At 38.1% G+C, this 65352-nt stretch overlaps 1 protein-coding gene across 1 annotated transcript; it reads right to left on the bottom strand.

The window, feature by feature from the left end:
* Positions 1–9526: 9526 nt before the first annotated feature.
* On the bottom strand, positions 9527–64392 carry LOC134343968 (vasculin-like). The gene is made up of 12 exons (XM_063042958.1): positions 63759–64392; positions 59834–60004; positions 59531–59649; positions 46475–46598; positions 40284–40504; positions 35181–35244; positions 32473–32657; positions 28068–28187; positions 26636–26803; positions 21018–21205; positions 13690–13792; positions 9527–10473 (listed from the first exon to the last, which is right to left on the bottom strand). The coding sequence occupies exons 3-12, from the start codon at positions 59591–59593 to the stop codon at positions 10333–10335; spliced, it is 1377 nt and encodes a 458-aa protein (XP_062899028.1). The 5' UTR covers positions 59594–59649; positions 59834–60004; positions 63759–64392; the 3' UTR covers positions 9527–10332.
* Positions 64393–65352: the final 960 nt, after the last annotated feature.

The following is a 65352-nucleotide window of genomic DNA, read 5'->3' as shown; positions in this document are numbered from 1 at the left end:
GGACCCTCTTGGCCCATCTGGTCTCTGCTGGCCATTATGCACATTCACAACAGCCCCATTTCCTTGCATTCATTCAACCCATATCCCTTCATCCAAATGCAACGTGTAACTGTGCCCCAGCCATCACCTCTGCCAACTCAATCCAGATGATCACCACCAAGCTGTGTGAAAAGGAAACTGTAAAAGGAATGTAGAATACAAGAGTAATTGTTCTGAAAATGTACCTCACTTTTATCCAGAACTGTCACATATATGCAATCTGGGCACATATTGTTTGAGATTCTACTGCATGGCAATTAAAAAACTAATTGTTAATGTGGACCTGAGCTCAAATACCAGAGGAGTTTGAGATGGTTGAAAGTTGAACAATTTTTCATCAGCAGCAATATTACCTGTTTACTGATTATTATTATACAGCTCTACTGGAAATTAAATAAATTGCTCCCATGAGCCAAACTGACCACATCTGTCACATGCTATTAATGATCATCCCAAAACAAATCAAGTATTTTGTCGTTCAGCAGAGTCACAAATTGCACAAATCACACAATTGAATACAAGCTTAACTGACCCAGCCATCTCAGCACTAACCATGCATCATGGTAGCAATTTTTCAAATAGGCAGCACATGTTATTTGATTGAAGAAGGGGCATTTGAAGATAAAGACAACAGACCTGACACAAAGCTCATGGTTGACCTAGTAGCATGGTCTACCTTCCCCTCCAATATGCTTCTGACACTTGGAGTACTCACAGCAGGATCTTGAAGCACTGAAAAATAACCCTAATGCATCAAAGAATTTTCTAAATTCATCAGGATGAGCAAATCAAAGTAAACATCCTCCCCCAGGCCAACATCCCCAGCAACTGGCGCCGCTTACCCTCCATGGAAGGATACATTGGACTGGCTATGTCATTTACAAAGCCTGACAGTTGAAGATTTAAAAGGTCCAGTTCTTCATTGTCCAATATGATCAGCAAAGACCACATTAGACCACAATGGGAGACAACTATCCAACACTCCACCTGAACAGTCCTCAATGATCTTTCATATACTGCAATGTCACCTGCACTGTTGGTAAATGTTCCATTGTCTGATAACACTGACATGTAGTATAGTTTCAGACAAATATAGTTTAAGATTTTATTGCCAAACAATCTAAGTTATCCTAAATTGCTCTAGGATCTTGATATCACCACTATATTACTGATAAAACAATGATAAAATAAATGAGAAAAGTCAACAATTCTTGCTCAACCTGCTGAGTTCCTTCAACAGTTTGTTTTTTGTTGCAATTGACAGTAATGCCTGTTGAAATAACTAGCTTTGCCCTGAAAATGTCATCATTTCCCATGTCTAAGAAATCATTCTCATGCAATATGTTGGTATCAAAGGTGTTTATTTTGTTGTATTGGGAATCAAATTCTCATTGTCCAGTGTTCTATTAAATCTGAATGAGAAGCCTTGTTTATGGCAATGGACATGGGGAGTCAACCAGCTATCAAACAGATTGAGCGAACAGAAGAGGTCACTATCAGCATATTCTACATAAATTTGTTGAACTTTATACAGGGTATTCTTATCATTAGGATGGATGAAAGTGAAATGGAGCATTGTTGATGATGCAGGAGGATTGATTGTGGAGTAGATTGTCACAACATCGTTGACTAAAGGACCCATACTGTTGTATTGTTCTCTGTAAACCTCAATTCACAACTAAATAATTAGTTAAATTAGTCCAACTCTGATATGAGGATTCTTTTCTTTGAAATGGGAAGATGTAGCTTTGTAATGAAGTGCTGGTGTTTGCTAATATCGGAACCTAGGTATTGCAATGATTCTGGCACGCAGGGCTTTGGTTTATACTTGTATAAATGATCAGAGTGAAGACAAGTGGGCAAGGCATTGGTATGGGGAGATGATGAGCCAGTTTTGTGAGCATAAGGAAGGAAGCTCCTTAGATTATGCTTGTATAAATTTGTAAAAGATTTGTTACGCATGAGAATCATAAGCACACATGATTACAGGTTCAAAATGTTGTCAAGCATTCTGAAGTCTAACATGTAGTACTAATTCCAATTATGATCTAAAATTAACTAAAATATGTAGTAATTTCACCTTATCAATGCAACGTGTATGATCTCAGGATGAAAGATTATTAATTTGTGATTATGCAATGAAATTTACCAGCAATCTGTAATGGAAACTAACCAAGGGCAATATAAGAGCATCTTCTAATAGCACTTTCCTGAATGAGCTATTAGAAAATCCCAAACTCAGTCATACGTGTATATTAATAACAGGCTGCAATATGATGCATGATGGAACATAACCTCATATCTTCAAACTAACATGAATAACTTTTAAAGAGCAATGGAAGATTTTTTTTTAAAAAGGAGAGAGACAGAGAAAGAAATCCTGAAATTCTCATAGTCCTAAAGTAATCTCACCAAATGGTCTGCAGTTGCTCAAATTAATCCTGGCTGTAATCCTTGATTCAGCTTTGAATTTTAAATCCCACATAAAGAAAAGTGACCAGAGCAGCAAAATATTGCAAAGCTGTATCTGTTTTCTTCACGTAATGTTGCTGAAAGCAAATTCACACCTTTATATCTAATATACTAGATTACTACAACACCCTTTTTAATTGGCCTTCCAAAGCAATCTAGTGACAAACTTCAACTTATTCAGAACATCATTGCTAGACTTTTAAAACCAGGATGAGGGAACATATTACTCCCATCTTAACTACTCTGCATTGGCTTCCTGGATCTTTAAGTATTGATACTCAACTTCTAAATTGTCTAGTATCAGAGTATATCACAGAATTGTTTTTATTGTATAATCCTGCACAAGCTTTCAGGTCTTCTTTCACTGATCTCTTAAATTTAAACAATCTCCCACAAAAGAAAGTTGGCAGGTCAGTTTTTTTTTAAAAAATGATACTCCTCAATACATAACTATTAGGGATGCAGACTCAGTTCACACTTTAGAATACCAGCTCAAAACCTAATTATTTAACCTTGCTTTTAACGAACTTCATTTTGTCCTTTTTTTTATGTTTGCACTTTACCCCATTGTAAAGTACTTTGAACTACATTTGTTTGTATGAAAAATGTTCTCTAATTAAGTTATTATTATTATTAATAATCACTCAGAAGTACCTCTGGGATCACTTCTACGTGCCCTGAACCTACATGTACACACACACAAAAATTAAAAAGTATATTAAATATATAGAAAAATACAGCATACAGTAAAATGAAAATATTGTCAGCATTGCGTGGCGACTTAATTCTAATGAAGAAATGCTGAACAAATGTAGCAACATACAGTGAAACCAATAGGTTACAGATACCAAGGGGCTGTAATCAATAGCCAAATTTCCAAAATAGTTACTTTGTTTGGAGATTCAAGAGTTCTATTGTCAGCATTCATAGAAGCAAAATAATCAATCTACCTCTGGAACAGAATTGTGCATCATTCAATCCAGGGAATAGATTAGATTCCTTGTTGCTAAGGATGCTAAGGAAGAGCTTCCATTCCACAATATATTTAATACTCAAGACTTATTGTCAAAATCCTCTAGCCTTCATATACAACATTTAATGCTACAAAAGTAGTTTAAAAGTCTTCAAAATTTCTTACTATATTTGAAGACTGATTGTACCTTATATTTTGCAAAGGGCTGGGTCGGTGTTTCCAAAAAAAAGTTTGATAATTTCACGCACAATTTGTTTCTCTCAATAGGATATATTATGGGGAATACATTTATTCCAGTTTTAATACACCTACAATATCACTCATAGCCCTGTAAGATTTCCTGCAATTCGATATTAAATAAGTTTACCTTTGTTTCATTCCAAATAGCATTACAAAGTATTGTAGTGTCTAACTGAACTAACAGTATAGGCCACACTTAAAATGAAATGTCTAATTACACCTCACTCACAGGCTTCCTAGACTTTGGTTCCAACCTGTATCATAATTGTGCGATAATCAATGTAAGAATATACTGACCCAAAGTGAGAATGAATTGTCTAGGAAGCTGACAATTGAGAGAATAAAGCACAAGAGGCAACTCTTATCATGCAAGTTAACAGAACAAACAATAGCTCAAGATATTTTGCACGGCTGGTTTGAGCTATTTGTTGTTTGCTGGTTTGATTGATAGATAGATAAATATAAAAAAGCAAATAATCAAACACATCTGGAATGATGCCTTCTATTGCAAGGGGGAGGGGGGTTCAGAAATAGGAAAGTCTTGCAATAACTGTTCAAACCACTGGTGAGGCAACAGCTGTCTGCAAAATCAAGTGTTTTATCTCCCGTATTCAGAGGAATATACCCAAGATTTTTTAAAAAATACAGATTCTAGAAAATGTAATGAATAGTGAGAAAATGCTGGAAGCACTCAACAAGTTAGAGAGACTTGTGAACAAGGGAACTGTCAGCATTTCAAGTCAAAGATCCATCATTAAAACTGGGAAAGAGGAAAAAGTTACAGGCAAACCCCCAAGTTACTGTGCACAAACAAAAGAAAATCTGCAGAAGCTGGAAATCAAAGCAACACACACAAGATGCTGGAGGAACTCAACAGGCCAGGCAGCATCTATGGAAAAAGTATAGTTGATATTTTGGCCTGAAACACCAACTGTACATTTTTTCCATAAATGCCACCTGGCCTGTTGAGTTCCTCCAGCATTTTGTGTGTGTTGCCCAAGTTACTGTGGGGCTCTTTCCAGAAAATAGTCTCTTGTTCTCTGGAACACAATGCCATATCATCTGTATGTGCATCAAAAAATGCGAGCTGAAAATAAAAAAATCATACATATATATATTACATGGATGCCCAGATAACCTCAATGCTTATAAAACCATCCAGCTTTATAGATTAGTTAGGTCTGTAAGATAGAGGAAACAACCAAAGCATATGGCGCCTTGAAAAAGTATTCAACCCTCATTTCACTCTCTCATTTTCTAAATTTAAAATATATTGAAGTAGGATTTTTGAGCTAATCACAAAACACACATCATGTCCAATCAAAAAAATTCCAAAACCTGTTAATAATTTACTAAAAATTTAAAAAAAACAAAATTGTAAGGCTGAAAAAGTACTCCCCCCCTTTGTAATTATGTGAACTTTCTTCAGATGCAATTTACTCATCCAATTTGTTGATGCACAAATTTGGAGGATCACCTGTTTTTAATGAATTGATAAGAAAAAAAATACTCCCTTTCTTTGTAAGAATGGTATGGTGGATTTTCAACAGACCAAACCAAAATGAAGACAAAAGAACATTCAAGACAAGTCGGGGAAATGATAATACAGACGCTCAAATCTGGGTAAGGTACAAGACCAATGCAAAGGCACTGAACATACCTTGGAACTCAGATCCGTCAATCATGAAAGTGAAAAAAGTACAAATCATAGCCATACTGCCAAGGTTAGGCAGTTCCTCTAGATTTAGTCATCAGAGATTAGCACTTGTAAGAAAGGCTATTGTGACAGACACCAAGTGAGCTGCAGAAGTCAGTGGCTGGCTGCAACTGAAGATTAAGTTCATGACTCCACAATCTCCAAGGCTTTGAACAAAAATGTTATTTATGGAAGAATGGCAAGGAAGAAGCCCTGGCTTTTAAAAAAAAATAACCCTTGCCCATAAAGACCTTGCAAAACATCACTTAGAAGGTGATTCCTTAAGGTTGTTATAGCTGGGGGTGGTAATGGAGACAAGCTTCCACTACCTATTAAATGCTCCAATGGTGTGTGCCTCAAATAGCCTTTAACAACCAAGTCCAGCTCCTGTCATACACATATTGCTTAGCTACTAAGCCCAACAGAGCCATTTCTAGTGACAGGAGAAGGGGCAAAGGCGGGTTACTGGTGCCTTAAAACTAGTCTCTTCTGGCAGATGGGTCTCATCTAGGAGTAGAAAAACTCTGATTTCAAACCTCCGCTGCCTTGCAGCTACTGTATACCCACTCGTGGGGAAGACTTCGGGAGTAATCCCACAGGGAAAAATCCGAAGCTGGAGTCTTTAAGGCAGTTCTACGTTGAGTTCAATGCTAAAAGGCAATCCCTGCAACTCTGCTGGTACCAAACTGTGTCAGTCTCTGCCCGTCCCTTTGGGTTCATCAGATGTGTGGAGAGGGGGAGCTTTCTACCTGGGCAACAGCTTGTGTATCTGGACTGCTAGGACGCAACATCCGTAGTCACCCCTGACCGATGGAGGCGTCACTCAGCCAGAAGGTACTGCAAAGATGTGGAAGGTCTTGTGGCCGGATGAGACTAAAGTGAAACTTGTTGTCTCCAACAATAAGCAGTATTTGTGGCGCAAATCTAATACTGCGCAACAGCCAGTAACCCCATCCTTAATGTAGAGTATGGTGGAGTAGCATCATGCAGTGTAAAGCAGTAGAGACTGGAAATCTGGACAGGAATGATGGGAAGATGAATGTTGCTAAATACAGAGAGACCTTGGATTTTAAAAAACCTGGTAGCTTCTGCCAAAAAAGCTTAAACTGGGGAGAAAGTTGATCTTTCAGCAGGACAACAACCCAAAGCACACTGCCAAAGCAACCACAGAGTGGTTTCTAATGAAGAAAATTGATGGTCTCCAATGGTCCTGTCAGAGTCCTGATCTTAATCAGTTTTAACATCTCTGGCAAGACCTCAATAATATTAAAGAGGATACCAAAAGTTTCTTTGGATAGATAAAGTGTAAAAGAGAGGTGAGAGTAGATATCGGGCTGCTGGAAAACGATGCTGCAGAGGTAGTAATGGGGGACAAGGAAATGGTGGATAAACTGAATAAGTTTTTTGCATCGGTCTTCATTGTGGAAGATTCTAGCAGTATGGTGGACGTTCCAGGGCTAGCTACTCTGACCTTAGTGGTTGAAATGATATTGGAGACGGTTGTTAAGGATGCCATTTCAGGGTACTTGGAGGCACATAATAAAATAGGCAGCAGTCAGCATAGTTTCCTCAAGGAGAAATCTTGCCTGACAAATCTGTTGGAATTCTTAAGAGAAATAACAAGCAATATAGACAAAGCAGAATCGGCTGATGTCTATCTGGATTTTCAGAAGGTCTTTGACAAGGTGCCACACGAGGCTGCTTCACAAGTTATGAGACCATAGTATTACAGGAAAGAAACTAGCACGGCTAAAGCCGTGACTGAATAGCAGGAGGCAAAAAGTGGGAATAAAGGGAGCCTTTTCTGGTTGGCTGCCAGTGTCTAGTGCTGTTCCACTGGGGTCTGTGTCAGGACAGATTATTTTTACATTATATGTTAATGATTTGGATGATGGAATTGATGGCTTTTTTGCAAAGTTTGCAGACGATATGAAGATAGGCAGAGGGGCAGGAAGTTTTGAGGAAGTAGAGAGGCTACAGAAGAACTTAGACGGATTAGGATAAAAGGCAAAGAAGTGGCAGATGGAATACAGTGTTGGGAAGTGCATGGTTATCCACTTTGGGAGAAGAAATAAAAGGATTGACTATTTTCTAAATGGAGAGAAAATACAGGAAACGGAGGAGCAAAGGAACATGGGAGTCCAGTGCAGGATTCCCTAAAGGTTAATTTGCAGGTTGAGTCTGCAATGACAAAGGCAAATGAGATGTATGTATTCATTTCAAAAGGACTAGAATATAAAAGCAAGGATGTAACACTGAGGCTTCGTAAGGCTCTAGTGAGACCTCACTTGCAGTATTGTGAGCAGTTTCGGGCCCCTCATCTATGAAAGGATGTGTTGAAGCTAGAGATGGTTCAAAGGAGGTTCACGAAAATTATTCCAATATTGAACGATTTTTCACATGCAGAGCGTTGGCTCTGATTCTGTATTCACTGGAATTCAGAAGAATGATGAGTGACCTCATTGAAACGTATCCAATGGTGAAAGGCCTTGATAGAGTGGATATGGAGAGGATGTTTTCTATAGGACACAGCCTCAAAATAAGCGGAGTCCTTTCAGAATGGAGATGAGGAGGAATTTGTTTAGCTAAAGAGTGGCAAATCTGTGGAATTCTTTGCCACAGGCAGCTGTGGAGGCCAAGTCTGTATGTATATTTAAGGCAGAGGTCGATAGATTCTTGATTGGTCAGGGCATGAAGAGATATAGGGAGAAGGCAGGAGTTTGGTGCTGAGAGAAAAAATGAATGAGCCATGTATGATGAAATGGTGGAGATGACTCAATGGGCCAAGTGGCCTAATTATGGTCCTTTGTCTTATTGCTGCCACCACTGTTCCCCAACTAACCTGGCACAGCTTGAGCAATTTTGCAAAAAAGAATAGATATATCTTGCTCCATTACATTGTGCAAAGCAAATGAGACGTATCCAAAAAGACGACTGACTAGAATATATGTGAGAGGTGGTTCAACTAAGAACTGAGCAGAGCTATGAATACGTTTGATCTGCTGACATTTCAGGTTTTAAATTTTAGTTTTTTATGCTTTACAACCTTCCTTGTTTTTTGGGGTTCTACTGTGAGAAAAGGAGCATGTGATTCACAAATAAAAATTCTCAGTTAAATTGATCAAAATCCCTGGCTGTGATACTCATTTATGTGAACAAAGAGTTGGGGGCCGAATACTTTTACAAGGCTCTATAATTTAAACAGTATTTCAAGCATTTCTATGATCCTACTGCCTAAATCATTGCAAATGAGCAAGAGAATTCCTGTGAAAATTCCAGACTCCAATTCCAGAATTATCAACATCACACATGGATTTCACAGAACTGGGCTTCTGCTTAAAAAAAAACGATTTGAACATGCAACAATAGAATTTGGTTTGTTAAATCTCAATAAAATCAATGATCATGATATTATTTTCAATGTATAAAGATTAAAACTCAAAAGAACAATGCTAAGATCTGTTATAATTTAGACTGTTGAGTTAAGGATCCTAATAAATGTACCTGTCCAGCAATTTGCATGGCTGTATATTAAAGTACACATTTTCACTGCCAAACAATAAACAGCTTGGTTCTTTGAAGCCATTAAAGAGATCAATGCTACTCAAATTGTAATAATTCAATAAAAATTTGACACATGCCTAACTTCCTCATAATTAAAACAACGCCATTTTGAACACAACAGAATTAGTAAAACAGTAACATCCGACTACAAAAAAAAGCACACAGCAAAAAGTGAATAATTATGTTTTTTGTTGTGAAGAGGTGAGAGTAATTTTAGCAAGACTACTGGAAGTATTCTCTGCCTTTTTAATACTGGCACTGAATCCCTAATGCATCTTTGTCACCAGAACAAACTAAATTCAAAGCATCATCTAAAAGACAACAATCCTGGCAACGTAATACTCTTTTTGTACTGCACTGCAGGATCAATCTAGAGTATGTACTCATATCTTGAACTGCAGATTAAACATCCTTCAAGTCCCATCTTGCCTTACTGGGAATTTGAAGCTGCCCCATGTGGCAGATTATCAATAAATTGCAGGAGTACCAACTCTTAAAGTAGTCCTGGCACAAAGTCAGACCAGCAAAAGACTTGCTGTAAATCCAGTTTTTATTCCATTTAGTGAATAGATCCAGCAACTGTGATCATAACCTTTTGGTAAGATTTGTAAATAACTAATTTATCAAAATAATCTAGTCAATTTTCAATAGTTTGCTTTGTACAGTCCACCCTGAATATCAAGGCTTTGTGTTGCACAGATAAAGCTCTTGATCTCAGAATTCTTCTTTCTACAAATTGAAGTACGATTAAAAACTACAAATGGTTAGAAAAGCAATTAACTTTGAGAAAGAATTGGAACAGTACAAGAGCACTCATTAGGTTTAGGCAACAACGAGTTTACTGCATCCACTTTTGACCAACATGCTAGATCACCCGTTTTTTTGTAGACAGTGGACTTTTACAGTCCAGTTTTGGTAATGAATATGAATCAGCAAGCAGGATACTGGTTTTTCCAATTTGCTGCTTCCCAACAAATGGAACAACTTTAAGCCAAAAGCTCCATGGAACAATACACAATTTTAACTTCAATTCGGTTTATTAGATCTGTGAATTATTCCATGATCAATAACTTTCTTTCACATTGTAGTAATGTATCCTGTGATCAGCAGTGATGAAGCAGATCAATGCTAAATCCAACTGAAATCCTCATTACTACAAAAGGCCATTACAAAGCATTAAGCAAAGTTCAAATTAGGCCAAGTCCAACAATGTCCATTCTTGAACAAAGAAGCCCCCTCAAATTTCTTCTGGTGGGGTATTGTACTGCTTTTAATGCAGTTATTTTTGGCAGTTTACCACAATGATAATAATTATACCCAAATCATTTTTACGTCTCTCTTTAACCTCTCACACATCATCATCAGATGTATCACTGCTGCTCGTCTCTGTGTCATCATTAACAGTAGGCTTGTAAGTGCTCTTCCACGTGAAGTTGCAAGTCAAACCATTTTTCAGAAGACCATTTTTGCGAAGGCCATTTTTCTGGAGCTGAAAGTGAATAAAATGACATTAAAAATTAAAATGCGAAGTGCAAGATTTACTAAAGCAAATCCTGTCTATACTGAATTCCCAATAGGTAATTATTTGGGTATTACTCCGAATATCTTTGAGACATGAAGCATTTAGTCTGGGGTTGACTTGAAAAAGGAATTCCAGAAAGTAGTCTAGAAATGTTGGAGGAGTCCAGAACCAGAGGCCACAGTTTAAGAATAAGAGGTAGACAATTTAGAACAGAGTTAAGGAAAAACTTTTTCCACACAGAGGGTTGTGGTTCTGTGGAATGCTCTGCCTCAGAAGGCAGTGGAGGCCAATTCTCTGGATTCTTTCAAAAAAGAGTTAGATAGAGCTCTTAAAGATAGCGAAGTGAAGGGATATGGGGAGAAGGCAGGAAAAGGATACTATGGCTCGAAGGGCTGAATGGCCTACTCCTGCACCTATTGTCTGTTGTCAGTCAATTATTGAATTCTGAAACATATACCAAAATAGTCCAGACCGCAAAAAATTCTAGAACATAGTTGTTACAGTTCTAACACTCCAGCAACACCGTAGCAAAACATTATTTTTGAGGAAGCAAAGCCAGAATTCATTTCCCATTATTTATTATGATGGTATTGGTGCATTACTAGAGGAGGCAACTCCCACAATGCAGCTGCATAGGCGATTCAAGGAGTAGAACCAGCAGCAACAATGCAAACATGAGGAATTCTGCAGATGCTGGAAATTCAAGCAACGCACATCAAAGTTGCTGGTGAACGCAGCAGGTCAGGCAGCATCTCTAGGAAGACTGTACCTCTTCCTAGAGATGCTGCCTGACGTGCTGCATTCTCTAGCAACTTTGATGTGTGTAGCAACAATGCAACACTAGTCTATTTCCAAGTCAGCTCAATGTGTGTAGCTGCTGGCTTTTCAGTTTGTTGGAAGAGAATGCACACTTGAAAGGTCAGAATTGTAAAAAAAAAACACAGGTAGCCACAGTGGATTTTATAGATGCAACATTGGTGCAGATGTGCCCGTGGTGGAGGAGGGAATTAATCTTTAGGGTGATTTGGCTGCACTCATCCAAGAAAGCAGAGAATATTTCATTATGGTCCTGCCTCAAGCTTTGTAGATGGTGGAAAGACTATCAGGCATCCTGAAAGTTGTGACTGCCACGAGCTGGCCCTAAGCCACTTTGCGACTGGTCCAATGGAATTTCTGATCAATGGTAGCACTCAGAATATGAGGAGGAGGAGACTTGGCAATTAAATTCTCTCTCTCTGTCTTCATTAAGATAGTCACTACTTGCTAAATGTAACTCAGGCCAAAAAGTTAAGGTTCTTGCTACATGTACGCACGAACTGCTTCATTTTCTGAACAGCTGCAAAGGCAATCCTTTTCTGTATATAATATGGCAAAATATCCCTATTTCTGATCTAATGAGGGAAAGAAGATCACTGATGAAGTAGTCAAAAGCAATTAAGCTGTAGAAGTTTGGGTGCAGTTGCTTAATATTCTGACAGAATTCAATCGGAACCAAGGCATTTGTTTAATAGATCCTACTCCATTTACCAAACAAAGCAGATTGATCCCAGACACTGCCTGGACAATCGCCTGTAGTGATGTGCTGTAGCTGGAATCACTGATCTCCAGCAAACACAATCATCTTCTATTGACCTAGACACCCACTGTTGCCCTTTGACGAGAGATTTAACAAGGCACATTGATGCAACACTTGGTCAAATGCTGACATAATGGCACAAGCAGTCACTCTCAGTTATGAAATACAATCTTTCAACGCATGCTTCAACCAGGACAGTGGAGAAATCTGGCAAGGTCCAAACTGGGCACTGGTAAGCTAGTTAGAGTTAGGTCAGTGCCACTTGACAGTGTTATCATCAAGACCTTCCTCAATCTTATGATAATTGAATGTAAACCAATAGACTCGTATTTAAATTGGACTTGTCCTGACTTCCAGGGCTAAGAAATAACCAGTCAATTTTCTACACTGGTGTTGTGCTGAACATGCCGGTATAACTGTATTGGAATAGGTTTAATCAAAGGTTCATTCTACACTACATATCTTTCATACTACAGCTAGGGTATCTGGTCCCATAGACCTTGCTGCATCCAATGCTCTCAGCTGTTCCTTGAAATCATGTGGAACGAATCAAACTGGCTAAAAACCAGCTTCTGTGATGGTGGAGAAAACTAAAATATATTATCTGTTCAGCACCTCTGGCTGAAAATGGTTATAAAACCTTCAGCCTCAACCTTACACTCTGCTAATATTTGCAATGGGGACTTTCTTGGAGTCACCTCCTCCACTTAGCTGTTCAATTGTCCACCATTATTCACAACTAGAAATTTAAACTTGCATGTCAAATACAGATTTGTTCGGTATTACTTATTTAAATTAACCATGCAGAGATTTTCATCCTTGAAAAGTTATTGGAGATTGAGCAGTTTCTGGACAAGAAAATAGTCTTTCCATACTTTCCATCCCATAGGCAACAATGAAAAATAAGAGAAGAATTTGCAGGGTTGAAATACGACTGCCTCTTTTGCAAACACAAGGACCATTACATCAGCTAATAATCAGCATCACACCAGGGAAGGGTTTGGTAGCAGTGATGGCTACTACAGGTGGTAATGTGATGGGAAGACAGAGTTACAAGGACAAGACTGACATTTGTCAAAATTAAGGCATCCAATTGTGACAAAGTTTACAACTGAAGCCTGTGTATCCTTACAAAATAATGCACCTCTTGGCAAGACATGATGTGAAAAAAAATTAAAACAAGCAAAATCTGATTAATAACTGGCAAGGTACATTAAAAGCAGAATGGCCAATTAAAACACTGAGGGGAAATGGGAAAATTTGCAAGACTGAACAAGGCTGCAGAGTTTCAGACTCAGCCAGCTGAATCACAGGCACAACTCTCACCACCATCAGGGACAACTTCCTTAAAAGCTATACCCTATTCTCGTTATTACCATCACGGAGGGGCTTGAAGACCCATACCCAATGTTTCTGGAACAGCTTCTTCACCTCTGCCAGTTTTCCGGACGGTAAGACCTCTTTTGCACCATTTATCTTTTGTAACTTACACCAACTTTTTGTCTCGCAGTGTACTGCCGCAACAAAACAACTAATTTCATGATAAATGGCAGTGATAATAATAACTCCAGATCAGATTCTGTCTGGAGTTGAACAGAAGTCATTACCTGTTCACTAATGGCCTGAAATTCCCTCATCTCATCCTCTGTTATCGGAGCACATGTTTCATCATTTTCACTTTCTTCCTGCCAGCCCATCTCTTTCAGCAGCCTAAGGAAAATAAAGTCAGTCAAATGTTACATTTCTGAAAAGCTGAAGGAATCTAAGCTCAAATACTAAACAGTTAATACAGAAAATATTATACTGTTTGTTAAAAAAAACCTTCCACAGACCCTTAAATAAACGCAAATAATTACTGATTCAACAAAGAAAATATCTAAAATTAATCATGTAAAACAAAGAAGCATTGGGTAGGTATTTATTTGTAAATCAGTCCTCACTATAAAGAATACAAGTAGGATCCCAGAAAAGACAGAAAATTGGGAATTGCAAGGGAAGTTAGAACTGAGGAAATTACAAACAACATAGAAGTTGTCATGAGTACTTGATGGAGCTGCAGACAGACAAGTCTTTGAGTCATAAATAGACTTGGTCAGAGGGTCTTAAAAGTGAGAGGATTGATATATTGGTTTCAATTTCCCAAAAATACTTATATTTGGGGAAGACGTCATTCGTTTGGTAAGTAGTAAACTGAATCAAAGAAAGAGGGAGATCAAGAATGGTAAATATAGACTAATTAGCTTAACGTCTATGATTGGAAAAACATTAGAAGATATTGTTACAGCAAGGTATTTTTTTAATTCAACAAAATCAAGACAAGTCAACATTGTTTTGTGAAAGGGAAATTATTTTTGATCAATTTGTTGGAGTTAGTTGAAGAAGGAATATGCTTCAAATAAAAGAAAAATCAGGATGCAGCATTCTGAGATTTACTGAAGCCGTTTAATAAGTTAATTTAAAGGTTCTTGTGCAATATAAATGCACATGGTCTAGGAAGCAACTTAACTTCATGGAAAGATTGAGTAGCTAGCAGGAAACAAAACAGGCATTCTGATCAACAAAATGTAATGAGAACCATGTCAAGGGTTCAGTGCCAGAGGCTCAAAATTCTAAACTTTATATAAATGACTTGGATGAAGGTAATAAAGGGAATGTTGTTTGCTAATGGTGCAAACAGACAGAAATGCATACTGCCAAATAGATGCAAGGAAGCAACAGAGTATCCAAGATATGTGGTGCCCAATCAGCGGATGGGAGCATGAGAAGAAGTGGCAATTTCACTTAAGATTAAAAAAAGCAGTGCTTCGCAGCAAGTTTCAGAGTTGGACAGTACCCAGTGAAATACAGGATAAGAAGTGGCAATTTTACTTGGGTCGGCAGTTGAAGATTTAAAAAGGCAGCGCTTCGTGACAGTTTGCAGAGTTGGACTGCACCCAATCAGTGAACGGGAGCATGAGGAAAAGCGGCGATTTCACTTGGGTCTGCACTTGAAGATTTTTTTTTTAAATGGCAGCGCTTCGCGGCACTTTTCAGAGCGAGTGGCAATTTCACTTAGGTCCTCGGCTGAAGATTAAAAACCAGTGCTTCGTGGCAATTTGCAGAGTTGAACTGCACCCTGGGGTTCATTAGAAAGAGCAAATAAAAATAGGCAGGGGCAGGCGGAACAGCCATTGTTGGGAGTGGCCATTGTGTGAGTGGGCCAGTATTGGAGTGGCTTTGGCTCACCAGGCTTGGGTGAAGCAAATTTTTCTTCATTCCCTGTCTGTCAGGGCACTGTTAATGCAGTGAGAATTACTCCAGGGGCTGTGTTTTGTTCTTTGTGTGAGATGTAGGAATTCTGGGAGACCGCCAGCCTCCCAGATAACTACATCTGCAACAGGTGCACCGAGCTGCAGCTCCAGAGAGAACATGTGACGGAAATGGAGCAGCAGCTTCATGACCTTTGGATCATACAGGAAACTGAGGAAGTGACAGATAGGTGCTACAGAAGATAGTCACCCCTAGGTTGTAGGAGGCAGGTAACTGGGTGACTGTCAGGAGAAGGAAGAAAGACGGCCAACCAGTGCAGAGTATCCTCCTGGCCGCTCTTCCCTATAATAAGTATTCCACCTTGAATACTGTTGAGGGGGACAACCTACCAGAGGGAGCAGCAGCAACTGAGTCTGGCACTGTGGTTCAGAAGAGAGGTGAAGAGGACTGCGGTACTCATAGGAGAAATATTTGAGGCATAGAGCCGAGATTCTGTGGATGCAATAGAGACTCCCAGAGCCAGGGATGTCTCAGATGGGGTCCATGGCATTCTAAAAGGGGAGGGTGAGCAGCCAGAAGTCATGGTACGTATTGGCACCAAAGACTCCTCACCTTTCCTACCTCTGTCAGGTTTGCAGATGATATCAAGATAGGTGGATGGAAGGACATGTTGATCAAGCAGAAGCTACAGAAGGACTTAGATTAGGAGAATGCGCAAAGTCGTGGCAGACGGAATACAGTGTCAGGAAGTGTACGGTTATGCACTTCGGTAGAAGGAATGAAAGTGTACATTATTTTCTAAATGGAGAAAAATTTCAAATATCTGAGGTACAAAAGAACTTAGGAGTTCTTGTGCAAGATACCCTAAAAGTAATTTGCAAGCTGAGTCGGTGGTGAGGAAGGCAAATGCAATGTTACCATTCATTTCAAGAGGTCTAGGAATAAAAAGGATGTAATGTTGAAGCTTTATATAACACTAGTGAGGCCTCACTTGGAGTATCATGAGCAGTTTTCAGCTCTTTATCCAAGAAAGAATGTGCTGGAGAAATTTCAAAGGAGGCTCATAAAAATGATTCCAGGATTGAAAGACTTATCATATGAAGAGCATTTGATGGCTCTGATCCTCTACTCACTGGAATTCAGAAGAATGAGAGGAAATCTCGTTGAATCCTATCAAATGTTGAAAGGCCTCAATAGAGTGGATATGGAGGGAATGCTTCCTATGGTGGGGGAGTCCAAGACCAGAGGACACAACCTCAGAATAGAGAGACATTCATTTAGAATGGAGGTTGGGAATATTTTTAAGCCAGAGAGTGGTGAATCTGTGGAGTTTGTTGCCACAGGTGGGTGTGGTAGCCAAGTCATTGGGTATATTTAAGGTAGAGGTTGGTTGACTGTTTATTAGTCAGGGCATGAGGGGATACAGAGAGAAGGCAAGAAATTGGGACGGAGGGGAATCAGCCACGACGAAATGGCAGAGCAGACTTGATAGGCCAAATGGCCTAATTCTGCTCCTATACCTTATGCTCTTGATATGGCAATTAGAATACAATACAGAAAAATTGGAAATGATCTCTTTTAGCAGGAAAACTAAAAAGCACATTATCTGAATGGTGGGAGATTGCTGAGCATGACAATACAAAGGGACTGGGTGTCCCTCTGCATTGTGAAGTATGCAAGAATCCTAAGTAATATAGAAAGTTCTTACAATTTATCGCTGAGAAAAGTAATATAAAAGTAGGGAACTTATGCTTCTGTTATACAAGGCAAAGGTACAACCACATCTGGAGTAAAGTGTAAAGTACAAGTCTATTTCATTTTAGGAAGGACAAGAGAGCATTGAAAGCAGTTTGGAGAAGGTTTACAACACTAATAACTGGAATGTCTTAGGAGGAAAGTTTGGGCAGACTAGACTTCTAACTGTGGGAATTTAACAAATTAAGTGCAGAGAATATTTCTTCTTGGATAATCTAAAATTAGGTATCACTGATTAAAATAATAAGTTAACCCAATTAAGTTACTTGGCCAATGAACACCTCCAATACGACGTTATTATTTCTCATCAGTCTCCTTACGTACAGCTTAACGTCACTTTATGGACATATATTCAACCCAAGTCCTAAGCTATCTTATGTAATTATATATATTTATTGTGTGTTTTTATTATTATTATGTTCTTTATCTTCTGTGCTTTTTTTTTGCTACATCAGATCTGGAGTAACCATTATTTCATTTTCCTTAGTTGTTTACCGGAAATGACATCAAATAATTTTAAATCTTAAGAAAACTTTGTCCCTCTTCAAAAGATGGTGATGTTTGAAGTTATCTTACTAAAATAGTGAAAGCAGTCTGAATAATTTTCAATTCGAAACTTTGAAGCAAGAGTGTCAAAGCAGAATGTGGAGTAGACAAAATGTGGAGTCAAGGTTACAATTAGTTCAGTTATGATCTTACTAAATGGGACAGCAGGCTTAAGGCGTCAACTGTCATACTGCTTCAAATATGTTGCTGTTGGGGAGGGTTTAAACTAATCTGGAAGGAGATGGGAACCAGTGTGATAGGACCGAGGATGGGGCAGTTGGTATAAGACCAAAAGGTATAGGAGCAGAATTAGGTCATTTGGCCCATTGAGTATGCCTGCCATTTAATCGCGGCACCAATCTCCTGCCTACCCCCCACTCTCACCACCACCACCCTCCCCCGCCCCCCCCGTGTCCCTTCATGTCCTGACCAATCAAGTATCTATGAATCTCTGCCTTAAATATCCATAAAGAACTGGCCTCCATAGCTGCCTGTGGCAAAGAATTCCACTGATTCACCACCCTCTGCCGAAAGAAATTCTTCATTTTCATTCTAAAAGGACACCCCTCTATTCGAAGGCTGTCCCCTCTGTTCTTAGACACCCCCACCACAAGAAACATCCTCTCCACATCCACTCTTTCAAGGCCTTTCATCATTCGATAGGTTTCAATTAGGTCACCCCTCATTCTTCTGAATTCCAACGAATACAGGCCCAGAGCCATCAAACACTCGTCACATGAGAAGCTGTTTAATCTTGGAATCATTTTTTGTGAATATCCTTTGAACTTTCTTCAGTTTCAGAACATACTTTCTAAGATAAGGGACCCAAAACTGCTCACAATACTCCAGGCAAGGCCTCACCAGTGTTTTATAGAGTCTCGACATTACATCCTTAAATAAAAGTAGATGCAGTGTATAGTGAGACTGGGAAGGAAGGACAGGCAGATGACAGGGCAAAATTGCAGTCAGTGCAATGAGTTGAGGTGTAACATGGGAGCAAAATCAAAAAGGGTGATGTACGCAGGACTGAAGGTGTTGTATTTGAATGCACGCAGTATACAGACTAAGGTAGATTATCTTGTAGTGCAGTTAGAGATTGGCAGTTTGACATTGTGTGCATCACTGAGTTGTGGCTAAAAGATCATAACTGGGAGCTTAACATCCAAGGATATGCCTTGCATCAAAAGGACAGGCAAGTAGCAGACAGGGTGGCATCCTTAGATAAAGATGTAAAAAATGTAGAAACCTTGTACGTGGAATTAAGAAACTGCAAGGATAAAAAGCCCCTGATGGGTACTACATATATACAGGCCCACAAACAGTAGCCAGGATATGCTATACAAGTTGCAATGGAAAATAGAAAAGGCATGTAATAAGGGCAATGTTACGTTAGCCATCAGGGATATCGATATACAGGGATATTGGGAAAATCCAGTTGGTGTTGGATCCCAAGAGAGGAATTTGTGGATTGCCTATGAGATGGCTTTTTAGAGCAGCTTATGGTTGAGCCCACTAGGGGAAAGGTAATTCTAAACTGGGTGTTATGCAATGAACGAGATTTGATTATGGAGCTTAAGGTAAAGAAACTTTCAAGAGGCAGTTATCATAATATAATGCCGCACATGAGCCTGCATTACAAGGTAAGAGCCCATGGTCCTAAACAAAAGATACCAGAATGGCTAGAAGATTGGCTTATTGGCAGGAGGCAAAGTGTGGGAATAAAAGGGGCCTTTTCTCATTGGCTGCCACTGACTAGTGGTGTGCCGCAAGGGTTGATATTGGGACTGCTTCTTTTCACGTTATATGGCTTTGTGACCTAATTTCCAGACGATATAAAGACGGGTGGTGGGATAGGTAGTGTTAAGGAAGCAGGGAGTCTGCGGAAGGACTTGGATTAGGAGAATGGGTAAAGAAGCAGCAGATGGAATATAGTACAGGGAAGTGCACGGTCATGCACTTTAGTAGAGGGAATAAAGACTCAGACCATTTTATAAATGGGGAGAAATTCAAAAATCAGAGATACAGGGTACTTCAAAGTCCTTGTGCAAGACTCCCCAAAAGTTAACTTGCTGGTTGATTCGGTGGCAAGGAAGGCAAATGCAATGTTAGCATTCATTTTGACAGGACTAGAATACAAAAGTAAGGATGTATTGCTGAGGCTTCATGAGGCATTGGTCAGACTGCACTTGGAGTATTGGGAAGTTTTGGACAGCTTCCCTATGAAAAAAATATGCTGGCATTGGAGAGGGTCCAGAGGAGTTTTACAAGAATGATTCCGGAATGAAAAGGTTAGCGTATAACGATTGTTTGATGGCTCTGGGCCTGTATGCACTGGAGTTCAGAAGAATGATTGGGGATCTCACTGAATCCTACTGAATATTGAAAGGACCGGATAAAGTGGACGTGGAGAGGATGTTTCTTAAAGTGGCGGAGTCCAGGACCAGAGGGCATAGCCTCAGAATAGAGGGACATCCACTTGGAACAGGGATGAGGAGGAGCTGCTTTAGCCAGAGAATAGTGAATCTGTGGACTTCACTGGAACAGATGGCTATCAAAGCCAAGTAATTAAGTATATTTAAAGCACAGGTTAATGGGATTTTGATTAGTCAGGGTATCAAAGGTTACAGGAAAAAAGCAGAAGAATGGGGTTGAGAGGGATAACAAATAAGCCATGATGAAATGAATGGTGGAGCAGACTCAATGGGCTGAATGGTCTATTTCTGCTCCTGTCTTATGGTCTTCTGTATGTCCATTTTTTACTTACAATCTAACGACTCTTGCAGTATTTAGTTCAGCATTCATCCACTCGTTAACATTAGTAGTTCTCAGGTATGGTATGATCAGATCATTTAGAAGTGTGAACTTAAGCTCAATTAGCAAATACCATGTTGAACAGGGAATTGGTCAATTTTAACATAGACAATTATTAAACATCATAAACCAGTTTCTATATAGAAAAACTGGAAAAAGTAAGAGTATTGGAAAATAATCCCACTAAGGTAATGACTTTAAAAAATAAGTCATTATGAAATAAGGTCCTGAGATAGAATGTTAAAATAATTGCTACAGTCTGTAAGAGACAGACAGAGTGGTGAATGTGTACATAGTCATGCAAGTGGAGTTGGAGGGTGGGGGTGGGGAAGGACATGCATTAATAACCTCAGGTCATGGTTAGGCAGTGTACACAGTACAACTCAAAAGCAAATCAACTGGATGAAAGTTACACTAAGGCAGTGCCAAAAGTCATATTCACAGCAGGTGGCACTATACTGCTCAGGTGCTGCATTGTACAGCAACATACAAATCTTTTGACTTATCTGCACTTTTAATGCATTTAAATCAATAGATAAATTGATGCTTAATGTCTGTGATTTTGTACACATACCTATGCTCAGCTTCCAGCGAACTTGATAAAATATTAGATTGGGGAAATGCTGAAGAGCGAATAGTTGCCTGGGATAGAAGTCGAGCATTTCCATTTTCCCTGGAATCACCATTTTTATCAAAATTTCTGTTTTTGTCTCTCTCCTGATGAGTATTCTTGTTGTGTTGCATGTTAAACATTTCATAATCCTGAGGACCAAGGCAAACAAAATATCTTGTAGACCTCTATTTGCTACCTCTTATTTCTTTAAAAACAGTGCATTTCTGGAGCAGTGAAAGAAAGTCTAATTTTTAAAATTCCACTTTAAAAATATAAATATATTGCACAATAGCATTTTACTTTAAAATAGTACTGGAGACAAAAGATGCCAAGCTGATTGATAGGTTATTAGCAATATCAGATCCTTTTGTGCGCACAAAATAATCAATATTAAAATGCTGCAGGGTGATAGAAATAAGTCTCAATCAAAACATACAAACGTTTGTAGTTGGAGAAAAAAAACAAAATTTAAATGTATATTCCAATTTCCAATTATAGTGAATCTACATATATACAGAAACCAAGAATTATGAAGTCAAGAATTTCTTGGCTCTCCAGAGGAAACAGGTGGTTTAGTCTTTGCTTGCAAGTTCACAAAAATCAATTGAATCCTGAAGAAAACATTACAATTTCTTATTTCAAACTAAATTAATGAAATCATATTATCCAACGAAAATATCAGTGAAAAGTTAATAGACAATAGGTGGAGGAGTAGGCCATTCGGCCCTTCGAGCCAGTACCGCCATTCACTGTGATCATGGCTGATCATCCACTATCAGTATCCAGTTCCTGCCTTATCCCCATAACCCTTGATTCCGCTATCTTTAAGAGCTCTATCCATCTCTTTTTTGAAAGCATCCAGAAACTTGGCCTCCACAGCCTTCTGGGGCAGAGCATTCCATATATCCACCACTCTCTGGGTGAAAAAGTTTTTCCTCAACTCCGTTCTAAATGGCCTACCCCTAATTCTTAAACTGTGGCCTCTGGTTCTGGACTCGCCCATCAGCGGGAACATACTTCCTGCCTGCAGCGTGTCCAATCCCTTAATAATCTTATATGTTTCAATAAGATCCTCTCTCAGCCTTCTAAATTCCAGAGTAACTAGGTTTGATGTTTGGTCTCAGTGAAGATCTAGAAAAATCCATATTATGTTCCATATTTTTCCCAAAATATCTAATAATTAACAATACAAATTCAAACTCCAGGGAATAATTAATTCTTAATATAGAGATATCAGTAAGAAGACTGGCCCATTTCTGGTTGGAAAGGGCCAACTCACCAAGTCATAAAATGTACTGAGACTTGAATAGGTTCTGTAGCTAATAAGTTTAAAATTTGGGGGCATAATAACAAGATAAGTAGTTAGCCGCCATTTGACACTTGGAGAAGATTTCTTAAAGCACCAAGTCATACGTACTTGGAATTTTTGACCATGAACAGGTGCAGTAACAACTTACTATCTTTTTACATCTGGAAATACAAATTTTGCTTTTCATTTCCATGTTTTTTTTAAGTCGGGAATCCCTACAATGAGATCTAAATTCTCATTCTCTGCATCATTAACAATCAATAAAATAATAAAGTCAATTATAACCATTGGCTAGAGAAGAACACAAGAAATAGCAGGAGTTTCTACAACTCTACAAGCCTGCTGATGATTTTACATTCACTGAAAGGTCGTACGTACAGATGCCCACTGATGATTGCCCAATGTTAAGCACTGTGCACAACTCATCAGATAATGAAGCACTCCACAGCCAAGTATACCAAGACCTGAACAACATACAGGCCTGGGCTTATGGGTAGCAGGTGATATTTATGTCACACAAGTGTCAGGCAAAGACAATATCCAACAAGAGAAAATACAGCTTGCACCTCTGATATTTAATGTTATTACCATCAGCGAATGCCTCATTATCAATATGGATGATAAGAAACTGAACTGAAATAGCCAATATGCCTACAAGCAGGTCAGAGGCTAGGAACCCTATGACAAGTAACTCAGTTCCTTACTCCTCAAGGCTCACCTACCATCTTCAAGGCTCAAGATGAAATACTCCCCACTTGCCTGGATGAATACAGCATCAACCTTTAAGAAGCCCCCCCATCCACGATCACTCGGTCACTCCACCGTCAATGCACACTAACACCTAGTAGTAGCACCTGCAGAATGCTCTGCAGCAAATCACTGAGCCTCCTTGAACACCACTTTCCAAATCCATGACCCAAACCAGTCAGGAGACCAGGACAGCAAGAGCACGAGAAGACTAACACCTGGAAGTTACCCTCCAAATCTCCTCATCTGAACTGGGAATAGACCGCTGTTCCTTCAACACTGTGGGTCACAGTAATGGGACTCTCTCCCTAAGAACATTGTGGACATACCCACACCTCAAGGATCACAGCATTTCAAGCAGGCAACTCACCATCCCCTTCAATCGACAATTAGAGACATGCAACTAAATGCTGGCTCAGCCTGATAAGCCACATCTCTTAAATGAATAATAACAATAAAAAAAAACAGGTGAGCTGTACACTTGCCGAATGCAGGAAATGAATTAAGGGCTGTTTGACCTACTTCTATTTTTATTTCAAAAGTTTTGTTCCTTGAAACAACTTAAATGTGGTGCCCTGGAATATCTACAACACTACAGCTTAGTTTTAAAATGATCATGCTGGTGTCTTTATCTGTAGCTGTATTTATTAGCCAATGTAAGCCATACATCTTTTCAACTGAAGCGCCATTTTTATGGATTTCTCTGCATGGACATCAAGTTTATTTACGCTTTTCAAAGTAATGCTATTGATGCCAGGGTGCACCTTGCATACAGTATTCAAAGTGCATCACTGCAGATCTTTAGATTTAAAACACCATTTCAATGCAGTCCCATTTTTAGGGATTTCTCTACATGGACAAGTGCATCACTACACCTCTCCATATTTAACTCAATCTGCCCCATTTCTGTATACTTCACCATGGTTTCCCTCTGATCAATTCCTCAAGTATTTTAATCATCATACATTGCTTTTCCAAGTTTTGGATCATTGACAAACATAACACAGGCAGAGCCAACTCCATTTTTCAAAAACCCAGTAATGAACTCAGAACCAAATCTTTTGAGAAATTTTCTGCAAACACAAAGACATAGTCACTTCTGCTTCCTCTTACTGAGCCAATTTGGCATTCATGCCACACTTAAGAGTTTCACATAGTAATCTTAGTACTAAACCTTCTGCTCTTATCTGATCATATCATTTTCAAAAGCCCATATATGCAATACAGAATCTAGCAAATACTAGCTACTATAACAATCTAGCATACTTAGGACTTTAGTGCAGCCAGACTGGCACATTTTCCAGACCAGTGCATGTTATCTCTTACAATAATACATGAACCTATTTAATTCAATCAACAACATCTCTTTAAGACATCAACATGCTTTAATGTGAGAACATTGCCTTAGCAGCCCTGACACTGAGCATTTAGGTTTCTAAAGAATGGAATAAGTGATCATTGGAGCATTACAGTATCTACTGCATTTCCATTACCTCAAACTCAGTCATTAGTTAGCATCTTTATTCAAGTCACATTCCCTCATCTTGACGAAACAGTAATCAAAGCTTTTGCCATTTCTGTCTTTACTCCTTGGAGAATTTAAGTTTACTACAAGTGATCTATCAGATTAATATAATTCAATATTTGTTTGGATTTTCTGCTGTACAACCCTGAATATGGCATGTATAATAAAGATCGAATAATCCAGAGCCTTTGGGACTATGGTAGTGCAGACTAGTAGATTTTAGCATGATACACTTATGAATACTCAAATACACCTTTTCTTTTACACTTTGTTTTGTAGTACAACTTTCCAGTGAAACCAGTGCATTTAAAAAGAGGGGGAAGCATAAAGACCCCAGCTCCACCTGCAAATCTATGCACACTCCTGATCTGTTGTTCTGAAACTCAAATACAGCATCAGTAACATATCAGACCCAAAATCTAGACCAAACTCTGACCAAACACCCCATTTTCTCTCTGGACTTCCAGTACATGTTCTGGACTAATGTGTGAACTATTATCAGCATTTCCAAACTACTGGATGCTGGATTATTGGAGTTTTACTAAGCTTCTCAATACTTCAGCAAATTTTCAGCAATTTATTGTGACAGTTTAAATTTGGTTATACATGACTAAAGTGTGTCAAGATACATGCCAAAGGATTGTGTAATCGCAGAATAAATTGCCAGAGAGATCAACAGAAAGATCAGCTCAGCACAACCTCAGTGATAACAGAACTCATAAATCACTACCTTAAAATTTGAGATATGGAATAAAATTCATTCTTAGAGGTTTAACCTCAAAGGAGGACCACAACCTTATCATGGTTTGGAGGCTTGCGTGCCTCAATGACACGGACAGCTATGTTGACTGAAGTCAGGACTTTATGCTTCATGCCAAACAGGTCAAAGAGTAAAGGACAGGCTAAGAGTGGCCCATCGGTCCTCCAGATTTGGGAGACCAGCTCAGGGCTAACAATTCTGACTGGTAAAACAAAATTGAAAAAGAAACACCAATGAAGAATCCTTCTACATCACAGTTTGATGGCATTCCTGAGTCTCCAAACGGGACTTGCATGACTGAGTAGTGAGGAACCTACTGACAGGATGAAGGAAAGCCTGAACACCACCAGAGATGGAAGACCTTCAATGCTGCTCTAAACGCCAGCAGCATAATAGGCAGAAAGTTCGAGGCTTAAAAAAATGTAGTACTTCTTTTCAACTCTCATTTTTTGATGCATGTGGAGAAGAGGCAGCTTCATGTTACAAGCAAAAACCGGTTTCTCAGAGCACAATCATCACTGCTCCCACCACCCTTGACTAGTAACCTGCGGAGAACCTGTAGCCTTGTTTTCCTTTCTATATAAAATTTTATCCTTGTGTGTGCTAGTATGGTCTGAAAGCTCGGAGTTAGGAATAGGATCTTGGAAGGTAGAATTCTTCACACAACACACAAGAAGCCATTTTCAAATAGTAACCACAAGAGATTCTGCAGATGCTAAAATTCTTAATGAACACACACAGAATGTCAGAGGAACACAGCAAGTCAGGCAGCATCCATGGCCCCTCCAAGAGATTCTGCCTGACTTGCAGAGTTTTTGAATTACAAGTCGACCTTCACTAATCTGGCACCATTGGGACCTGAGGAGTGCCGGATTAGTGAAAATGCTGAATTACAGAAGGAACACATTAAGCATCATCAGTGCCGGATTATCGAAGGAACCGGATTACAGGTAGTTGGATCAGTGAAGGTCGACCTGTAATAGCTGTTGATGGCTCAATCCACATTTGCTCTATCTTTTGAATCTCTAATTGTCAAACAGCTCCGAAAAAGATTCATACTAGAAATGTATGAACAATTCTAACATCATATTTTGATTTAGTATGTTGAGAATATCAGTCCAATTAAATTTGCATTTAGTAATAATACAGCCAATATAAGTGATAAAAGACAAGTCCACAAAGTTAACATGAAATATAAGTATACAAAAATTACATTAAGTAGTTACATGCAGCATTACCTTTTCTTTATCTATATCATCTCCATCATCAGGATACCCTTCCCCAGGCTTGTCCTGTTTCAAAGTCTTCAGGAATTCACTTTTTTTGTCAGATCTCATGCGTGTCAGTTTCAACATACGAGGCTGACTTGCTATATCAATTGGTGAAGAAGAATTTGAGCGACTATTCTGTTTAAAGAAATTGAATCAAGTTAATTCAAAAATGAATTACAACATAACTAAAATATATTGACAGACATATACTTGATTGCATTACTTGAAATGCGATTTAGTCACTTTTGAGCCAGTCAACAGATATATTCAAAAATGCTATCAGACTGCAATCACAATTGAACATGTCATGTTTAATCAAAATGAACGTGTTGTACTGAAGCAACTGGATACACAAATGGCAACTTCATCCACACTTCTAATAAAATTCTTCCATAAGCTTGGAGAAAATTAAACTAACAACTGGAACCTGGATAGGACTTTGAACCCAAGAATCACTCCAGTGATAATACACTCACAAGAAATATTTGCACACATTATACAAGATCAGAGAAGGGCAGGCAACTACAGCAAGAGACCAAGTTATACAAAGAAAACTGGGCTGAATCACATAGTATGTTGGTTAACCAAATTTTTTGTAACGTCATTTGATTTTTTTTTATCAAAATTGAAAAATATACCTTTTGTCATTAACAGAACTATGGAATTCTGAGGTTGCAATGGTTCCAGATTCTGTACCAAGAATCAAGTTGGCAATAGTGCAACATTATTTTTCAGATTGGAGCACTGTAACAAGTAGTGTGTCATCAAGATTACTGCTGGGTCCACTGTTTGCCATCTATGTTAACAATTTGGATGCTAATATTGTCATGATGATTAATTAATTTGCAGATGATATTAAAATTAGCAGTGTAATAACTTAGATTTAATGGGCTATTTTGTATCATCACTGTGCATGCATCCTATATAGTGAGCATCAAACCAAAATCAATTATGTCAATCATCAAAACTGTCTTCCAGAATATTTTTTTTTAAAACTCCAGGAGAGACGAGACAGAATAAATTAGGCTCAATAGCAAAACAACTGGGAGAGCAGCAACTTGGAAAATTACAAAAATTGGAACTACTTAGAACATTAGGTAGTTGTAAACATCAATACAATTAACATTCCATATTGATATCCTGATTAGTAAATATTGCTTCTTTCTTCTCAGATGCTACACAACTTGCTGTGCATTTCCAGGATATTCTGTTATTATAAATTTAAGGCTGTCAACTGCAAGATTTGCAAATTGTGATCCAGTACATTTGAGCCAATATAAAAAGTTTATTAAGATGCTCTTTCACATGGAACACAAATGGAAATCAACTGAAACAATTGCATACTTTCAAATTGTTTTATATACAGATTCAAAAGTTAATGTGGAAGGAAGATAGATACCTCCTTTAAAGAGTTTGGTGATGAACTGAAGGTCTGAGGTACAGGTTTCAAGAGCGCGTTGAAGCTGACAAATGGGGTTCCGTGTTTATTCTCCTTTGCTGAGCCTTTCCATTGCGCTGGCTAAATTTAAAAAATAGTTAACAGGTGGCAAACAATTTACATACAGAACCATTAACTGAAGCTAGTGAATGGGTAGATGGGAAAAGTAGATCTAAAAAAGAAAAACAAACGATGCAGGAATGTGTGCAAGCACAGCTGTTGGAGAAGGATTGAAAGTGCAAGAGTGAAAGGAGTAATATGAAAAATACTAGATTATAAGCAACTGATAACAAAATACAAAAGATTCAAAATCAAACAGCACAAGCTGTTTCTTGTATCTAGATAATTAGTTTGTTTCAGTTTTCCCCTCAAATCCAAATATGCTCTTTAAATCTGACTTTCTCTGTGTTTACAGATTAAAGGAATCTGAGAAAACCATGAATACGCTTATGCTCATTCTTCTTTTGGAAAGCTGGAAAGGTTAAAAAGCATTTGGGATGAAAGGATGCAAAATTGGAGGCACAGATCACAAACAGACTCCATATTTTCCCAAATATGTAAAAAGTACTAGATGCACTGGAAAATTTCATCTAATTATGGGCATCACTTCGAAAAGGACATAAAAGCCCTTGGAGAAAACAAAGATTTACTAGAATGATTTCAAGAACAAAAGTGCTGGATAAATTGGAAACTTGACAGTTCCCTTTAGGGCAAAGAAACAGAGGAATAAGAAAATCAATTCAGATATTGGGAGGGTTTAGCTAGATAAATGATTGCAGACGGTTGAAGAGTTTAACATTTACTTTCTTTTTCTGATTTTGTTTTTAAGTGAGAACACAAAGTTACTTTTTCATTTTATTGAGAGATTTTACGAAATCATACTCTGAAAATTTTCCCCCATTAGTTTTGCCTTCTTTTGTGACTTATACAACCCTTTTACTACCACACTTCGGAAGTTCAGTTGAAATAGGTTTCTTCATATCTATTTGTATAAACTTCAGCCTCTGTTGTCCTTAAAATCTGATTCAGTTCATACCCAAATTATTGATATGACCGCAATAATATTTTCTTGAGCACCAGTTATTTCTTAGATCTTAATAACTAAAGAGATCAAATAATTATACAAGAAAAACTTGTACTTTACAGTAGAATGCAACATTTATCTGAATCAGACTGCATTTACACGAGTGATAGTAGCTCAGAACAGAAGAGGAGTACAGTGGTGATAGGAGATTCCATAGTTAAAGGAGTAGACAGCTGATTCTTTGGACGTGAAAGAAACATCCAAATGGCATGTTGCCTCCCAGGTGCCAGGGTCAGGGATGTCTTTGATCAGGTCCACAACTTCTGAGAGGGCATCTGAGTAGCAAGAATTTATGGTACATATTGGTACCAACACCATAAGTAGAAAAAGGGTGGGAGGCCCTCAAGAGAGAATACAGGGAGTTAGTTATAAAGCTGAAAAGCAGGACCTCCAGGGTAGTAATCTTCAGATTGTTGCCTGTACTACACATCAGTGAGGATGATTTAGCAGATAAATGTGTGGCTGAGGAATTGGTGAGTGGGCAGGGATTTTGATTTCTGGATCATTTGGATCTCTTCTGGGGAAAGTATGACCTGTATAAAAAGGACTGGTTACACCTGAACCCGAGGGGACTAATAACTTTGCAGGGAAGTTTGCTAGAGCTGTTGGAGAGGCTTTAAACTACTTTGTCAGGTGGGGTAGGAACCAGAGTGATAGGGCTAAGGATAGGACAGTTCATGTACAACCTAGATGCAGTGCGTAGTGAGACCGTGAGGAAGGAGATGATAGGGCAAAATTGCAACCAGTGGGATGAGTTGAAATGTAACGTTGGAGCAAAAAGGGTGAAGAATACAGGACTGAAGGCATATATTTGAATGCACGCAGTATACAGAATAAGGTAGATGATCTTGTAGTGCAGTTAGAGACATCACTGAGTCACGGCTGAAAGAAAATCATAGTCAGGAGCTTAACATCCAAGAATACGTATTGCATCAAAAGGACAGGCAAGTACGCACACAGACATGGTACAGCGGCTCTGTTCGGTAAAAAAATGAAGTTAAATCCTTAGAAAGCAGTGAATTAGGATCCGAAAATGGAGAAAATCATAAACATGATAAAGTCTGCAAATGCTGGAAATCCAAAGCAACACACACAAAATGCTGGAGGAACTCAGCAAGTCAGGCAGTATCTATAGAAATGACCAAGGCCCTTCTTCAAGACTGGAAAGGAAGGGGGAAGATGGCAGAATAAAGATGTAGAATCCTTGTGGGTAAAGTTAAGAGACTGTAAGGGTAAAAAGACCCTGATGGGGGTTATATACAGTCCTCCATACAGTAGCAAGGATGTACAGTACATATTACACTGGGAGATAGAAAAGGCATGTCAAAAGGGCAATGTTAGAATAGTCATGGAGGATTTCAATATGCAGGTAGATTGGGAAAATCAGATTGGTGCTGAATCGCAAGAGATGGAATTTGTAGATGCCTACAAAATGGCTTTTTAGAGCAGCTCATGGTTAAGCACATTAAGGGAAAAAACAATTCTAGGTTAGGTATTATGTAATGAACTAGATTTAATTAGGGAGCTTAAAGCAAAGAAACCTTTAGGAGGCAGTGATCATAATATGATAGAATTCACCCTGCAATTGAGTGGGAGAAGCTAAAGTCAGATATATCTGTATTACAGTGGAGTAAAGGGAATTACAGAGGCATGAGAGAGGAGATGACGAAAGTTGATGGACAGGGGATGCTATCAGGGATGACGGCAGAACTGCTATGGCTAGAGCAATTTGGAAGTTGTAAGATAGATTCATTCCTAAGATGAAGTATTTTAAAGGGTGTATGAGGCAACCTTGGCTGACAAGGGAAGCAAAGACAGTATTAAAGCAAAAGAGAGGGCATATAATAATGCAAAAATTAGTGAGAAGTTAAGAGGACTGGGAAGCTTTTAAAAGCCAACAGAAGGCAACTAAAAAACCCATAAGGAGAGAAAAGACAAAGTATGAAGGCAACCTACAAAATAACATAGAAGATGTAAGAAGTTTTTTTTCAGATAATAGATTAGATTCAACTTTATTGTCATTGTGCCGAGTACAGCTATAAAGCCAATGAAATGCAGTTAGCATCTAACCAGAAATGCAAAGAATAGTGTTATTTACAAAATAACTGCAAATATATAAATAAAGTGTAAAAGAGAGGCAAGAGTGGATATTGGACCACTGGAAAATGACAATGGACAGGAAGTAATGGGGGACAAAGAAATGGCAGATGAATTTAATAAGTATTTTGCATCAGTCTTCACTTGTGGACACTGTCAAAGGGCAGAAGGGAGTGTAGTTGCTATTACTAAGGAGGAGGAGCTTAAGAAACTGAAAAGCCTGACGATAGATACTACACCCCAGAGTTCTGAAAGAGGTAGCTGAAGAGATTGTGGAGGCATTAGAAATGAACTTGCAACAATCACTAGATTCTGGAATGGTTCTGGAGGACTGGACAATTGGCAAATATCACTCAATTCTTAAATAAGGGAGGGTAGCAGAAGAAAGGAAATCAGAGGCCAGTTACTCCGACTTCAACAGTTGGGAAGATGTTGGAGTGCATTATTAAGGTTAACTTGAAGGTTGAAATGGTGGCAATGCAGGCAAATGAAATGTTAGCATTCATTTCAAGAGGATTTGAATATAAAAGCAAGGATGTAATGTTAAGGCTTTATAAGGCATTGGTTAGACTGTACTTGGGAGTATTGAGAGTAGTTTTGGGTCCCTTATCTAAGAAAAGATGTGTTGATACTGGAAATGTTGCAGAGCAGGGTAATGAGAATGATTCCAGGAATTAAAGAGTTAACATATGAGGAGCATTTGATGGCTCTGGGCCAGTACTTGCTGGAGTTTAGAAGAATTAAGGGGGTGACCTCACTGAAATCTATCGAATAGTGAAAGGCCGAGATAAAGTAGATGTGGAGGGGATGTTTCCTATAGTGGGGGAATCTAAGGTTGGAGGGCACACCCTTAGAATAGAGGGACATCCATTTGAAACAGAGATAAGGAGGAATTTCTTTAGCCAGAGGGTAGTGAACCTGGACTTCATTGCCACAGACGGCTGTGGAGGCCATTTCATTGGGTATATGAAAGCAGAGATTAATAGGTTCTTAATAAGTCAGAGCATCAAAGGCAAGAGAATGTGGTTGAGAGGGATAATAAATCAGTCTTGATGAAATCGTTAATCGATTAACCGATGGCCCAATTAACTGGAGTCCACAGAATATTCAAATAAAGGGAGAAAACACCAAGAAGCTGTTCATAGGATAAATTAAACTAGTTATTGTTGTTTTGTCTCAATTTACCTTTGATGGAGGGCCAGCAGCTTTGGGAACCAATCCCTTATATACACTGGGTCCTGTCCCATTCTTTACAGGCTGGGGATGAGAAACCCCTGTCAGTGGGTATCCTGGTAGTATTGGTTCTTCTTTAAGGACCTTTTTAATGACCAGCATTTTAGACGTTCTAGATTTTGGATTTGGAGGGTTTTCTGCAAGAAAAACATATTTCAACTTTAAAATGAGATTGTTATCAGCAATTATGTAATTCCTGCAACTTAAACACAGGATTTTATCAATATGTAGTTGAAAAGATCTTTTTAACCTGGTACAGACATTAAGAAGCAAAGTAACTTTAACCCAGTGTACACCATCTGATCCAACCCCAACAAAAGCAAAGAGAAGGAAAAAAGATTAGTTCTGGATCAAGAATAAGACAATCATACGAGACCTATTTTCTTAGGCCATACTGGTGACTTTACTCTTGCTCAAATTCAGCTCCATTCAACAGTTTCAGCAATTCCTCTTCCCATCTATAAAGCTATACCTTTAAATATATTGTTATTGTGAATGCTGTTACGTTTCTTCTTGCATTTCTTTGGAGTAGCAAAAAAAAACAAAGCCAGGGATCTTTTGACCCAGCATTCCCCAATACCATTTTTAATTCTCAACCAATTACTCACAGCCTCCATTTTCTACAATGCTGTTTACTATTGTAAACATTCTAAAAGGTACCTTATTGGAGTGTAAGAAAATACACCTCTGCAGTTGAATGCCAAATTGTTATAACATAGTGTTGGACACAGATGAGTACAAAGAGACAAAGGTTTAGGTGTAGTCTAAGTGTTCAGGACATCAAAAGATTACATTTTAAGATTTGTTCCTTGCATCAAAGGCTTCACAATCAGAAGCTTGGTAAACCCATAGCTCTACCACTGGTGGTACCAAATAAACAAAGTGATCTAAAATAATGGTTATTCAACAAATGATTTTTTTTTTTAAACTGCAGAAGCTGGGAGTCACAAATAAAAACAGATAATGCTTGAAAATACTCAGCAGTTCTGGCCACTGATGAGGCGCCTTTGAAATGAAATGTTATCCCCGCTTCTCTTCTCAAGGACACAGCCTAACCTTTCTTTTTATCCTATAGTTATTCAATGCTGAAAGATCAGAGAGCAATAGCAGGCACAACTCGTTGGTACTTTAGTTTATTATTTTTACACTTTCCTTTTGAAGATTAAATATGTCATTGAGGAAGATAGAGTTGTATTACATTAATAAAGTTCTGAAATCACAGACTGCTGCAAAACTTATACTGAAGTACGATACCAATACAGTCAAACTCTATTAACTCGGAAGTTACTTTAGTCAGTACTGAGTGGTGCCAGACTAGCAGATTTTCTGGACTATTAGTTGATTAATACCCAAAAAACCTTAAAATTTTTTAAAAAGACATTATATTACAGTAATATAAAACTTTTTCTAGAGAATCTGTCAAACCTCAGAAAACATGGGAACCAGCAAGGCTTTGTGGACCCTGCTGAGATACTGGGGAATGTTGGAAACATTATTTAGTGCCAAATGGAGAATTACTGAGATTTCTGAATGGACACAGAGCGGATTATCGGACTTTTACCATACACATTTCCTCAGAATTTTAAAAAATAACTTATTTACAATAACTCTGCAGAATTACATCACATCTGTATACTGTGACTAAAAGGAATAAATAGATAGTGGTCATCGTTAAATAAATGGACAAAAATATGGAATTTGAGTTTTGTTTGGAAACTCATGTAAATTTAGTCAACTAAATGCCTGGATTTGGACTTCAGCATCTCTATATTTCAAGAAAAAACAAAAAAAACAATTTAAGATAGAGAACTGGGTATTCACTGTTATTTTATGAGTTTCATTTCCTAAAACATTGCATTTTGAATTCTGCAAAAGACAGAAACTTCACTGAAGTATTGCAGAGATGTTAAGTAACAAATTTCACTAACAACCATTCGCATATTTGATGAGACGAATATTACACAGATTTAAAACAATAAGAAATAACGTGGCTAATTTGAAAGTTTCAATATTGTGTTTTATATATCAGTATTTCTTTGTTTACTCATACAACTAGAAAATATGGATTAAAACACATCAGAAAATAGGATAATAGCAAATATAATGTGAAAATAGAAAACAGATTGAGAAAACTTTATATTATTTCCTGGGAGCATCTAAATAGAGAAAACAGCCCTTACATTTAGGCATGTTCATCATTCAACAAATAAGGTGACATTCCTAATCATCAGCTATTGTAATTTTATTTAAGTGACTAAAAAAAAAATTAAAATTATTTTCCATAAAAAAATGCAGGATTAAGTAAGGTCTTGGTTTAACATCTCTCTACCCAAGTTACCCAAACTATAGAGATGGAGTCTGTGTACCCTAGCTACTTTAATGGTCATTGACGCTGACAGAGCTACATACATCTTTCACAGTAGACTACTTGATTCTGGTACATCTTATTGTACTACTGTCTCTTTAACTAATAAAACAGAATGTTAAATATTTCAAGCCTCTGAGAAAAAAAATGTGTATGTCTCAGTATACATGTTTGCAGCCCAAAAGAAAAAGCAGCTTTGATATCCTTGCTCTGTATCAATGTTAGCTCATTTGAATCCACAATCTTTCTACATTGCTCATGTAATACGTTATTGCCAGCAAAATCAGTTACTCACCCCACACTCCTGCAATAGATTTGTTTTTGCCAAGTTCTTTTTTAGACTCAGGATTGAGAGATGGCTGGATGGAGGAAAAGAAAGATAACTTTAATGAGGAAGTAGCTTCACCTTTTTCTCCATTACAACCCACATCATTAAAGAAAAATAAATTTTGAATATATGGAGTATTCACATAAAAAATAACACTAATCCTCAGTACAAGAACATAATGCTCAACTGTTATGACGCAATTTGGTAACAATACAGTCCATAAAATATCACAATGGAAGGAAGCCTTGAGTTGCTCCCCATTCAACAGAATCATGGCTGGTCCTCTACTTCAAGCCTGTTTTGTTTTGTCTATATATAGACATCAATTCCTCTAGTCACAACAATAAAATACATGAACCTCAGCTTTGACTCTACTTAATGTTTAATATCATCAAATCTACAGAATAAAGAACGACCAAAGATTCCCAATCCTCTGACAAAAAAAGTGTTATTTGTTAGGTATCCCATAAAAGTGGGCAAAGCTAATTACACAATGAAATGTGATTATAAGAACATGAAAACAGGAACAAGAATAATTAAAAATAGGAATATCATGATTGATCTTTCAATTCAGTATTGCTTTGTTGTATTAATTATATATTTTTTCACAATTGTATTTCTTTAACATTACAGAGCTATCTAGCCCTTCTTGAATAAACTCAGCAACTGAACCACAGGTTCCCTCATATATGCACAAAACAATTCAATGACATGTTATCTTCTGGATGACAAAATTTCACTGCATGCTTGGTCTAAATTCTCCTAAAATTCCCTGGTTCAGGAGACCACAGTCTAGACACATCATCCCTACATCTTACCAGTCAAGCTCTGGAAGAACATTTTTGTTTCAATGTCATCACTTCTCATTCTTCTGAACAGTCAACTTAAACCGCTCTGTATAGGACAAACCAATCAGGAATCAATCTCATGGATCTTGGTTGCACTACACCCAAGACAAATATTTCTTCTTGGTAGGGAGACAGAATCTACACTACATTCCAGATACAGTCTCAGAAGCTATGAACAACAGAGCAAAACATATTTGCTCTTGTACTCAAACTCTCTTACAATAAACAGCAACATGCATAAACAGCATTCCATGAAGTCCAGCTTTAAAAGTGAAATCCTCTTCTTTGTAAATGCAAATATGGGAAGAAGCTAGGAATTGAAGATTAGTTAGGAACCAAACAATTCAGCCACCCTTCTTAGTTTATGTATTTCCTGTAGTGACATCATTCACCACTGCAGAAGCAGAAGAGAAATGGAAACTAGCTCCCAAGCAACCAACAAACATCACTCAGGTGTTTCACCTTTTAACTTTTCTCCAGAATAAATTACCAGTGGCAGATCACATTGCATTTTCCTGGCAGTCTCAGGAAAATAATTACCAAACCAAAAATTGCTGCATTGCTATTAACTGCCAAAAGAAGCAGTTTCAATTTTAGATTTCAGGATTATGCTGGGTTTTCCCCCCTGCTTCTCATTTCCAATAGTTTGTTGGCTTTGTTGATATCAAACACAGAAGAAATGACTGAAAGAATCTTCCAATCTCAAAAGCGCTTTATCAATACCCCACGCTTCAAAAATTTATCTATCCAAGCATTATGATTTACCTGTCTCCTTGTTTAAACTTATTCTCCTTCAAAAAGCAGATTTAAATATAGCATTCATAGCTTAAAGCAAATATGAAAACAATGCAATAACATCAATTCTAAATTTGGATTCTTAGTACAATTAATTAATGTGAAGGGTTATGTATAAACTCAAGCTTGATTTTCTTTTACTGGAACTGTGGTAATTTATGATCTGATATCATTTCCAATGACATTTTCAAGCTTTCAGCAGAGAAAAAAATATCTTATGTGACAAACACATATAGATGAATTTCCAATATTACTGTATCATTAAACAATATATTAGCAGATCTCTGGTGGCATCTCTCAATGAGTTACAGCACATAAAAAAATCATAGCAGCAGAAAATAGGACTCCGGCCAGACATCTGAGATAGTTTCATTGATAAATCATTGCTGTGCTTATAACAACCCAAAAAATGCTGATTTATATCAATGTGCTATATTCTGCATGAATGTACAAGGAAATTCACAGTAAATCAGACTATTTGCATCCTGTGACTATTTTTTTTTAATATTTGAATTGCACAATTGTCCATGATTTTGTAAAAATGATAAATAAAATTTGATATCCTCAATATTAAAGAATATATTTGTTGAAATAAACAAAATGAATCAGCTGGATTTGTGCCCATTCTCCAACAGTTGATACAGAAAGAACGGAATGGGGGGAGGGGGGTGTTCAATCCGCTTCTCACTTGAATGGGTTTACATGCACACACACACAAACCAGAATTTCTCAGCTAGCAAATTAGACTTGCAATTTATCCTTTTTATTTCCTTCATTTAAATTTTGAAAAGCCAATAAACAATAAAGCCAGAGAAACTAAGAGTGCAGAAAAACAAATTCACAGGTATGGCTGAATAAATATGGCAGATACATCACTGAAGACCAAGTAGCCCCAAGGCCATCATTCTGTATTTTTAAACCTATGTCTCAAATGTAGAAACATTTAGAATAAAATTAGTGTTCTAACTCCAAAAGAATACAACTTTTCATTACCCAAGACATTCTGAGCAATCTACTCCAAGGGCAGCAAAGTGAAATATTTTCCTTCTAATAGCATCTAAATTAGCATAATTGTGCTTGTGAAGTGCGCATCCATGATGTCATACTTCACAGCTTGCAACACAAACTGGTCATCAAACAAAGGGTACAAAATGTCAGCTGTTCCCTTGGTGTTGCACTGATTTTGTAAAATGCACTGAAAGCTTAAATGTTTAAGTACATGACACATTGCATTTGTACAACACTTCCAATAGATAAAACATCTCAAAGCCCTACAAGCAAAAAACATTCAAATTGCAAGAGCCAAAACAAAAAAAGTGTTGGTATTCAAGACCAGATCTTAAGTGTTTAAAATTTAAAGATATTTTTAAAAATGAACAGATTTAAGACAGACAATTGAAGCTCCTGATGCACGGAAAGTAAACACTAACAGTACTGTGTGAAGTATGGAATGCAAAGAAGCTGGAAATTTCAAATAAGAGAATGGTCATTTTACAAATCAGACATTGATCAGACCTGTTTAGGTCAGTGTACGTAACTGCTCCATGTCCTGTGCAAAGCAGAACTGTTGTGTGCACTTATTAAGGAAGATGTTTAAAACAAAGCAAACCAGGAGAGCATTTAAATCATCAAACCTGAAGACAACAAAAGCATCAATAAAGATTTTAAAGTGAAGAATGAAAGTTGGTAGTTTGGATTGCAATGTCACCTCAGAGTCAAATAAGATAAGAGACTGCAGGAGATAATGGACAGAAACATTACTTGAGATTCCTTGGCAGGAGTTCACAGTCATAGGCCCAAAGAGTAATAGATGCAGACAATAAACAATCTACAAAACAAGAAACCATTCCCAAAAGATTCTGCCTTACCACTGAAACCAATATGCAGCAGACTGAAGGAACGTTTCTTTTGCTAATATGAAACAGAAAATGTGCCATTGGGACAGAGATATTTGCTTATATTGCAATATACAACCACAAAACCTTTGATTAGAAAATGTTGGTCAATGTTATAAACTCAAGGTCATATCGCAAACATAAAACATTAACAATATTCTTATTGCCTGGGATCAAAACAATTTCTAAGTTCAGGTTGTTTGCATATTCTCATTTGTGATCACCTTAGCACAATACTGCAAATTGTACCTGCATTCTTTATCTCATCATACTGTGCTCCTTTCAGTGTTGACGTGATGAAGACTAGCAAATATGTAGAATATCTTTGGAAACATAAGAGACTGCAGATGCTGGAACATGGAGCAAAAATAACAAACTGTTGAAGGAACTCAGCAGGTCAGGCAGCATCTGTGAGGTAGAGGGATAATGATGCAAGGTCTCATCCAAACACATCAACTATCCCTCCACCTCTAGTAGCTTGTTTTCTTTTCTACTCAAAAATATCTTTGCTGCCTCTTTATCCAGTCGGATTAATTTAGTGTTTTATCCTGTACTTATCTATCCCCAGCTCACTCCAAATTGTCTTTCATCAAATAGCTCAAAAATTAATTCTATACTTGCAAACTCTTCAACATTGTGCTCCTCTCCATACTTAGATTAAAAATAATAATTAGAAAGGAAAAAACCCAAGAACTAAGGTTAATTTAAACAATTTAAAAGGTCTCGATGGAGCGGCCAGAGAGAGGATTTCTCCTGTAGTGGGGGCATATAGGACCATGGGGTACAGACTCAGAATAGAAGGATATCCCTTTAAAACAGAGTTGAGGAGAAATTTCTTTAACCAAAGGATGGTGAATCTGTGAAACTCAGTGCCACAGACGGTTATGGGTATACTTAAAGTGGAGGTTGATACATTCTTGATTAGTAAGGGCATCAAAAGTACAGGGAGAAGGCAGGAGGAGAAGGCTGAAACTTATCAGACATGATGGAATAGTAAAGGAAACTCAATGGGCCAAATGACATGATTCTGTTCCTATGTCTTAAGGTTGCTCATGTTTCCAGTAGCTTAGAAAAAAAAAGAACAATATTCTAACGTTATACATGGCAGAGGAGTCTACTTTTGAAAGTACAGAGTTAAGCTTCCAAATCATTTAGATTGCTGGCCAGGAAACAGTAGGTCATAAGCATGCTAGTTTCAAATATGGCCATGAACACAAAATGATCACACCTAAAAGCACAAAAGAAATGGCCCCTCATACCACTTGTCTGTAAATTGACAGGGGATGAACAACAGTGGAAGATTTTTTTTTAAATGTAAACAAAATATAACTTAAATTTAAATCACAGCCTTTATTGCAACTTGTGTTCAGGTTCCTGGAATAACTTCCAAATGCATGCACAACATTTTAAGCAAGATCGTTAAGGCCTTTTGAACCACTAATGACATGTGTATGATTTGATGAATTTACAAAATAAATGAGAATGAAAGATATTAACATGAAGTCTAAGATATTTCTTAAAAATTAACCTACAAAATCCTCGGCCTCAAATTGTTTGGGCTTCTCCTTTCCTTCCCTCTTTCCATTTTCATCTTCCGTTAAGTTATTCTCATGCAGTGGTGGGGCCTTTCCTCCATGAAAAGTACCACTTCGAGCTCGGGAATTTCCTCCGTGGTAGCCACTTCGTTGATTTACTGTTTCTGTGCCTCGTGCTTGTGACCGCCAACCATTCTTCTCTTTTCTTCCAAAGTTTCCTACAAATCAAACATAATTTATTCCCAATCTGCAAATAATAAAATAATTCACTTTGACGTGGTGGATGATTCTGTAAAGAAAAGTCCTGCAATATATTGTTCTTCAAGATATTTGCAAAAGATTGCCATTCAGAAGGGGAGAGATCAATTACATCTATCTATTTTACATGGTTTGCAGTGCATAGCCAGGACAATTGAATCCAGTGGGATGATGATAAGTCTCAAGTCAAACAAGAGGACTGGATTGGCATTTGTAATGCTTCAAGTGTCATTGTGCATTATTCTATCAACTTAATTTATTAATAGAAATTAATGTGCAAAATAAAGAGTTTATTAAGTGACTAGTAGGATAAATGTAGTACATCTGGATTTTCAAGAAGGCATTTTGTTAAGTTGCCACAGAAAAGCTTGTTATGCAGGATTAGAATTCATGACATCAGGGGTATTGTGTTAACATGGATGGATTGATTTTTTTGTCTATTAACAACAGGAATAAACAGGTAGCTTTAGTGTTGACAGGTTAAAATTATGGAGAAGTTGCATGGATCAGCTTCCAGCACTCACTTACTCGCTCTGCAAATGAATTTGATGAAAAGACCATTCCCAACATGATGACATATAGCTATTTGGGAAAGCAAGCTGCCACGCAAATAGGCTGCTAAGGAATAAAAGTTAACTAAGTAGGCAACTGGAGATTAAATAATCATTTGAAAATGTGAAATAATCCACTTGAGTTACAGAAAAGCAAATTTAAATAAAGTAGTTCAATTGCTTAAAATAAGTCTTTCTGGAGAATTTGCATGCAAAACTCAGAAAATTAAAAGTAGTACAGTGAGCAATAGGAAAGCAGATGTTTACAATCTCTACAATAATAGTAACAGCATATTTAAAGAGTAAAGAAGTTACAATCAGACAAAACAGGTAGTAATGTGCATTATCTTGTATCAAGTGATTGCACCTGATGAAACAGATTATCAGGAGCAGATTTGCTAAATATTGAAAAGCCATAATTAATGAAAGAGATAATAAAAAAGCCCAATTAAGTGGGGCAATTGTCGGTGAAGAAATATCTGGTAAATAATGATTACAATAGGATACTTATGATGGAAAAAGCTACAGACCACACCAATGTGAAAAAAAAGTCAGTTATGGAAGGACTAGTTTCCCCAATGGGACAATTCAACTCTCTCTCTGATAAGCAACACACATCAAAGTTGCTGGTGAACGCAGGTCAGGCAGCATCTCTAGGAAGAAGTACAGTCGACGTTTCAGGCAGAGACCCTTCGTCAGGACTAACTGAAGGAAGAGCTAGTAAGAGAGTTAAAAGTGGGAGGGGGAGGGGGAGATCCAAAATGATAGAAGACAGGAGGGGGAGGGATGGAGCCAAGAGCTGGACAGGTGATTGGCAAAAAGGATATGAGAGGATCATGGGACAGGAGGCCCAGGGAGAAAGAAAAGGGGGAGGGGGGGAAAAACCCAGAGGATGGGCAAGGGGTATAGTCAGAGGGACAGAGGGAGAAAATGGAGAGACAGAAAAAGAATGTGTGTATATAAATAACGGATGGGGTACGAGGGGGAGGTGGGGCATTAGCGGAAGTTAGAGAAGTCAATGTTCACGCCATCAGGTTGGAGGCTACCTAGACGGAATATAAGGTGTCGTTCCTCCAACCTGACTGTGGCTTCATCTTCACAGTAGAGGAGGCCGTGGATAGACATGTCAGAATGGGAATGGGATGTGGAATTAAAATGTGTGGCCACTGGGAGATCCTGCTTTCTCTGGAGGACAGAGTGTAGGTGTTCAGCAAAACGATCTCCCAGTCTGCGTCGGGTCTCGCCAATATATAGAAGGCCACATCCATTGCAGCCTGGTTTTCTGACTAATCTCATCTTCCCACACCTGGACTATAGCCCTCTATGGCTCTCTCATCCACGTACCTATTCAGACTTTTTAAAATGTTACAATTGAACCCGCATCTACCACATCCACTGGCAGCTCATTCCACACTCTTTCCATCCTGAGTGAAGTAGTCCTTCAGATTCCCCCTAAATATTTCACCTTTCACCCCAAACCAAAGACCTCTCACTCTAGTTTCACCCAACCTTACAAGAAAAACTCTAGCCACACACTCATCATTGTATATATCTCAAGGATCTCCCTTCATTCTCCTACGCTCCAGGCAATAAAGTCCCAAATTATTCAACCTTTCCCTGTAACTCAGGGCTTCAGGTCCCTTTAACCTTCAAAGATGTTTCTGCTTTTGGGATGTTAACAATGGAAAATTCTCGTTCAGGTAAAAATTCGTGAAGAATATCAAGAAAGGTTAGTCCCAATTGAAGTGGATAAATCATTCAGTCCAGATAGAATGCATCTGTCAATACCGAGAAAAACACAGAGGAAATTACAGAAGCTATGGCCACAAGTTTCTGATCATTTAGGGGAATGTTGGAGGATAAGAAAACAGCACTTGCTTATCACAAGGATATATGATTAAATGAAGTAAACTACGTATCATTTAACATCAGTGATGGGAAAAGTTCTAGAAACAAATCAAGGAGAGAGTAAGTAGTCACTTGGACAAGTGCAAATGATTAAAGAAAGCCATCATGGATCTCTTAACTATAAATCATATTTAACTCCAGATTGTTAATGAAGAGAAACAGTCAAAGGAAACATTTGAAATGGTGTATGCAGATTTCCAAAAGGCATTAGCTCAGATGCAACAAAAAGGCTTGTCATCAAAATTGAAGATCACAGAATAGTAAAAGCTGAGGCAGCTTTCACAGAAAATTGCCTATGTGGCAAGAATGTAAGGAAAGTAAAGATACATTTTTTTTGTCGAGGAAAATATGGAGGTCAGTACTAAGGCTAGCATTTTTCTTTATATGTATTTGGATGCTCAGACACGCAGGGCACTATTTTGAGATCTGCAGATGATACTGATGAGGGTTATAGTTAACTTCCATGCTGAGAAAAAGGAGGTCTCAGATTATACTGGCAAATAAACTCAAGGGTACATTTTCAATAGGGGACAAGAGGAGAGAGATCTATAGGTGTAATGGAGCATGGGTGCTCGACAAAGTGGTCCCCCGAACTACATCAAGTCTTACCAATGTAGAAGAGGCCATATCTGGAGCACCAGATAAAATAGACAACTCCAACAGATTTGCAGGTGAATTGTTGCCTCACCTGGAGTTCCTCCAGCATTTACTGTGCATTGCTCTGGATTTCCAGCATCTGCAGAATTTGTGTTTAGTAATACAACTCTACTTTAGTTACATTTGCAGTACAGTTGTTGGCGCCATTCTTGAGGAAAAATTAGGGTTCAGAGACAATTACCAAATGATTGCAAGGATTATGGACTGGTTAGAGTTGGGGGTGACCTTCAGATAGAAATGAGATAGATATAGAGTCACCTTTAGAAAGAAATCTGATAGGGGATACTTAAAACCACAAAGAACAAACAACATAAATAAATTCCATCAGTAGATTGGTCAACTAGGCTGCACAAACAATACAATACAGGAACAGGCCCTTGTAGCTATCTAACAGCCTCTTGAACACCACTAACATATCTGCTTCCACCACTCCACATTGCACTCCATTACAAGCACAAGTCTCTAAGACAAAAACTTGCTAACACACATCTCCTTTAAACTTCCTGCTTCTCACCTTACATGCACATCCTCCAGTACTTGGCATTTCTACCCTTACAGAAAAAAGATCCTGATTGTCTACCCCATTTATGCCTCTTATTATCTTAGAAATTTCTATCAGCTGCCAACACTCCAGAGAAAACAATCCAAGTCTGCCCTACCCCTCCTTAAAGGCCATAACCTCTAATCAAGGAAGCACCCTAGTAAACCTCTTCTGTACTCTTTCCACAACCTTCCAGTAATTAATACTTTCCCAATACTTCAAGTGCAGCCAAACCAAGGTTTAGTATAGCAGCAACACAACTTCTTGACTCTTGTACTTAATGCCCTGACCAATGAGGCAAGCATGCCAAACACCTTTGTTACCAACCAATTCACTCGTGTGACCACTTTTAGTTGGTTAAGGCCTTGGATCCCAAGATCTACCTGTACATCAGTGTTGGTAACGCTTCTGCTATTAACATACTTTACCCTTACATTAGGTCTCCAAGAAGTATGCACAAGCCATCATTTCTCCACCCATATCTATACCTGATCTGTAATTTACTGTATCCTTTGACAGACTTATACACTGTCCACAACTCCATCAATCTTTATGTCATCTGCAGAAGTACTAACCCCATTCATTTACAGTTTGATCTAATTAATTTCTATCTAATCAGAGGCCCCAGCACCTATATCTGTACAACACCACTGACCAAAAACTTCCAGACAGAATAGCACCTTTACACCACTACCTTGCAGATGCCAATTCTGAATCCAAACCACCAGGTCATGACAGATCACATGCACCTTAACCTTCTGGATCAGCTTACCATGGGGGACCTTGTCAAATGCCTTAATAAAATCCAGCTAGACAACATCCATTATCCTTGCCTCAGCAGTCACCTTTGTCATCTGCTCAAAAAAAAATCTCAATCAAGTTTTTTAAGATATAACCTGTCCTACAAAAAGCCATTTCTGTCCACAATTAGAACATGGCTTTCCAAATGTGTGTGTAAAAACCTAGAATGGTAATTGATAAAGAACCAACAAAGTGAAAAATTTTGCTTTAATTTAGACTCCCTGTGTTTTGTGCTTAGATTCAATTGTAGCACAGAAAAGGGAGCTCTACAAGGATAGAGGAAGGTTTGGTAAAGGGGACCGAGGAAGCGAGATTAGCTGGTTCGCTCTTGCAGAGACAAAATAGACACAAAAAGCCAAACGGACTCCTTCCATGCTGTAACCATTCTGTGGCACTTTACTCAAAGAAGAACCCACTTCCCATTGAAGAACTGCAACAATGATTCTAGGAATGAGATGGATCAGAGAAGGATTCCCCTAGAAGCGATCAAGTGGTGTATTTATTGTTCTCTGGAATTTAGCACAAGGAAAATTATTTCATTGAAAAAAAACTCCTGAAGTCTCAAAAAGGTAGCTAACTCATCTTGACCGAAGGGGCCACAGTCTAAAGAGAAATATCACCCACTTAGCATTCTAATGAGAAGATTCTTCACTCAGAATTATTACTCGTTGGAATTTTCGAGAGCGGCCACTGAGTGCAACTAAGAAACAAAAAGATCAAACTTTGATCATTTAAGGATTCAAGGAATTTTGGAACATGATAATAAAGAAGGATTGAGGTAGGTTAACCTTAAATTTTATTAAATAGTTTGAGGGACTACATGGCCTACTCCTTCACTTATTCCTTCTAGTCTTAATCTCAACTTCTGATTTGAAAGATACAAGACTCGAAGGAACAATTAAATTAATTCCACCGAATTAACCATATCTGATTTCAAAACAGGATGCAAAATAACAGATTTACATATTTTTAGTCATGCAGGTTTTGCAATGGATTACTGTCCATAATGAATCAAACCAAATGTTATATAGTGGTAAATACCAAGATGAGGTCCGTCAAATATTATACAGAGCAAGATATTCAAACAAAAAATTTAAAATAATGTAATCTTCACAAAAAAACTGATAGCAAACAAATCAAAGCATCAGAACAAACATCAGAACAAAATCAAAACAAACAAATCAAAGCAGCAGAACGATAAAAATCATATCTTTAAATATGGTCAGGTAAGCCTGCCCATAATTAACAACACTCCTGAACAATCTACAACCCTTTGGTGAATGGACAAAGTGAAATACAACATTGAAAACAAAATACAAGCCAAAGTAAATGTTCAATATTAGCTTTACAGTAAAGTATCAACTCCAATATCTATAAACTCTAATAAATACTTTAAAATATTACATTTTACTGTGGTACTCTAAACACATTTGATTCTCTCACTACACTTATTAGCTAATACATTAACATACCTCCACCAGATCGTGCCCCAGCAGATTCCAGACTATCTGAAGAATTGTGTCGCCTGCGATTCACATCATAACGATTCTCCGGTCGGACAAGTGTTTCAGGATTTTTTTCAATGTTGAGTGATTGCTGTGTAGAGTTTTTTTTTAAAAAGTAGAAGAGGTTGGAAAAAAAAAGCATTGATATCAGAAATTAGTTTTAGTCAAAAAAAGGTTTTAAAAAGGAAAGTACTAAATTAATGGGTTTAAAGAGAGACTTCTAGAGATTTGGACAAATACATCAGTCGATGTGTCGACAACAAGAATCAAACAATCACAACCAGATGACTAGTAACTAATCTGCTCTTACAGCTGTCAGTTAATGGTTCATCTGAATGATATAATGTTCCCTGTCATTACAGCAAACCAAACGGCAAGTACAGAGATCCTGAAGTGGCATTTCAGCTAACAAGCAACTTAACTGCCAGATAATAACCAGCTCCATCAAGAGAAAGACAAACCACTTTTCCCTTAACAGTTAAATTATATTATAATCAAATGAATTATCACAGCGGTTACCAACTACCAGAAATTAAAGTCATATAAATATTGAGATTAGAAAACCAGGTAAGAAACTGGGTTCCAAGATGTGTACATTATCAATGAGTCAATCCCCTTTCATCTGCCAAGCAGAAGTTGGAATTGTGATGGAATGTTTCCATTTGCCTAATGCACTTCCACCAAGTGGCACAATACTATGCAGGACTAAACAATCTGCATGTCTAACATCCCAGGCACTTTTAAATTTTCACTCCCTCTATTATCTTCGCATGACACTGTAGCGTTAACACAAACTTGACAACTTCCCAAGGCCCAAATGACAGCAACCTCTAAACACGTGTTAACAACATCCTCTCTACAATGTAGAAGAGCAAGGGAGATTTACAATATCAAAGTTTGCCTCCAACTCACATATCAACTTTACTTGGAAATACATTGCTTTCACTTCATTATCAACCAGTTAATAACCTGCAACTACCTATCCAACTTCCCCACACTAGCTTAAGACAGCTGCTCACCAAATGAAATTAGCGATGGGCTAATCTTGTCAATGCATCTTTCCACCATGAATGCAGTAGTGCTTCAAAATATTTCCTGCAACTTCTGAAGAGAATTCATATTTTTGAAAGGAAGTTTGAAGAAAGCACTTTAACTACCAGTTGTGAAAGAACATAGAAAATGACATTTGGCGGGGGGGGGGTGTTCAGCCCAAAACATCAATTGTACTATTTTGCTGGTGAACGCAGTAGGCCAGGCAGCATCTCTAGGAAGAGGTACAGTCGACGTTTCCCTTGGGTCTCGGCCTGAAACGTCGACTGCACCTCTTCCTAGAGATGCTGCCTGGCCTGCTGCGTTCACCAGCAGCTTTGATGTGTGTTGCTTGAATTTCTAGCATCTGCAGAATTCTTGTTGTTTGCGTTTAATTGTACTATTTTCCTTAGATGCTACCTGGCCTGTAGGGTTCCTCCAGCATTTTGTGTGTTGCTTGGATTTCCAGCATCTGCAGATTTTCTCATTTGTGAGATGAGATTTGTTGGTTTGTTCCACCCAAACAAACAAATAACCCCAAAAAGAACGCATGCCAAAATTTGCAAATGTCATCAGTTCTTTTTTTTTAATATCATTTTCATCTTTATCATCAATTGTTTGTAAAGCTGTTTCCACAGAATGGAAAAATACCAAACTAACCATGGATTCACCAAATGGGGCATTGTTGAGTTTAAAAGAATAGCTGGTTTCTGAATGGAACTTCTTGTTGAGCACAGTTCTATCTTCGGTGAGAAATCATTCAGCAGGTTTTTGTTTCTGTTAAACTGTGCAGCAATTCCAGCAAAGGCCAGTAGACATAAAAATCAGGAAGCCAAAAAGAAAACTTTAAATATTAACTGCTTCCCTCTCTCCGTAATGAATAGTTTCAACACTAAACACGAACTGCTGAAAGAACTTAGCAGCATCCATGAAGTCAGAGGGACAGTTGACATTTGGGATCAAGACCCTGAATCAGGATCGAGACTGAAAGAGCGTAAAGAGGTGAAGGGTGGGGTGAGGCTGGGCTGGTATGCGATAGCTTGACCCAGGCGATGAGGGAGATGAGTAAATGGAGCCAGTGGATGAGAGGAGAATGAAGTAGGGAAACAGAGGCTGGTGGGTGGTAGGTAGAGGGGAAAACAGGAGCAGATGGAGTTAGGTGCAAGGAAGGGAGGGAGCAAGTGGTACAGGGCGTGTAGGTGATCTGAAATTGGACAATTAATGCTCATGCCATGAAGACAGACAGCAAACAAGATGCCATTTCTCTAGTTTGTGTGTGGCTCACTTTGGCAGTGGAGAAGGCAGACAGGTCAGTGTGAGATTGAGAAGAGAAGCTTTTCAGTCCATAGATAATGGTGAAGGAAGAAATGTAGGGACAAGTGTTGCACCTTCTATGTTTGCAGAGAAGATGTGATTGGCAGAGGGATCTCATTGCAAATGGCAGAAATAATAAATGATGTTGTGTAGTACATGGAGGCTGGTAGGGTGAAAGGGGAAGAATGGGGGAATGCTATTTCTGATCTGTCTGGGGTGAGAGCAAAGATTCAGAAAATGGGAGAAACGTGAACCAGCAGCATCAACCACAATAGAGAGGAAAACGTTTCCTGAAAAAGGACATCAGTACCTCCCTGGATCTTCAAATTCCTCAATGGCAGATTAAAGTTAATATGAAATGGCAACATCTCCTCCACGCTCACCACCAGCACAAGCGTATCAGAGCTGTGCACTTAGCCTCCTGCACAACTCACATTATACATATGATTGGGTGGCCAAGCACAGCTCCATTCCTACTTTCTGAGAAACTTTTGCACATTTGGTACAACACCAAATACTTAACAAAAGCTCTATAGATGAACAGTGAAGAGCATCTTAACTGGTTACATCACTGTCTCATATGAAAACACCAATGCCCAGGAACACAAAGGCTACAGAAAGTACTGAATATTACCCAGTCCATCACAAGAAAAGTTTGTCCCACCACTGAGTGTATTAACATCTAGCATTAACACACTTACATGGAAAGCAGCATCCCAAGAAAATATATCATCCAGGTCATGCCACCTTCTCACTATCATTGGGTAGGAGGTACAGAAAACTTGGATCCCACATAACCAGGTTCAGGAACAGTTATAACGTTACTGAAGCTACCATCAGGCTCCCTGGACAACTTCATTCACCATTACCCTGAAGTGATTCTACAGAACAGACATTCAAGGACTCTGCAACTCATATTAGAAATCAACATTTTTCTTTTGCTGTTTGTCTTTTTCTGCACATTTTTGTCAGCCTTTGCCTGTTAATGTTGTTTTTCATAAAATTGTATTGTATTTTTGTAAATACCTGCAAGAAAATGAATCAAGGTAGCACACCACAATATATGCACATACTTTAATAATTAATTTACTTTGAACTTTTGATTTCAGATACCACAGAATAAAGCCTCATCTTCAGAAAAGATATAATAGAGACCAAAACAGAGAAAGATAAGGCATCCTTAACAAGAAACCAGATGGAAGAAAGTAGCTGTGGGAGTCATTTACCACTGGAGATGGAGACAGAGAGATCAGAATAGGGAGAAAATTGCCAGAAATGGTCCAAGAGAATTTAAGGCCGGGGTGGAGTTTCATGGCAATAGTGATAAAGTTGATGAGTGCGGAAGGAAGGTGTTCTTTTCTTTTCAAATCTTTTTATTGTTATATTATACAAAAGAAATAACATGAGTACATTGAAGTAACAACACTTACAATGTCTCAAAAAAGACATTATCTGAAAGATTGAAAAAAATTTGTGATAACAAAAAAAACCTACGAAGCTGAAAAAGTGTAAAAAAAAGAAACCATTAGGTGTACAACCCCAGAGTCATGCGTCATACAAAAAGCTTCCAAAAATAAACATCAAACCGCCAGCAAGAAAAGAAAATATACTAAAAAATTTACAATTAGATCGTGGAAAAAATCTATCAATTAGCTCAAATGATAATAGTGAACAAATGAGCCCCATCTTTTCTCAAAATCAAATAGTTCAAAGGTTCGACTTCTAATTTTCTCCAAACTAAGACATAGCATCACTTGAGAGAACCATTGTGACAAAGGAAGGTGTTGAATGCCGTAGAGATGGTTGAGGATAGATGCACGAGCAGTGTTGGAACAAGGGCTGTTCCACATAACCAACAAAAAGACAGGTATGGCAAAGGCTCAAGCAAGCGACCTTTGCTACAGCTCTGATTTGTAGTAAGCTAGAGGAGTCAAAATAAAAGTGGCTCAGCTTAACAAGTTCTGCGAGGCAGTGGAAGATTTAGTGGAGAGGAGCTGGTTGGTTCTTTGCTTCAGAAAGAAGTAGCGCCCCCCCAAAAGATTGGTGATAAAGATGAGGCAGTGGGACCCAGGGAATTATATATTGTTAATAATGGTGGAGAATCTGTGAGGTGTTCTGGATGTCGGTGGGAAAGGGAGATGGAACAGAATCAAGGTTTGAAGAGACAAGTTCAGTGGACAGGAAGAAACAAAGGTCCTACCAGGACAGTGCTACTTGTAAATTTTGGGTACTATGGGGTAGAGGTACAATCATGCTGGGTGCCATGGAGGGTATTTAATTTGATGAATGTGAATATCAAAAAGGAGATCAACTCAGAGGCAATAGGCAGCAAAGCTACCACCTGCATTCCTTACATTAGCCTTTGCCTTTGTCAAAGATAATGCTGTTAGAGCCTTAGCAAAGGAAGTTGCAATAAGATAACATTGAGGCTAAAAACTGAATAAGTGGCAGTGGAAAGTTAGCTGTAGTTCAAGTGGATAATCATCTGGCTAATATGAGATGTAGCTGGAGAGGAAGAATGGAAGTTACTGAATTATTAGCCATAATTTCTCAAAACCCTATGGATTCAGGGACTGTGCACAAGAACTGAATAATGAAAACAAAATTATATTTTTTAAAAAGGTTTTCATGATAGTTGCAGTAACTACAAGCCAGTGAGTTTAATCTCAGGTGTGGGAAAACTTAAAAACTATAATCTGAAAAAGAAAAAGCAGTCACTTTGACTTCTGGATTAATTGAGGAACTTGGCATTAATTTGTTAAAAACAAATCACTTCCCCAACCTGATAGAAAGCTATAACAAGGTGGTAGAGGATTATCGAAGGAATTGAGTTCACATGGTATATACAGATTTCTAAAAGGTTAATGAGAAAGTATCAAATAGTCTCGTGACCAAGACTGAAGTATAAGAATGCAATGGACAGCGGCCACAATGACATAAAATTGGCAAAGTGAAAATAGTGAATGGTTGTTTCTCAGAGGTCAGGGAAGTGAACTATGAAACACAAAAATTGGAAGCATTATGAAACTGAGAGGAATTGGAATTGATTTCAAGATAAACATCAACTGCTGATAATCTGTGTATTTGTATGAATCTTTGAAAGTGAGAGAATGGGGAGAAACAGCAGTTTAAAAAGTGCATCAGCTTAGAAATGGAAGAAGAGTTCAAGAACAAGGAAACTAAAATCCTACTCTATTTTACTGTGGCTCAATGAAAGCTGTTTGCAGAAAATTAATAAAACAAAAAGAGTACTGGGTAATAGAGGCAGCAAACATAATTTGTAGAATATTTATGGAATTATGTGAAAATAAAACTGTAAGGGGACAGAAAGAGCTGATCAGATACTGAAAAGTAAATCACTCATTGAGACAGAAGTAATAAATGAATACTTTACAGTTATCCTCCTCAGTACAGATAATGTTGGTAGCAAAAAAAAGAAATTTGGCTAGTCTAAAAATTGATAAAAATAGAAGAACCAGCTGTATGAAGCAGATAAATCACCCATTCAAAATGGGATATATGCTCAGTTCCTTAAATAAGGGAGGAAATTACAGAGTCTCTGCACACATCTACCAAATAACTGTAGATTCAGAGATACTGCCCAAGGACTGGAAATTGGCAAATGTTATACCCTGATTCACAAAAGGAATAGAGAAAACCTTATAACTAGAGTCATCAGATTAAAATTTTACGAACAATATATTAGATAGAGAGTTAGTAACATATCTAGACTAATATAGAAATCTTGCAACTGGCTTGACAGGTTTATGTATTTTTTAAATAAGAGGGCTGATGAGGAAAATGTAGTTGATGTAGTAATATATAGACTTCCAAAAGGAATGCAATGAAAAGCCACATTAGGTTTGTCATCAAGTTTGATAACCCTGGAATAAGTGGGGTTCTATTATGGAAAGAAAATTGGTAGCAGAAAATAGTGTTCTTCTGGACTAATGCAGAGTATAGAGCTGTCCAGGATTGATCCCAAAAGCCTTACTTTTCTTATGACCTCATAATGATTAGATTTTAGTTTACAGATTATTTTTTTTACTCAAGCATCACTCATTCAGGTGCCTTGCTGTTTGGTGTGGGTGATCATGTTTCTCCATCCACGGCCGAATTGTAGTTATTGCCTCCCCCGTTTCTAACCGTGATGTTATTCCATCTATCATTTCCATTCTCTGTCTGCCTCTGCTTCTTTTTCCTTCCAGCTTTCCAGTTGTAACTAAATGTTCTAATGTCTCTCTTCGCATGATGTGTCCAAAGAATTCTGATTGCTGTTTTCTGATTTTTTTTTTTTAAAAGTAATGCAAGTTTTGTTTTCGTTCTCTGTAGAACTTCTTCGTTGGTTATCCTGTCCGTAGATGATGTGCATAGCATTCTTCTGAGGAACCACATCTCTGCTGCATTGATTCTTTTTTCCACTGCATTTGTGATGGTCCATGAGTCGCAGCTTTACATCAATATAGGAAGAGTGTAGCAGCTGAGAGTTCTAAGGCAGATGTCAATTGCTATTTTCTTGCTCGTTAGGATGTTTCTCATTTCTGTAAATGCTGTTTTTGCCATTGCTATTCTTACTTCTATGTCTGTTTTGCATTTGCCATCAAATGTTACCCATGATCCAAGATAGGAACTTGTTTCAGGATTTCATTTCCCAATACGATCGTACAGTTTGGGATATCAGGTTTCTTTGATATTACCATTACTTCAGTTTTCATTTTAAGGTTAAGCCAAGTCTTTCGCTCTCTGTGTTGACGGTAGATACTAGTTTCTGTAAACTTACTTCACTGTTTGCTATCAGTACTGTATCATCCGCATAGCAGAGGTTGTTGATATTGTATCCTCCTATACTTATTCCAGGTAGGTCTTGTATGGTTCTCATGACGTTTTCACTGTACAGGGAGAACAGGTCTGATGATAGAACTCAACCCAGTCTGACTCCTCTCTTCACTGGCTGATATTCACCTATCTCGTTGTCTATCCGTATGGCTGCTCTCTGTTGCCAGTAGAGATTCCTGATTATTCCTAGATCTTTTCCATCGATATTGATATATTTTTAAGCATTTTCATGATGACTTGGTGTTTCACTGGGTCAAAGGCTTTTTGTGAAACAGAAGTATAGGTCTTGTTGTACTTCTATTGACCTTTCAATAATATTCCTGAGAATATAAGTGGCGTTTGATGTTCCCTTGCCTTCAACAAAGCCGTACTGTTCTTCACCGATCCCTGGTTTAATTTTGTGTCTTATTCTGAGCATGATGATTTTAAGTAGAATTTTTGTGAGGGGGCTCATTAAACTAATTGTTCTGTGTTGTCCACACTCTGTTGCACCTGGTTTCTTTGGCAGTGCAATGAATACTGTCTTTAAAAGATCTTCTAGTACTTTGCCACTGTTGTATATTCTATTCAATAAGATTGTTAATTTCTCTACACCAAAATCTTCTAGCGCTTCATACAGTTCAACCAGAATGTTATCTGGTCCTGATGATTTCCCCTTTTCCATTTTCTTCATAGCATGTTCCACTTCCTCTTTCAGCATTGCTGGGCCCCTCGTTGTTGTTGCCAATATCAAAGTTGTCCTCTCGGTCTTTGTCGTCGTATAGGTCTTTGATGTATTCTGACCATCTTTGCATTATTTTTCCATAATTGTAGAGCCGTCTTTTGTTTTTATACATTCTGTTGTTGCCCCAATTTTCTTCCAATTTGTGACCTCTTTGATCTCGTTGTGCATACATTTGCTGCTGTTGGTCTTCTGCAATTGTTCTATTAATTCACATTTGTCCTTAAGCCACTTTTCTTTTGCTTCCTTGCACTTGGTTGTTATCTGTGCATGCAAGGATACATAGGCTTTTTCATTTTCCTTACATTTTCTTCTTTGTTCCATAAGATTCAGCATTTCTTCTGTCATCAATTTATTTTTAGCTTTTTTCTGTTGTTTGGGAATCACCTCTGGTGCTGCTTGTGTTATGCTGTCTCTGAGGTTTTCCCATTGCTGTTCTATAATAGTGATGTTTTGTAGAGACTCGAATTTGTTCTTCACTGTTATTTGGAATTCATTTTTGATGTCACTGTTTTTTTCTCTCAAAAGTCCCAAATTCAGCTTTGGCTCTACTCTTGGTCTTTTAAGCTTTCTGAGTCTCAGGTACATCACGCTGATTATTGGTACATGATCACTGTAGCAGTCCACACCCAGATATGTTTCCCAGGATTTCAGTGCATTTCTACACCTTCTCCTTATAAGCACGTAATCAGTCTGGTTTCTGGTGTTATCCCCTGGGCTCTTCCATGTCCATAGTTTTCTCGGGTGTTGCTTGAAGACGGTATTACCAATTATATAATCTTTTTCTGTGACCCATATAGGTAGTTGTTCACCTCTCTCATTTCTCTCACCTATGCCGTAATGCCCAATATTGTCCTCGTCCCCGGTCTTGCCTACTTTTGCATTGAAGTCACCTGGAATAATGGTATTTTCTGAGCTTTTACATTGTCTTAATGCTGTTTCTAGTTCGTCATAAAATTTGATCGATGCTTTCTTCACTGCTGTCTGCTGTTGGGGCATAAACTTGAACAATGTTAATGTCAAAAGGTTTTGCATGTAGTTTCACAAGTAACATTCGATCTGATATTGTCCAATAGCCTTTTATTGATTTTGCATGTTCTTCATCTAACATAATTCCAACACCTTTTTCCTGTATTTCTCCTCCTGAGTAAATGATGGTATATCCCTCTGAGCCCGTTTTACCAGCTCCTTTCCACCTCATCTCGCACATTCTCAAGGTGTTGATTTTTAATCTTTCCATCTGCTGTTTGATGTTGTCTAGTTTACCAGGTTGGTTAAGGGTTCTTACATTCCAGGTTGTTAGTCTGATCTTCTTTGCTTTTAATCTGCCGGCAGTCGCTGGATTACGGTCGAGGTTCACCTGTGGACATGAGATCCTCTACCGGATGAGGCTCCATTCACATCTTTCAGCTGAGACCGTAGTTGATTTGAGTTCATGATTGTACAAGGGAGGAATACTGAAGTGGTTTCCCGTTGCCTTCTTCAGTTGCAGTGTCCATACTGGACGGGTAACCCTGACCATTGATCAGCAGATTCATCTGCTCAGCGTTTTTAGTTTTACAACCATAAATTCCAATTGTAGAATCTGCTTGTAAAACCATCCACCACCTGCAAACCATGGCTTCACGTGACCCTGATTGGGAGGCTAAACAGGTAGTACACCTTGCCCAAGGGTGACCTGTAGGCTATCGGACAGAAGGAGCACCTTACACCTCCTTTTGCTGAGCAATTGCACAGCACCGACACCGACAAGCATACAATTTACAAAAAAGGGGTGGGGACACAAAGCTAGAGGTGGACTGATCTGTGAGGAGGGTGGTTACAAACTTCAAGAAGATGCAGGCAGAGTAAGTAAAGAGGTGACAGGTAAAACTTAGTGCAGGGAAATGTGATGTTTTATTAGTGCACAGCCTGACAAAATTGGTTGATAAAACATATGGGACCCTGGCCTTCATAATGGGGGCATAAAGTACAAGAGCAAGCAAGTCACCTGGAACCTTTTCAAAGCACTGGCTTGGACCCGAGTGGAATATTCTGGCTAGTTCTAGCACCACAATGTGGGAAAAAAATGTCTTAAGTGAGGGTTTAGTACATACTTATCGAATTGAATCCATGGCTCAGGGGCTTTACATGGATACTCTGGAAAGCTGGATTTGTTGTCAAACAAAGGAAATGCAAAAGAGATCTGGTAAACTATTTAAAACCCTGAAAAGTCAAAGAAGGTGTAGATAGAAAAACTACTGATACAGGAAGTTGGTTAAGAATTAGGGAATAAAAATGCTCAAATGAAAAAGAATTAAAAGTGAGAGGAGAATTTTTTAAAAATCCTCTGCAAATGACTGCAGCAGGTTGCACTGGCAGGGTGGTAGTGGATTCAGAGTCAACTGTAGTTTGTTGGATCCTGGTGATTTTGCGATCCAAAAGTTCTTCAGAAGCCAAGAATGAGACATAAAACCTGATGGCTACAGTTGTTCATTAAATGTATGAGAACAAAGATTTGGTTGTCTTTCCTAAATTCTAACTTAAGACTAGACAAAAAAACATGTTCCAATAATAAGAATAATCCTATGAAATATACAGATTCAGTAGTGTGACATCTGCCAGAGAAGCTTCTAGAAAAATAAATCAGCTACACTACAATTACTGAAAAAAAATCATTCAACAATTACACGTATATACCTACGTATATACTGTAGGTGATTAAAATACAAGCACAAGTTAAACTATGAGAAAAATAACAATTTTACACTCTAATCCAACAAGTTCAAAAAGAATTTGAATAACTGTCTAAAAGTGCAAGAATTTGTGGAAGGACCAACTGACTTGCTCTTGCAAAAAGCCAGTATAGATTTGATAAGCCAAATGGCCTCCACTCCTGATTTCCACTAATTTTCTAAACCAAGTCTTGGAGCACAAATATAAACCCATCAGTAGTTAGGTTACTGAAGGGATTCTCAAACTATTTCCCCAAGTAGACCAAGCACATTGTCTCAATGTGTTATGCAAGCTGCACCTAGATAAGAGTTTCCCATAGATTCATTTCAAAGAGGATCCTGGATGGACGTGAGGATAGTCTAATACAGTCGAGGCCATGACTTGAAAACTGTTGACAACCATATGCAGCCTAAATATACCCTAAATATGGAAAGGGCATTAAAAACTAAAACTAAGATTCTAAGTGGCTCCAGTGTTCCACCAGGAGGAACACTGAAGTCACTCCAATAAAATCACAGCAAAGTACTTGCCACCCCTTAGGGTTTGCCCATGGTAAGTAACTGCCTGACCTGTGCAAGTGAAAGCCTTAATATTGCTTTAGCTTCAATTATGTTGAACTAGTTAGCTTAATACATGGCTTAACTGCATTTCTGGAGATACCAATATACGTATGGCAGCTGCAGATACCAAGCTTAACAGTCATTTTCAGTGAACCTTACAGACTTCATAGGGGTAGGATTCCTAGAAAACAGTCCGAATCGTGACTTTCTGTAAGGTTGAGGAGTATCATCTGCGCATATAACATGAGAATTTTTAAAAATTGCTGTTTTACCCACCTAAATTTAGAAAGAGCGAATTTTTTATTCAGAATCCCATGTTTTGTGGTAGTTCATTGTGAATTTTGCAAGGGTGAATTAACATTACCTGAACAGTAGGGGTCTCCTATACAAGTTTACTGAAGAAATGTTCTATTCTATGCTCACAGCATTTGTCCCCACCTCACTTCTTAACATATTATTTCTGGCTCAACTAGACAAAGATGAGCCTAGCCTCCTTTCCACTGATCTCCCAACTTAACATTATCTCCTTTTAATTTATTTTATTTAGCAATACAGTGCAGAGTAGCCCTCCCGGCCCTTCAAGCCACACTACCCCAGCAACCTCCAACAAACCTGATCATGGGACAATTTACAATGACCAATTAATCTACCCCGTATGTCTTTAGATTGTCGAACTTACTTTATAATTTATTGTCGCCAAACAATTGATACTAGAGCGTACAATCATCACAGCGATATTTAATTCTGCGCTTCGCACTCCCTGGAGTACAAATCGATAGTAAATATTAAAAATTTAAATTATAAATCATAAATAGAAAATAGAAAAGGGAAAGTAAGGTAGTGCAAAAAAACCGAGAGGCAGGTCCAGATATTGGGAAGGTACGGCCCAGATCCGGGTCAGGATCGGTTCAGCAGTCTTATCACAGTTGGAAAGAAGCTGTTCCCAAATCTGGCCGTACGACTCCTTATAGAATGGTATTGCCATAAAACAAACAATATATTTCAGTGTTATTAAAACTTAATTCTGACATATTGTTATTCATCTGCAGAAGAACATCACAACTAATTACAAGCATTTATTGCCAGCCTCTAATTGCCCATCCCATGGTGGCTGGAGGTGAGCCAGTTCTTTTTTCCATTGTTGCAGTTCTTACATAATAATTTTTGACATTCCTCAATGGCTTGCTCAACTATGCAAGAGAACCATTAAATGCCTACAACATTGCTCCAGGTACGGGCCAAACTAGATACAAAGAGGTAGACATCTCTGCTAAACTAGAACAAGTTCCTTTTTGTTTTGATGATCTGATAATTCCATGGCTACCATCATTGAGTCTCGCAATGCATATTAAATTTTAAGTTCACTTGTTACTACATTGGAAAATAAAGCAAATTAAAGTACAGGTCTATGAGCAAAGGGATTAAGTTTGGTTTCTCTGGCAAAGAACCAGCACAAGTAGAGCAAGTCAATTCCATTTTTGATCAAAATGTGCTATGGTTTTGTTTGCACTAATACAAAGTGATTGTTTAATGTTAACTAAATAATGCACCTTAATCTAGCAAAATAAATTCAGCATAATTAAGATGTAGCACATCATCCTGCAGCTAAGTGGATGCTCGAGAAATCTGACTATGGGGCCAAAGAGGCCAATCAGCTCCATTAATGACAATCCGGGTCAAATCTCAACAAGTAACACAAATTTCATTATAACAAATTAAGAGTGGAAGGATTTTACTTGTGCACATGCAAGAGTACATTATGTCCACCAAAAGCAATTAGATGAAAAAAAAGCCCAGAAATATTCAAACATTTTAAAGCTTTAAAAATTAACAACTGTATTGCAATACCTTGGTTGATGAAGGTGGAGTTGGAAAATTAAGCCAGGCTGGAGCAAAGTCATGCTGCGCCATTTAGGTCCTATGTCTCAGAGTTTTAAAATAAGGTATCAACACCTCATGGCAAATCCCTGAAAAAGTGAAAGCAATTAATTACTATAAAATCTACTTGCTGGTTCCCTAACCGAATCGTTAAAGAATATAACATTACCCAACTCATTTTCACTATAAAATGTTTCCATTAATTTTAATTATGACAATTAGCTATAGAACTAATGCAGTGCTCCGAAAGCAATTGAGGGTCCAGCAACATACCTTTCTCCAAAAAGAGAGGAATCCCACAATGTGAACTTCCCAGCAACAGCACCACAAGACTCTGCTTCTTTTCATTGCAGCACAGCATAAGGATCACTCAAAGGGTCATTTTTTCCAGTTATATGCGCAACAGCACTTATTGCTGTATAAATCTGGCAAAAAGTCTGAAAACTATAGGAATACATATTTAACATTAAATTCAAACATTTTCATAGAATTTTAATGCATTTCCCTTTAAGATTATAAAAATCTCTGTGAAAATATGCTTCATAGTTGTAGATTTTGTTCTGTAAAGGACTACATTACACAGAAGATGGTGATTTCCTGGACCTTAAGACTGACCAACAAATGAAGAAAAATCATCATTGTTGTAAAATGTTATCTAGACTGAATAATTTGCAGCATACAGATGGTAGATCATAAAATATCATAACATCGACACACTGCCCTGGTGTTTTTGAAACTTGTTACATCCTCTCCTTGCACTAAAATCTTAAGATTCACACATATATTAAACTCCTTTAAACCCACCAAACCACATTCGAAAAAGATTTAACTATCAGCCACATTATCATGTTTAGTTTAAACTGATGTTCACAAAGCAATACAAAAATTCTCAAAGAAAAGTACATTAATCATAATAACAAGAGTACAAGGGACAGTTAAATTCTTTATTTCCAGACAATATGTGGCTGAAAGTTACGTATTTATAGCTAAGCACAAAATATTGCCACAGTCAATTCATCTTAAAGGTATTTATCTGGTTAAAGTATGCAAAAATGTATTAATTAACAAATTTAAATTGGATTTAAATTGAAATCAAACCATCCAGTCAAGTACCACAAAAGTATCAATGTTTAAAATATACCACAACCAATAAAAGGGAACAGGTTTAAAAACTTTGCTGGAAGTGAAGTAAGTTCAATTTCAGATAGTATCAAATCTTAAAACTATGACCGTCTATAGTTAACTGTGAAGCTTTATTGTACTGTCAATTACACAAGAAAAATGTATCACAATTTTCTTTTAATTATAAAGAAATGACTAAAGATAGCAATTTTGAATTAATGTTGTTCAATTTAACAAAATGTAATAAATAGCTAATTTCTTTACACCATTTTACAAGGCCAATGATGGACAGGCAATAAACGCTGGCCATGCTAATGATGCCCTGCCACCAAAATCTGAATTTAAAACATGATGCAATTTTTGCACAATTTGTTGTCAAATCAGATATCTACATTTCTTAAACAAATACCTTTTGACATAGAATTAAATGAGTACTTGATTATATACATTACCTTAATAATAAGAGGCTAAACTTCAGGTGTAAAACTTAATGAAATTTGCATGCGTATCACTATTGCCTTTCTTACCAAACCCAAATACTAATACAGACTGTTCCTTAGTATGTAGACTGTCGCGACTAAAAGTGACTGAAGGAATTAGTTAACACTAATTTATTTATTTAACAACCTCATCCTCACTAGCATCACCCAACGCCAAACTTCCAGAAAACTAGAACTAAATTACAATTATTTTTTTCTGTCATTGTCGAGCTCATAAATTGTGGTCAACAGTGATAGAGGCTTTTCCTACTCAACATTTGTCAGATGAATGAAACATTAAGCACTTTCCAGATAAAACTCCCTGTATCTCTCTGAACTATAAATACTGAGAACATCAACAAACGTACTTTTTGTTTGCAAGGGGATAGAGAGCTCTGTCCAAACACACTCCCAATTAGAAGAAAAAGGGGCACTCCTAAATCTAAAAAAAACTTCCCTAGTGTCAATAAAAGATACATCAATGAAAGGAATAGTTATGTCACATTCTGAGAGCCAAACAGCCAGAAAAAACCTAGACATACAGAAGGTCCTGGGGTTAAATTTAAAAGAAATTAGGAGATCAGGGGTGTAGTGCAAGTACAAAGAACCAAAAAGAAATTAAGGAAAAGTCCTGATAAAGTGCCTCGGCCAAATGTTGACCAATCATTTCCCTCTATAGATTTTGTCTGATTGGCTGAGTTCCTCCAGCATTTTGTATGTTGCTCAAGGAGACCTTCAAAGCATTTTGTCAACATGCGCAGAAAATGAGGTTAACAAGGAGTAGGTATCAGAGACCAAAACTATAACCAAAGTGAGCAGGTAGCAACATGTCTACTATCTCAGCGAATACTTTGCTTATGTTCAACAAACAAGGTAATGTGAAAGATGATAATATTATTGATGAAGCATGTTAAGCTTGTTATATGGTAAACACATGATTGCTCCTGCATCCTTTTAATCTTGAATAAATCATCAAGTTCAGATAAAATGTACCCAAGGTAAATGAGGAAGGAAAGCCCTGACCATCATTTACCAGTCCACTTTGACAATGGAAAAATGAGACTGGAGGACCAGAGGATATTACATAAACTGGAAGATGTCAACATGTAACTATAGAGCAGTAATATTGACAATTCATATGGAAAAAAGTACTTGAAAATATTTAAAAGGATGATGTTATTCAGCATTTAGGCTGAACAAGGACAGCCGGCTTGGATTAATCAAAGAAAGGTTAGAGCAGATAGACATTGAATTTTCTGAGATAACAGGGCAATGCCAATGAAGAAAACACATTATACTGCGCACTGATCTTCAGCAATCTTTTCCATAGCCAGCTGGACAAATTAACCAGTAAAGAAAGCAGAAGAAATCTACTACGATTTCAAGATTACCTCAAAATGCAGAAAAGGCAAAGGAACATGGTCAACAGGATTTTTGATTATCATAAGTCTGCTTCCCATAAGCCTCCATCGAGCTCAGCACTAGGGCTTTTATTTTTCAAAGTACACATCAATGATTTGGACTGTAATGTGGAGATCTTGATTAAGTCAGAGCTGTGTACAGTCCTAGGCCAAAGAGGATGTCTGGAGGATGAAACCCAAACTTAAAATTTTAAGTCATGAGGAGAAATTTACTAGGCTGGAACTAAAGCAGCTGAAAGAAGATTTACTTAAAGGTGTTTAAAATCATGAAAGCCCCAGATGTTAGAACAGAGAGGGTATGTTGTTTTTAGGAACAAAAAAAATAAATCAACTGTGAGAAGGATTCAACTAGGAGAGGAAAAAATAAATCACCCAAAGCAGCGGACACCTAGAATGCACTGTCTGAAAGTGTGATGAAAGCAGAAACTCTTAACAATATTTAAAAGTAACCTAAAAGAGCACAGAAAAAGAAATAATCTTCAAGGTTAAATGAGAATGATAGCTTAAATAGACTTCCATAATATAAATTTCTATTACAGACACAAGTGAGTTTCCTATTTAAATAAAAACTACCCTATACTTTTGATTAAATTAAACATACCCAATAGAAACTAAATTGGGATTACTCAATCCCATTCAAGAAGGTTCCATCCATGCAGTTAACTTCCCTATCCAGGGTATGCTAAACTCAAATCCAGGTCCCAGACATGAGTGATCAGTATATTAATGTACTAAGTCAGATAAGCCCTTTTAAACGGTAGATAATTCACAACCTTCCACAAAAAGATTTAAAAACAAGTCAAATGTTGATCATCTGGCAGATTAAAATGACGTAAATTAAGAAATTTCAATGTCTTGGAATGTTAAAAGTCCAATTTAGCCCATTAAAATCTCCCCAATTAAACTCCATTCATTGGGCAAATAAAATTCTGCATTTTTGTCAAATGCACACGAAAACAAACCACTACAAAGATTAGAATTATCATAAATAAAGTTTTCTCAATTGATCTGGACGATAAAATTCCCAACGTGCATACATGTTAACCTATTACACTGCTTAATTTCAAAAATGCATTTTTCATATTTGGCCATTCAATTAATTCAGTAATATTTATACAACAATATAGAAGACTTCATTCAGCATTTAAAACATAATATATCAAGCGCAATACTTACTGCTGCAGATATCCCGCGGCATAACAGTGACGACAAGTTACCTGAACCAATAATACAGTCTAATCAAACGAAAATTCGGAAAATTTCAGCTTGAACACATAGAAGTTCTGACAAGTACTCGGCAGCAGCAAGTTAAGTTTTCACAACAACAGCAAAGGTTTTTTTTCGCAAATCTAGTTCCCAAAGAGCGATAATTAGGCCTCGGAAGTGTTTCACGTTTGTAAATATTTGGAAAGCGGAATGAATGAAAAGACTTGGGAAATCTGCTATTCTGAGGGGGGGGAGAAAAAATATAAACACGTTGGAGAAAAAATCAGCGTCAGTAGATACAGACGCGGCCAGAGTCAAACACAGGTCCTCGCGGATTTTAAATTAAATCCTCAAACTCTTCCAGTGCCTTCACAATCCGTAAAGTTGGGCGACCTCAGGCATCCTGTGATGACGTCCAATCCCTGTCGCTCTGTTGACGTCACCACCGACAGCAGAATGCTGGAGTATCAAAGCTTCACCTGGTGAAGGAAGCCGGGAAGGATTAGAGGGGATGGAAGGACAGGGCCGGGGCTCGCCGGTGACTGCGTCGCCTCGTCTCCCTCTTTCTAACTGCTAGAGCCTGCGAGCTGTGGAAGAAAGCCGCTCTCCAAATTGACCTTTCTGTGGGTGACGTCGGGCAGGACTTACCCAATTGGAGAGGAGACCTCCGGCCGGTTCGCCAGTTCTCGCGAGAGGTGGTGAGCTGTCGGCGGCTGGTGGTCCGTCATCCGTCGTCCCCGGCTCCAGCCGCTGCTCCGCGGTCCAGCCGGTCCCCGGCCTGTGCTACGCTGTTAGGTTTGCTCTCTCAGTGCTAGAGGGTCACGCAGCGAGGGACAGAGCACTATGAATTAAGTGAGGACCAATTAGGAGCGGATTGTGAGTGACACCACCTGTAAGGTCTTGGTGGGAAGGTATTTTAATGGGAGCCAGAAAGTCAGTTATTCAGCTAACAGGAGATACTTGTTCATCCCCTCTTTCCGCGCCCGCCCGCCCCTTACCCTCCTGGAAGTTGTACAACATTCACCTCTGACAACAAAGGGTCTCCACAGCTCCCTGGTGCAATATACAATAAATTGAAGAAACCTAGCAGCGTCCATGGAGGAAAATGGATGGTTGCAGTTTTGGTTGAGATCCTTCACCTGGAAAATGAGGATCACTTCCCATTTTTCCAGGAGCCACTTCCCAATAAAGGCAGAGATTGATGGCGACATGCATGCACCATCACAGCCTTTGGAGCTCCGAGGAGTTTGAAGATTGTGTGGTCAAAACAAACACAAACCCAATGACCTGCCAGGTGGAAGTCATCTAGGAAATGATATCCTTGTCATTGAGGGAATGCAGCAAGAGTTCACCAGCTTCATTCCTCAGATGGTGGGAATATTGTATGAGAGGGAAATAGAACTCTAGCCTGACTTCACTAGAGTTTAGATGAATGGAAGATTATGTTATTGTGAAGTTTAGTGCTGTGGTAGAACTTAACAAGCTGGGTATAGGGAGGATATTTTCTCCGGCAAGATCTAGAAATAGCAAATATTGATCAGTATTCTTCAACTTTTATTAACTG

Source organism: Mobula hypostoma, chromosome 3, assembly GCF_963921235.1.
Source record: "Mobula hypostoma chromosome 3, sMobHyp1.1, whole genome shotgun sequence".
Taxonomy (NCBI): Eukaryota; Metazoa; Chordata; class Chondrichthyes; order Myliobatiformes; family Myliobatidae; genus Mobula; species Mobula hypostoma.
This window is presented reverse-complemented; position numbering and strand designations above follow the sequence as displayed.

What these genes read in the sequence shown, in the direction of transcription:
- LOC134343968 (XM_063042958.1), bottom strand. Translation starts at nt 59,593, where the DNA reads ATGGCGCAGCATGACTTTGCTCCAGCCTGGCTTAATTTTCCAACTCCA. An exon ending in ATCTATTGCAGGAGTGTGGG is followed by an intron (nt 32,658 to 35,180) that starts GTGAGTAACTGA and finishes TTTTTCTTGCAG; the next exon opens with AAAACCCTCCAAATCCAAAA. An exon ending in TCGCTGGAAGCTGAGCATAG is followed by an intron (nt 13,793 to 21,017) that starts GTATGTGTACAA and finishes TATTTTCCTTAG; the next exon opens with GCTGCTGAAAGAGATGGGCT.